The 72,089-nt window shown below is 42.4% G+C and overlaps 1 long non-coding RNA gene across 3 annotated transcripts; it reads left to right on the top strand.

Moving 5' to 3' along the window:
* Positions 1-652: 652 nt before the first annotated feature.
* LOC310703485 lies at positions 653-15,714 on the top strand. 3 transcript variants are annotated; one of them, XR_014524179.1, is made up of 4 exons: positions 653-889; positions 5,168-5,231; positions 8,886-9,114; positions 15,622-15,714. It is a non-coding gene; the product is annotated as an uncharacterized lncRNA (long non-coding RNA). The 3 variants fall into 3 exon arrangements; XR_014524180.1 differs by lacking the exon at positions 5,168-5,231; XR_014524181.1 differs by lacking the exon at positions 653-889 and having other exon boundaries at positions 5,195-5,300.
* Positions 15,715-72,089: the final 56,375 nt, after the last annotated feature.

Here is a 72,089-nt window from a genome sequence, read left to right on the forward strand (position 1 = left end):
CTGAACCAAAGTACCGGAAAAAGGAGGTTGGATGCCAAGAAGAGAGAGAGGGAGGGGGGATTGTGTGTGTGTGTGTGTGTGTGTGTGTGCGCGCGTTGTACATATGGACCAAGCCACAAGGCCTTGGGGGATGAAAAGCTGTTGCTAATTTTAGTGGGATGTTCTTTGACTAATGGGGCATGTCAGTTATAGGTTCTCTGGATGCGTCCCAGTGCCTGCTTGGAACAAGACAAGAAAATTTTGTCTCCACAGATGGACACGTTGCAAAACTCTGTCACGCCAGTCAACAGCTGTTCTGCTTTGTAGATAACGCCACGGGAGCAGAGATGAAAATGCGCACTGCTTTCCGAGCCCCTCAAGAAGACGGTAATTGCAGGGCCATCATGTTTGCCAGAGCTGACTTCACTGGCACCTTGGCAGGTCTGCAGCCAAACTCAAAATCCAGGTATTATTAGCTGCAGTCAAAATTCCATTAGCTGACATCTCTTGCTACTTTTCAAGCAGCCCCCTGGGGCAGCTGGCGCTAGAGGGCTGTGCCATAGTTGCGGGAGCTGAGCCACCAATAATAATATTCAGGCATGTGCCTACAAGATGTCTTAGTCTGTACGGGGGTTATAAAACACAAGGTGGATGTGTGGTTCGCTTTGCTACCACTTCCCCCCCCTCCCTTCCCTCTCCCCCTCCCCCTAAGTTGCAAACAGCAGGCTGCCAAAAACCAGAAACCGTTTGCTGATTCCTTCAGAGCTGGGAGCATGAAACTGGTTTTTCTGTTCTTAATTTATGTCACGGAGCCTCAACAGCAATTTAATTTGAAGCTTTGGAGTATAGGAAAGCCAGCTACTGATGCCTGCCGACTGGTCTGAATGGGGGCTTCTGGCACAGGCCTAAGGTAAGAAGCTGCAATTCAAATGGCTTCAAAGACGTGACCTGTCATTACAAAGGCAGGCTGATTGTTTTCTTCCAACAGGTGACATGAGAGCTGGACCAGAAATGAGTAAAAGGGAACATGTGGCTGGTGCAGCTGAGAACGAAACAGAGATGGGCGTCGATTCTGTTCTCTTTCACTTCCATCATGACCAAAGTGTGTGTGTGTGTGTGTGTGTGTGTGTGTGTGTGTGTGTGTGTGTAGAAAAGGGACCTAAAGCTCCAGCCAGCCAGACTATAAAATATTACCTCAACACCTTAAAGATAAAAGCACCTGTTAAGTTATTTATCCAGTTTCCAATATAAAAAGAAAATACCAAAGTGATGATTGTTAATAACAACCTTTCTCATATGCTGTAGGATAGCTAAAAGAGACAGAGCCCTACCTAAGATAAAGAGGTTTTGGGGTTTTTTAAAGGGGACAATGGTTACAAAGAAATCAGAAGATTCAAAAATTAAACCAGAAAACAGAGGAGAGAGAATGTATGCCTTCCCTTTGCGTTCTAAAAAGGGCCCTTAAATCTGCTTCCAAATTAAAAGAGCAAACCTAAATCTCTCCTCTTAGATGTAAGTAACATTGCGTTCAGTGGTGCTTACTCCTAGGTAAATGGGTACATGTTACAGGTTGATAAGTTCCAAGGTCCTTTTTAACTGGGAATTGCAGGCAGGGTATGCATTTTGGTGGGTAATAAGTAGCATGGGTGTGGTACAGCCAAAGAAAGAACACTAAAAGTGAGATACAGGAGGAAAATGAGATGCACTTTCTGTTTTTATAAAGGTGCCCAAGGAATGAAAATGGGAGAAGAGTAGCTGTTGCTGTTAAGTTGTGGGTGAACATATCACACGACACAGCGATTCTTCAAACAGCTCTTGTTTATTCACAGGCCAGAACAGAACTGAACTGAAGGGTTCAGCCAGCCTGCTTATATAGAGCTCCACTAGAACGCAACAGTAACCATTTTCTGTAACTATCCAATCACTGAACATCACTTTCGATCCCTTATTTGCATATGTGGACCTGAACTATCTATAGTATCCCCCTACTGGCCCAGGGTGAGAACTTCAGTACATAATAGTTGCCCATACCAAGTATCAATGGGGGGCAGGGATAGTCCCATATGCTCTTATAGGTCCAGGGTTGCGCATCGCATCTCACTGCTTGAGGTGAAACCCTGTACTGCCTGCATAGGTCGCTTTATGTATTTGAAACCCATAGCTCCACATATCTGAACAGTACTTAACAGTGCATAAGATTGGACTCTTAAATTGGGAAAAGTCATGGATTTTGTTCTCTCCTGGCTATACCCGAAAGCCATCATCTTACTTTTGTTTCTGGCTAAAATAATTTACTTTCGTTTCTGGCTAAGAATTCATCCAGGATGGATAGAGGTCTTCTGATTGGCTAGGTCAGGGGTCGCCAGCCTTTTGTGGACCAGTGGGCACATTTGGAATTTTGAGGAAGTGCTGTGGGTTCCAGTCACAAAATGGATGCCATGGGGGGGGGCATGCCATAACAAAATGGCTGCCATGGATGGCTGCCATGGGAATGTGGTATAATACAAACTAACTTGTGGGAATGTGCATAGTGTTACAGTTGTTCCTTATGTTGCAGAGTCCCAACTGGCCTCAATTAGAAGTCAGACATTTAGTGTCACTAGCCCCATAGTGCAGAACACTGTTCCAGCAGAGATTTGGAGACACCCTCAATTCTGACTTTCAAGTGGCTCTTGAATACATTTTTGAGAATATCTTTTTTTGTAAAAAATCTTTTATTCGTTTTTACATTTAACATTTACATTCAAACATCAAACATAATCATAAAAATATAGGATTCTCTGAAGCTTTAGACTTCCCTCCACCCTTCCATGTGTTCCATTATTAATCTTTTCCCACCTGCATCCTATAAAGTTCTCTATTTATCTTTAATATTTAATTTATACCATAGTTCTTGTAACATCACAAGTGTTGTTAAAATCCTGCCAATGTTTTTAATTGTTTACAGTGTTCTCCACCTTTTCGAGGTAATCAGTACCTATGCAGATGTTTAAAACTTTGATTAGTGAGTCATTTTAATTATTACTTTCTACTTTTTTTAAAATGGTGTCTTATGTTGTATTGTGCACACATATTGCTGTGAACCACTCTATTTTTTATGAGTTAAAGGTAAAGGTAAAGGTACCCCTGACCATTAGGTCCAGTCGCGGACGACTCTGGGGTTGCGTGCTCATCTCGCTCTATAGGCTGAGGGAGCCAGCATTTGTCCGCAGACAGCTTCCTGGTCATCGGAAATGCCGTTTACCTTCCCATCGGAGCTGTACCTATTTATCTACTTGCACTTGACGTGCTTTTGAACTGCTAGGTGGGCAGGAGCTGGGACATATATATATGATGGCCGCCACATCAAAAAGAGCAGGTGAAAAACAATGGAACCACAAAATAGTGCAGGCATCGCTGACTAACATCAACCATATCATCAATGGGGGTGCGGGGAGGCAACTATATTATCCACCACCATGTTCGCTTGCAGAGAGAAGCTCTGTGCATCTCTCCTTTATTCAGAACGGAGGAGGCAATGAGCATCAAATCCTGGCACCCTGTGAAAAGTGGGTGTGTTTAAGCAGGTGTGTTGAAGAGGCTGAGCCAGCGTGAACAGAAACTGAGCAGGAAAAGCAAATGGCCTCTTGTTTACTGTGGATTTTTGAAAGGCTGAGACTTTTAGGTGGTGCCATGTTGGTGACCTCTTTTGGCTGAAACTCCTTTCACCACCTTATCCATATATTCTTAGCATGATCAGAAGGATAACTCATAGCCTCCAACATTTCTCCTGTGAAAATAGGGACAGCCTATTCCATCATCATCATCATCATACCCCACCCATCTGACTGGGTTGCCCAGCCACTCTGGGCAGCTTCCAACATATATAAAGATACAATAAAACAATACAATACAGGGTTGCCTTCAGATGTCTTCTAAAGGTTGTGTAGTTATTTATCTCCTTGGGTCAGGGGGTCACATAGCTCCATATCAGGCATAGGTAAACTCGGCCCTCCAGATGTTTTTGGCCTACAACTCCCATGATCCCTAGCTAGCAGGACCAGTGGTCAGGGATGATGGGAATTGTAGTCTCAAAACATCTGAAGGGCTGAGTTTGCCTATGCCTGCTCCATACCATCCAACATTTCTCCAATGAAAATAGGGAAGTCCTACCATGCCCTATAACATTTCTCTGATGAAAATAGGGATGTTCTAAGACAAATCAGAAACCAGGACAGAATCTGTAAATCTGGGAATGTCTCTGGAAAATAGGGACACCTGGAGGGTCTGGTACCTCTGGAAGATTCACTTTAACATTTATTTATTTATTTATTTATTTATTTATTTATTTATTTATTTATTTATTTGGAAAGTTTTAATCACATCTTTCCACTAAAAAAGCCTTACAGTTGTTAGAGTATATGAGAACTGAACGTAAACATTTTGAAAATAGCTAAAATAGTATAAAATCATGATTCTTCCATTCTCTGCAAACACTAGATGGATTCTGTTTACAAATCATGAACACATTAGTAGCAATCTAAAGGGGATATTCTTCCTTTTGACAGCTACTGTTTTCAGGAGATGAAAAGATTATCCACAGTGTACTACCATGTGATAAAAAACCCGGCTACCATGTGATAGGTACAATCATTTCGTGAACAACTTAGGTGCTGAGATTCACCCAGGGTTCTTTGGTATAGCTGCAATTCGGGACCTTTGCTTCCCCATCTGTAGTACAATGGGATTATTTTGACTTTCGGGTTTTGGGAATGTGAACATGAGTGGAATTGTGAACACATGTCCCAACAAAACGCTCCCTTTCTATTCATCCCGACATTCATTAGCATCATTGCAGGTGGTAAACACACGGACTATGGGTAGAGATGGGTATCTCATACAAAAAAAGAAGGAAAGAACTTTGGCGAGTGACTTAAGAGGACTGTTCCAGACACTTTGTGTTCTGATTTTGTGTTGTAAAATGGTTGGGTTCCCTCCCCCCTTTTTTCTTCTGTGTTAGGGGATGTTGTGGGGTTTGAAGTGTCCAACCTATGAATATAATGCTTAAGGGGGAGGGGAAAGGAAGAAACTGAGGACTCATGAAGCAAAAACAAACAAACAAACGGAAGTAAGGGTAGTTTGGATGTCAGGAATCTTTGTTAGTGATTGCAGGAGAAATTCTGGATAATTTCAAACTTTGTTTTGAAAGGCAGGTAGGAGGCGCCATTTGACCACACGTGAAGTAAACAAGAGCACACTAGGGAGAAGAATTGGTGAGCGACACCCCCCCCTCTCAAAAAACCCCCAACCACCTCGTTTAGCTACCAAATTCTCCAGCATTGGTGAGTTGAAATCTAGATCCCTAAGCTACAAAATAAAAAATGGTCAGGAAGAATTAATGTTCTGTGTTTCAGCAGTCTATCTGCTGACGTTTTAAAGGCACGCAGGCAGCAGTGCTAAATATATGAGAATTCAGCTGAAAGCTATCCATATACCAGTGACAGAAATGTAAAGATGTTGCTGAAATGCATGTTTCTGCTGGACTTTTCTTCTAACCAACTTGTTAATTATTATTTTTTAATAGAAAAAGCGATATTCCTGTCATTATTTCTGTCTTTGGTTATTTGTAATATTCACTGATCTCTGCCCCCTGAGATCACTCACAATATTAAACAACCACCACACTCCAATATGATGATGATGATGATGATGATGATGATGACGACGACAACAACAACAACAACAACAACAACAACAACAACATGTCTGACTGGGATGCCCCAGCCACTCCAGACGGCTCCCAACAAAATATTAAAAACACAATACAACATCAACCATTAAAAACTTCCCTAAACTTCCTTAATGTGCTACTTCATATTTACGGAAGCAAACAGTTAAATATTTTAGCATTAGAGCTAAGGCTTCAATCCTAAGCATACTTCCTAGAGCAGGTGCCCTCAAACTTTTAAAACAGGGGTCCGGTTCACTGTCCCTCAGACACTGTTGGGGGCCAGACTGTTGGTGGGGCCTGCGAGTCGCGCTGAGAAATGCCCAGAGGACCCCCAGAAGGGGAGCCCAGGGGGAGGTTGACTCCCCTGCTTTGAACAGCCGCCCTCTGCGCCAAACCACTAACTCCGGCTCCCCCTTAAGACCCTGCTTGCAGACTGTCTCGCCAGAGTGGTGCATGCTCTAGTTATCTCCCGCTTAGACTACTGCAATGCACTCTATGTGGGGCTACCTTTGAAGGTGACCCGGAAACTGCAATTAATCCAGAATGCGGCAGCTAGACTGGTGACTGAGAGTGGCCGCTGGGACCACATAACATCAGTCCTGAGAGATCTGCATTGGCTCCCAGTAAGTTTCTGAGCACAATTCAAAGTGTTGGTGCTGACCTTTAAAGCCCTAAATGGCCTCAGTCCTGTATACCTGAAGGAGTGTCTCCACCCCCATCGTTCAGCTGAGATCCAGCTCTGAGGGCCTTCTGGCGGTTCCCTCATTGTGAGAAGTGAGGTTACAGGGAACCAGACAGAGGGCCTTCTCAGTAGTGGCACCCACCCTGTGGAACACCCTCCCTTCAGATGTGAAGGAAATAAGCAGCTATCTTATCTTTAAAAGAAATCTGTTTAGGGAAGTTTTTAATATTTAATGCTGTATTGTTTTTAACACTCGATTGGAAGCCGCCCAGAGTGGCTGGGGAAACTCAGGCAGATGGGCGGGGTATAAATAATAAATTATTATTATAATATTATTATATACCCAAAGTGCTTGTGCCTTGGCATGGCTTGGAGATGACTGTCCAACACTCTGGGACCCCTGGGGTGACTTCCTAGGCTTTTGGCATCCTGCACTATAGACTTCAGGTCCTGTTACCCTCAGCCCAGAAGATTATCAGTCGATGGAAAGAAGACGTTGTTTTGGCCCACAGAGCTTAGCTTGAGGACCCCTGTCCTAGAGTAAGACCCATTGAACTTACTGGAACTTGTTTTCCAACAAATCAGCATAGGATCGTTCTGTTTGTCAATAGGCAAAACATTAAGGTAGTGCTTACCAACTGTCTCACATCCAAGGCACACTTTAAAACAACATGCACACGCACACCTGCTGTCTGGCTAAAAGACTTGGGCTAGGAAGCAGGGAAGTAGGATAGCAAAATGGGGGGAAAGGAGCTAGGTTTGAGAAACTTCCAGACAAGCTTTGCCTGAGCAAGAGAGCTAGGTCTGAAACTTGCATGGATTAAATCAGGCAGCTATCTAAGATCTCTTCCAGATGACCTGCTCATTGAGTATCCATCTGATTTGTTTGCACAAAGTTTAGATGATGATGCCCAAGAACATCAAATCGACTGTTGCTGGTACAGTGGTACCTCCATTTACGAACTTAATTCGTTCTGGAAGTTCGTTCTTACACTGAAAGGGTTCTTAAACCGAAGTGCGCTTTCGCTAATGAGGCCTCCCGCTGCTGGTGCCCTTCCACCGTTCAGCTTCCGTTCATCTTCCGGGACAAAGTTCACTAGCCGGAACACCTACTTCTGGTTTTGCAGAGTGTGTTGCCCGAATCGTTCATTAACAGGACTGCTCTAAAAAAGTCAAGTCATCATCTGACAACATTAATTTCCCCCAGCATTTATGTTTGTTGATTAAATTAACTTAAATTATTTACAACTCACTCTCCTTTGTTCGCACAATTCCAGAGTGTGCGTCAGCAATAAAATATAATAACATTCTGCTTTCCCGACTGGAACAACCCATGTAAGTAACATCACAGGGCTAGAGTTCATTTTATTTTACTTTTCCTGCATGTCTATCGTTTGGGCTAAACAGAAAAATAAGACACTTGATCACTCTGCAGACAACATGAAGTTTTGTGATCCAGAGAATACTTTCCAATATTCCCAAATAAAATGTATGTGGGATTTTCTTAGGAACAACCAATAACCAATTCAACAACTGGAAAAAAACACACACCAGTCCTCCAGTTCTTTAAAGAAGAAAAAGGTAGTTATAGGAATTTGTAAATGGGCAAAACTGTTGGTTAAGATTAAGATTGTATGATACAGATGATCAGCAAGTGCCATTTTTTTAATCAGTTGTGACTGGCATCTGATTTGATTTCTGCAGTTTAGAGAACTGCTAAATCTTGTAGAAGCGCGACCTGGAATTTCACAACATGGTAATATTCTTTTAGTTTGCAAACTTGTTTTAGCTGGCACACGCCTGGTATATTTAGTGCTATGATGAGGAAAATAACATATAACATTTAGGGAAATTCGCTGCATGTATATATTCAATGCACTTTGGTTGACTTCAGAATTTTAAGATATTGTTAAATACAATATCCCCCCCCCAAAAAAAGTTTGGAAATGAACTAAAGGGGGAGCTCCAAGCCATTACAATATTTCAATATATCTAATAATTTAATAGTCAAACATGGACGGAAATGGTAAATTGAATTGTCAGAGTTTTTATTTTTAACTGAGAAGACATTTCTCGAAATAAATGATAGGTAGCAAAGATAGTGCACTTCTTCCCTCTTTACAGAGCAATTCTGTGAAGGTTTAACTTTGAGATTCGCACTTCATATATACTCCGTAGGAAATGATCAGATTGGAAATGTCAAATTAATTTTGCATGACTCACCCATGGTCTGGAAAACAGGATTTCAGCTCATAGTATAACTTGGTTCACATGTCATGCTGAGCCAAACCATGGCTTTAGTACAAAGGTAAGTGTCACTTCAGGGTATCACAACACTGTTTTCAAAAGCTGTCTCAAGTAAAACATTGTGCTATGAAGAGTAACAGCTTTCACTAATGTCCAGGTCAATTTTTAGGCAGTTTAAAGGATGTGTGCTTGGTATTATTACAGTTATATCCTGTACTAACCCATTTGTAGATAAGTTCTATAACTTGAAATAAATCTCCTTTTCAGAGAGTTCTCCATGTCTGGTGCCTGTGAAGTGATGTATCAAGTCACGAGAGAACATGAACCACTGGAGTTTGTTTGCTGTTTTGTCTCCCTATCTATGGTTAATCTATGTATTACAACACAACCCTGTACACCTATACCTGCCATGCATCCCTTCCATATACACACTTAACACTGAAGTCAATTTAACTCGGAAAGAAATCCAACTGAGTGGAATGATAAATGTGTATAGGTAAGTATAGAATGCAAAGAAAACTATCACTTTGAAGTCTTAATTGCCTTAGTATAATATCCCTTATTCGTTATGCAACAAAATTGCTGGATTTTATTTTACTTACTGTTTCTGATATCCCACTTGGGGGGAAAAGCCCTTCCTTTTAATTTGTTTCATGCTGGGTGGACAAGGACAAAACATGCTTCATAATTTGTGGGTAGGATTGGGGGACTAATTTACGTACTGAAAGAAGATATTACATTTTTGACCACTGCTTAATCATCATTAATATGTTTTTTATTAGCTAGAAGCCTATAAGAAATGCTGAGCAAAATCTCCTTGGCAAAGCGTTAAAAATGACCTGATGAGCTGGAACTTCAAACGCCTGGATGGAATAAATACTTGACTTTTAACATTTTATTCTTAGAGATAACTTTCTGTTCTGAGAAGAATACACAGAATGTTACAGAGAGAGAAAAAATGTTACTGTCAAAATAATACAGAAAGTCTAAAAGGAAATCTTATAAAATGTGAGATTGCAGTTCAGAAACCAAAGGAGAGGTGAAATTAAACATTTTATTGGGCCAACTAGTCATTTAGAATGTTTAATGCTCCCATTTTTGTTAGATACAGATAGGAGGGGGGGGGGGAGAGACAATATTCAAAGCCTAATGTCATTGGAGAGTACCTGGAGGTGTTTTGGAAAATGCAACACTTTTTAAAGATCTGGGTCAACCTTTTTGTGTGGGAGCAATTAAATAGCAAATATTCTAAACTTGTTTTGGTCTATAATTGAAAACATTTTCTAAAACAAAGCAAACATGAATTATTCATGTGAGGCGTAACATATTAAAACGATGGCAGAATACTTTTGCAAATGTAGGGGTAGAAATGTGTATTCTTTTAGGAATTGTATGAGAAGGCTTAACAGCCCAATCCCAAGAATGCTTACTTGGATGAAAGTCCCACTGACTTCAGTGGGATTTACTCTGCAGTAAGTGTGTTTCCAAAAGCAGCCTGAAAATTTGACTCTTTCTTTTTTGCATTTTATTTTCACCAGAGCTTTGAAGCGGAATGGCTAAGAACACCATTGAATTTGACTAAATGTTAGTTCTCTATACTTACTTATATGAAACACAATATCCAAAAGATGGGGGTGGGGAACAACTAAACTGTGAAGCGTTAAGCAGTGCCTGAAATAATACGGCAAAACGAGTGCTAACCCTAAACCTTTTACACGTTAAAGAAAAAGTGAAGGTAAACTGCTGTTTAACAGCTTCCCACTGTTATATAAACTTTCAAACAACCATGAAATGTAGGTCTCTGGACATCACTTAAAAGAACCACAAATAAATAAAAGGACGGACCACACTTCTGTTCCCTGATGTTTAACGAAGGTTTTGCAGAGACAGAAAGTGAGCCCGACTTCCCTTTGTTTATGTGCCGCCCTGTGTACTGTAAACACAAACAAACAAAGCTGGACCAGAGCTCCGATGCAGAAGCACTTCCTGATGGAACAAATGTGCGGAAAGACAGCCGTGAGGTAAATGGAATCAGCTTAATGGGCCTCCGGGGTCCCCTTGCCTTTGTGTGTCTAGTATCCTGGGACACTGAGGTAACAAAGAGTTGCCTACTTAAACGAAATGTGCAGCAGTTAATGGTGCTTTGCCAATAAAATCCCCAGGGGCCTTGCATAAATCTGATGAAAATCAGCTTGGGCAACAACAACTGGACTTCACTTAAGAGTGTCCACTTGAAATTCAAAAGACAAGCACGACTTCTTCGGCTGGAAGGAATCTGAGTAAATCTAGCCACTCCTGAAGCTAAAATAAGGCTGCAGTCCTTCTCCCCAGACCTTTCTCAAAGCCTCCAAATGTCCCTATTTTCCAGGGACAGTCCCAGATATACAGAAGCTGTCTTGATTTGATCCCAGAATGTCCTGATTTTCCTTAGGACATCCCTATTTTTCATCAGAGAAATGTTGGAGAGTATGGAGTTATTTGACCCCTGAGCCGTCTTAAGGCAGCCCTGTATAGGGAAGGTTTTTTTAAAAAAAAAGGTTTTAATGTTTTATTAGGTTTTTATATATGTTGGAAGCTGCCCAGAGTGGCTGGGGCAACCCAGTCAGATGAATCGGGTATAAATGATAACAACAACAACAACAACAACAACAACAACAGAACAGGACATCCCTATTTTCATTGGAGAAATGTATGAACTCCAATATCCAGTAGGATAAAAGGTAAAGGGACCCCTGACTATTAGGTCCAGTCGTGACTGACTCTGGGATTGCAGCGCTCATCTCGCTTTATCGGCCGAGGGAGCCGGCGTACAGCTTCCGGGTCATGTGGCCAGCATGACTAAGCCACTTAGTCATGGCAAACCAGAGCAGCACACGGAAACGCCATTTACCTTCCCGCCGGAGCGGTACCTATTTATCTACTTGCACTTTGATGTGCTTTTGAACTGCTAGGTTGGCAGGAGCAGGGACCGAGCAACGGGAGCTCACCTCGTCGCGGGGATTCGAACCACCGACCTTCTGATCAGCAAGTCCTAGGCTCTGTGGTTTAACCCATGGCGCCACCCGCATCCCTAATCAAGTAGGATAACTAGGTGGAAAATATCACAGGGCTCCTGCTCCTTTAATAAGTGCATAGAATAAAGAATTTCAGCTTGCATGACAATTCCACTTGCTGAAATTCCTTCCTTTGCATGACTATTAGAGGTGCAGGATTCGTTTCTTCTTTTGCATCTGGCTGCCCTACTATCCAGGTATAATACATACTCGGGAGCTGGTTTTCCTTATGAAGCAAGAGCTGGCAAGTCCTGTGGGTGATTCTACAGCAGAAGTAGCCAACCTGCTGCTATTCAGATGTTGTTGGACTACACCTCTTTTTGGACCTGATGGCTGGAGTCACAATGGGACTCCGTTCATGCCTCCCACCTCCCCAGATCTGCTCTGTAGTATTGGGGGAAACAACTGAAAAGGTTTAGAAACACCAGAAAAAGTTTAGAAGTCAGCTTCCTCACTAATAGACAGGCTAGGGACTCAGCTCTACAGCTGCAAACATAATATTTTAAGTGCGTTTTAAATGCATGATACAAATGTGTCACCAGATGGCGATGATGAGCTTATGGCAAATTCCATACATTTTTCAAAATGTTTTTTTTTTAAAAAGGCATTTTCACAGCGTTGTGTGTGTGTGTGTGTCTGGATTCCACCTAGGTCTGTTATTTCAAATTCCACAAAGGCTGGTGGAAGAGCATGGCTAACACTGCAATCCTACCATGCTTTCCTAAGAATAAACCCCACTGAACCCAATGCTTAGGGTTGCACTAAAGGACTTTTTAACCCCTTGCTCTTCAACCATATCATGGAAATGTTTATTATATAACAGAATAACTACTGTGCATGCACAGGCATTCATTCCTGCATGTCGCTCTCGGCTTGCAGTTTCTTCCAACTCCAATTCCCCCATTTTTTTTAATGTCACGCTTCTGTTGCACATTACTTTTAAAACACCACACACACACAGCCATTTAAATAGAAACCATGGGCCTCATGCCCTCAACAACCATTTGTAACGATTTACAACAGCCTAAAATGTGCATGTAAACCACCCAAAGATCAGAACAGCCGTGCCGGAGAGGTGCTTTGCACACATTTCAAATCGTTTCACATGGCAATGTGGGCTTGATGTCAAGGATATTCTAATTTAGAACATTTTCTTTAAGGCACCAAAAAGGCCACCAAGGGTGTCAACTGTAACAAACCTATCACCTCCAGCACCAGGCATTTTGTTGGCCGTAGTTATCTTGGCGGCATCAGTCAACAGATTTCCAATTTTGACAGTTTGGAGAAACAGTGGTAAGATTTTAATAAGAGCAGACACTTACCACCCCCAAGTAGCTAAATAGACTTAAAACATATTCCTTGTTTTAATATTTCTAAGTTCCCTGGTTACTGATATGTTTAAATTGCTGTCTGTTTGAATACAGGAACTCCCTTGACAGCTTTTTGACAGTGGAGAGTTTTGTTAACAGAAAGGTTCAAATCGAGTAACAGATCCAATCTGCACTCTTATTTTAGCTGTCCTTAGAAAGATGCTGCCCTCTGTATTCTCTTGTAATCACAGAAATGTGGAGTTTAAAGGCTGATTTGATCTGACAGGTTATCTAACTCGGTGCATTTCCAAAAACAGATTTACTTTTCATCTTTCCTTGGAGCCTGTCTGTTTTTAAAAAGACTCACACCATGTGCCTTTTCCTCCGTGGTTGATATGACTGATATTATTATTATTATTATTATTATTATTATTATTATTATTATTATTTCCTACTTTTGGAAAATGTTTCCTGGCTGTCTAAATATATTCTTTTGCTGGTTTTATGTCTATTTTAAGGAGCATTGTGTATGCATAATGAGAGGTTGTTAAGCAGAACGAACCTTCACATACTCAAAGCACTCACTGTACTGTTGTTCCAATGCCACCTGCGAGATTACACCCAAGTAATGTCAGGATTATTTTTTAGACGAGGTCAACTCCAGTTCAAGTTAACATAGTTACTAAAACAGGGAGCTTTCTGATAGCCAGAAGTGTCTGCTGTTGGCTCAGCAATAGTTTTGGAGCTTGTGATGTGTGTATGACACTTGAAATTCAACAAGCCATCAGTCGGTGTTAATTTATCAGCAAGAGCTCTATGATGCTGAAAGAAGAAATGGATCATATTCCTCTGATGATATGATACATTTACTGAGCAATCCTGTGCATGTCCAGCTCTGACACTGAGGTCCTCCTTCGAGGGCCTTCTGGCAGCTCCCTTACTGCAAAAAGTGAAGTTATAGGGAATCAGGCAGAGGGCCTTCTCGGTAGTGGCCCCCGCCCTGTGGAACGCCCTCCCATCAGATGTCAAGGAAATAAACAACTATCTGACTTTTAGAAGACATCTGAAGGCAGCCCTGTTTAGGGAAGTTTTTAATGTTTGATGTTTTATTGTGTTTTTAATATTCTGTTGGGAGCCGCCCAGAGTGGCTGGGGAAACCAGATGGGTGGGGTATAAATAATATATGATGATGTTGATGATGTTGATGATGATTATGGTGTCTACTCACAAGCTGAGTTCAGTGGGATTTGCTCCCAGTTTCACCCTTACCTGGAATTCCTGTTCAAATCCATGGGATGGGATTTACTTCTTGAGTAAATACATGCATGGCATCAGGCTATAATGTGTTCCTATTGCTCCTGGTGCAGATAAATGTATGCTCAGATTTAACCTAACATGTTGGGTTAATTGGGAACCTCTGGCCATTCATTATATCAGAGATGAAGAACATCTGATCCAGGGGTCTAATGCGACTTGCCATGCCCCTTAAATCACTGCAGAACACTCTCCTTTGGCTACAGCTTTCTCTAGTCCACACACTCTTCATCCAAATTGCTCCCAAATACAACCCCACCTCACCCTACACTCCTACCACAACACCCTCCACAAGATCTGAGGCAGAGTAGGAGTCACAGTCTCCTTACTCTTGTCATGCTGATTCCCCACATGCAGTGGGGTCACCACAGGACCGCCACCATGCTGAGGGTGTAGGGAAGAGGCAGAGAGGGTGCTAGGGCTGCACAGTATTTCAGAATTGGGAACTGACTGGCAAGTGAAGACACTGACGGTTTGCTCACCGATCTCGTTCTTGCTGAGCCCCTCTCTCAGCATGCAACAGGAAACTGCAGCAATACAGGAAGAGGCATGGGCAGTTCCCTGTTGTAAACCTAAGAGCAGGAACTGCCCTATCCGTGGTCTTTGTAAGCTGCTCTGGAAGCCTTTCCAGCTAAAGAGTGGGGTAAAACTCCTACAAGTAAAAAACCAAAAAATCACAGTTCTGATCCACTGATTGCATTGCGATATCTCCACCCCCCCATCTCAAAGACTGCCGTCTTGGTGAAATACAGGTAACTCTTCTGCGGAGATAGTATGCATCAAATCATATTGTATACTTCTGGTTTGTTTGTTTTTTGCTTGTGGTACCACAAGAATTCAGTGGACAATGAGAAGAAAAAGAGGATCCGTGTTCCATCACATTTTCTTGCAAGTCACCTATGAGCTTCTTGATACAGTTTTCTTTTTGAGCCCATTACTGGTGGATGAAACCAACCATTTTGCTTTCCTTCAGTTTCTCGTTTTTTTCAATCTTAAGTTCTGACCTCCACATTTCTATACCAGTTTGTTTTCTTAAAGGCCCTTGTGAAAATTCACCAGCGTTAATTTCTGCTAATAGACACTTTTTTTTGGAAAGCAATTTCCTTTCATATAAAGCATTTATAAATGTGTATTTTCACTAATATGTGCGTATCTGTGCACACTTTGTGCTAGCTTATGTGTTTTTGAATATATTACTTGTCTAGGGAACTGCATTGCAATATTTGAGGAAGTGCAAACTTCAGTTCATAGATTGTTTCAGAAAGTGCAAAACTGGTTGGTTCAACTTTCAATGCGAACTGAATAGAATTCGTTTTCTATCTCTAGAGCCATGATTTAGTCATCAATGTTCACCTTGAGAGCTGGAAGCCCAGTTGACGGTCAGTCCTCAATGAAGTGTTGACAAGAAGATTCATTAAGATATCTCTTCTTTCATTCTCTGCATTTTATTGTCTGTGTAAATCTGATTGTAACATCTTTGTCCGACATTCAGAACATACTGCATGCAGGAATATGTTGGGCATTTGCTTTTCGTTTATTCTTTTTAGTACAGGTCACCTTAAGAAAGCAAACACGTCCTTTGCATTACCAAAACAAGAGAAGAAAGCAAAGGCATACACCCTTGTGCAAATTAATTGAAACAAACCATGTAGTTTATTACAATACTCACATATACATGTACATGTATTTTACTCTCAGCGGGATACCGTCCTATCAGAGACGCCTAAGGAAGATAAAATTATCATCCTGGGTGATTTTAATGCAAGAGTTGGGTGAGATTTCAATCTGTGACCTGGGACTATTGGGAAAGAAGGAGTTGGCAACAGCAACCAAAATGGAATCTTACGTTTGACGATATGTGCAGCACACAACCTTGTTATTACCAACACACTCTTTCGATAGAAAAATAAATTTAAAACTTCATGGAGGCATCCTCGGTCAAACCACTGGCACCCCATAGACTATGTTAATGTCCGTGCTAAAGATTGCCGTGATGTGCTCCTTACCAGAGCTATGATGAGCGCCGACAACTGCTGGACAGATCACCGACTAATACGCTCCACAATGGCTATCAAGATTATACCTCAACACAGGCTTCAAGGAAGGAAACCAAGGCACAAAATGAACACTCAAGCCCTTCAAGATCCCATTAAGTGGGATTGCTTCCAAACGACTCTTAAGGACCATCTGCTTTCAGAATTCCCTGATAACATCGAGGAACACTGGACCAAGCTAAAAACATCCATTATTGCAGCCTGTGAACAAACTATTGGATACCAAACCAAGAAACACCAGGACTGGTTTGATGAGAATGACAGTGAGACTGAATGCATGATTGACAAGAAAAGGAAGGCCATTCAGATTTGGCAAAGAGATAGAAGCTGGGCCACTAAGAAAATAACCTATGCCAATGCTAAGGTTGAGGTTCAAAGAAGAACCAGAGAACTAAAAAACACCTGGTGGATAAAAAAGCTCAAGAGATCCCGCACTTAGCCGACACTCTTGATGCACAGAGTTTCTTTAAAGCCACAAAGACCATCTATGGGCCAATAAATCATGGCATATGCCCCCTACGCTCAGCAGATGGTACTAGTTTTGAACAGTCACTGTTGATTTTCAGAGCCCTGTACTCCACTTGAATCAGTGCCTGAATGAGCTTCTCCATAGTCGTACAGTCTAGAAGACACAAGATTTACCCACCTTGGAAGAATGGCAGATGAAGGTGATGGACTATATGGAACTGGCAGAAAAGACTGGCAGAATCCGAGACCAGGGAGAAGAGTCGGTGGAAGAAGATTGGAATAAGTTTAAAGATTATTTACAGAAATATTGTAAAATTAATGAATGTTAGAATGATGTTGGATAGAAACTGAGTGGTCTTTAGCTGTAACGCTATAAGAGAATATGAGAAAACGGTTATTAATAGGTAAAAATTTAATGTTATAATATTTTAAAATTGAAGATCAAGATGAATGAAGAGGGGAGGGATTTGCTGAATTAACAATTTGAACTGGAATACAGAAAAGGGAGGTGTGAGGAGGTCCGGGAAATAAGCAAAGGAAAAATATGTGATGGAAAGACTGAATTGTTTTTAACTATATTTATATTGTATTTTTCTTTTTTTTTCTTTTCCTTTTCTCTCTCTCGTATTTCTCTTTTTCCTTTTATTTTGTAATTTTTTGAAAATTTCAATAAATATCTCATAGTCGTACAGTCTACAGCACGGAGGCGACTTTTGCATAAAGCCTACAAATTCTCAATGGGATTTACGTCCGGGGAATTCCCTGGCCAATCAAGTACCTGTATTTGCTGCTCTGTCATGAATTTCTTCACCACTTTTGATGTGTGACAGGGAGCTAGGTCCCGCTGCAATATCCCAGTACCATCAGGATACCTCTTTTCCAGTTCTGGAATAACTCTCTTTCGTAGAACCTCAATATATTGTGGCGAGCGCATCATTCCTTCTATTGGCTGCAGGCTTCCCACACCATAATGATCAACTGACTTTTCATGTTTGTTTTGAGTAAAGGATTACGAGTAAGATAGAAAACATACTTTGGTTCAATTAATTTACACAAGGGTGTAGCTGCTTTTGTACAGCTTATTTCAGGCAAAAGCTGGAGATGCAGGTGCAAAACCGCCATTGAAAAACCCCCTTCAAATCCATTCCACTCCTCTGTCCCGGATTCTGCCATGGAATCATGCAGCTTGGGGTGCAAAACCCTTAATTGTTTATCCTCCCAGTACAGGATTTATGGCTGAAGGCATGGTAGGGTGCCAGAGCTTTGTCCAAATTGGTTTTGACTGTACAAACAGCCTGCATGGCAATACTCAGATTAAGTTTTCCATTTTTTAATTTCCTTTCTTTACTCTTTTAATATCCCAACAGGCTGAACTAGTAAGGTCTCGCCATTCTTGGTATTAACACTTCAAACATTTATAAAGGCTTTTTTTAACCACACACCCTCCCCTCTGACTCTCTTTCTGCAGTTGGTCTTTTAATGGGGATAGATTTCTTTTAGCTTCAGAATGCTGCTTGAGCCAGGAAACGGGCACTTCGCTCCACAAACCAAGCAGATCTGATCCTTACGTAACCTTTTAAAATTTATTTATAAAAATATCTGTACATCAAGAAAATATCAAAGCGGTTCACAGCAGCTGTACATAAAACCACTCAAAAAAGTTAAAATAAGAAATCAGACATCAGACATCTTTTGCGGGGGAAAATGTATATTTTTCGCCAATTATTTTTAATTAATTTTCAATTCTTAAAAATAAATCAACAACAAATTTATTCAAATTAAACACAAATTTAAAAGTTGACCCTCTGCCCCCTTACAAGATGCTTCTTTTCCCTTGCTTCTTTGCTGCTCACAGTAAAATACAGAGGCACCTCGGGTTAAGTACTTAATTCGTTCTGGAGGTCCGTTCTTAACCTGAAACTGTTCTTAGCCTGAAGCACCACTTTAGCTAATGGGGCCTCCCGCTGCCACCATGTGATTTCTATTCTCATCCTGAAGCAAAGTTCTTAACCCAAGGTACTATTTCTGGGTTGGCGGAGTCTGTAACCTGAAGCGTAGGTAACCTAAAGCGTATGTAACCCGAGGTACCACTGTACTTTTTCTTAATTTCTAATATTTTTCTATCCATTCCTATTTCCACCTACTGTGCACGTTCAGTTCCTGCTCAGACTTTTATCTAGTTCCCCAGTTAATCAAATAGAGTTGATCTTCCTTTATCAATCCATATAAATCACAATTTTAATTCATATTTCCTCCAATACAACAATCATCCTGTCTTTATGCATTCACAGCCTGGTGGAATAGACTTTGCAGTGTTGGCAACACCAAATGGTTCTCATCTAGGGTATCAGATACTGGCTAGATGAAAAGGAGTGGTAGAAGTCACTGTCGTAATCTCCGTTCGACCGAGCTGATAAAGCTCATCTTCCGGAATCGCCCTCCGACGTGATTAATGACCTGAGCCTTTGCTGAGGCTCAGGCACATTCCCATTCAGCAGAGAATCAAAGCAGCACAAGGAAGTGATGAGATTTATGGCTACATCATTATGTTTTATTTCTTACTACGCAGACAGAAAAGAAATACACATCCTCTCTCTGTGAGAGCAGAGAGCAACTGAAAAAAACAAAGGAAAAGGAAACCAGTAACATCACATCCGTCTCCTGTCTTCCGTGAGACTTCCAACAATCTGGAATCCCTGGAATGTAAACAGAGTCTTGTGACTCCAAAGCACTGCACAGTGGCAAACAGAAACTAACAGTCACCTGACCAAGAGCCCCCCAGGGAAAGCACAGAGTGAGGGGGTTTGGATCCTGGATCCTGGTGGTGGGAGACTGGTCACAACCCAGAGGAGGGGGAGAGCTGGGTAGTGCTGGAGGCTGGGAGCTTGAAGAGGAGGAAACAGGCAAGTGCCCCAGCCCACAGGAATCAGACTTGACAGCTCCACCACAGAGCCACCCGGACAGCTTCTCTGCTGACAGCCTGAAAGCCCACCCCAACTCCCCAAATAGGGCATCTACTGCATGTCACCGAGCAGAGAGCCAGGCAGAAACAGAGAGGGTCCCTTGGGGCTCTTCATAGACAGAGGGAGGGGCCTGACACAGAGGGTTAGAGAATGAAGGGGAGAAGTTACAAGTCAGTCCAGGCATCTGCTTCATCAAGACAGGAGCAACCCTTAGAAGTCTCCATAGGTCCTCTGATCTGCTTCCTTAATAAAGAAACTAACTGTAAGTTAGATGGTGTGTCACTGTCTTTCTCTGCTCTGCGAATGACCTGTTCTCCCTGCCGGCTCCCTGACATAAGGTGACATTGTAAACAGGAAGCATTTAATCCGTACTGATTGTATTTGTATCTCACTCGTCCCCCAAGAATTTATTCTCATAACAACTCTGTAAGTCAAGACAGGTTTGAGCACGAGTGACATCACACACATAAACAGGCAGATAATGTGGTCGTTTACATTGCCACTGCAGCCAGCCCCAGGAAGTCGTGGTTCTGGCCTGCAAAGTGACCATGTATCCCTACATTCCGTTATTCTTTGTTTCAAACATTAGAAGTGTAACTTAGCTATGACCATATGGAAATGGCAACCACGCTGTAAAGATAATATAGCAATCGGTCATCTCATTGACATATAATTGAAGTCAGCGGCTTTGATCTGAAGCAAGTTCCATCTGGTTGAATAGCCCTCAAAAAGAATGATGATATATGGTTTTTGAGAATAATCCAGAAATGATTTTGGCAAGATACTTAAGGTATGTTAAGCATCCTTCTGTTGCAGTTCCAAACTTTTCCCTACTCACCTCTTTAAGGTCCCCCCCCTTTTTTTTGCACTTAAATACCAGGAAGTGACTCAAGACTGTAACAAATACTTGTGTGGCATTTCTACACCAACTCAACTAAAAATGGGCATTCAGTATAGTATTGCAAATCTTGCTTCACATAAGGGTTGGTGAACCTTTGGTCTTCCAGATGTTTTTGGATTTCAGCTTCCCTCATCCCTTACCACTGGCCATGTTGGCTTACGGCTGAAGGGAGTTGGAACCCAACATCTAGATTATAGAGGGTCACCTTTTATTGAGAGAGAAAACTTAAATTCTTACTAAATTTTCATCAGATTTGGAGTCCCAAGTTCTCGGAGAGGAGTGGTTGTTTTTTTTAAGTGCTCTCATGGACACCACTAGTTTTCAAAAGGACAAATTTATGTATTTCTATTGATATAAATAGGGGCGTGGGTGGCACTGGGGGTTAAACCACAGAGACTAGGGCTTGCTGATCAGAAGGTCGGCGGTTCAAATCCCCGTGACGGGGTGAGCTCCCGTTGCTTGGTCCCAGCTCCTGCCCACATAGCAGTTTGAAAGCACGTCAAAGTGCAAGTAGATAAATAGGTACCGCTCCGGTGGGAAGGTAAATGGCGTTTCCGTGCGCTGCTCTGGTTTGCCAGAAGCGGCTTAGTCATGCTGGCCACATGACCCAGAAACTGTACGCCGGCTCCCTCAGCCAATAAAGTGAGATGAGCGCCACAACCCCAGAGTTGGCCACGACTGGACCTAATGGTCAGGGGTCCCTTTACCTTTACCTTATTGATATAAATGTGGCTGGACATAGTCCTTTCAAGGCAACTTTCAGGATGCAATCTTATGCTCAGTGATCTGGAAGCAAGTCCCATTGAAGTCATTGGGTTTTCATAGAATCAACGAATCATCATCTAGTCCAATCCCCTACAATGCAGGACTCTGTCGCCCAACGTAGGGCTGAAACCTATGACCCTGGGTTTAAGAGTCTCAAGCTCTACCGACGGAGCTATACAATTTACTTCTGAGTAGATATGCCCAGGATTTTGCTGTAAATCTCCCTGTGCTTTAGGGCAGGGAGAGGTTGTGCATGCTTTAGCCAAGACATAAATTTACTTGATCTCAGGCCCCAGCTCTGATTCTCTCTTTGAACTTGTTCGCTAAGTGTGATGTGAGCTAGAGCTGTGTGCGTGCATGAAAAGCATTAAATAACATATTTAAGAATACAAAACGAGGCAGATATTTTATGTTTGAGAGGCGGCATTGACTAAATATCTGATTTGAGCTTTTGGAGTCTCAAATGGGGCTGTTTGAGTGAAATGCTTTTCTTCTCGAGCCCATGTCTGACCTCCCACACTTTATCTTCAGAGAATCAGCTTTGTGGTGTTAATTATGGGGTAAGTAAGCAGTTACTTCCTAGCACAAATCAGCCAAAGTCCAGGTTTGCTGTAGAGGTCCTAGAGATCATAGTTCTGTGTTTCTTCAGGTTTCAATTTACCAGGCTCAAAACACTTAAAAGCACAAGGAGGAGCGGTTGGGGAATGATCAGTTTACAAATGACCTGGGATTTCACAGCCTCCATCTCTTATAATTACAGGCCATACACTAGGTCTTTCTGCAGGCAGCAAGTCTGCAAAACTAAACTTTAGCAACTTTGTAATTTCCATTGATATGCATAGAAGACCTTGAGTAAATGTGTCTAGATGCCATTCAGTGAGCTGAAACACACCGATTTTTGAGTAAGGAGAAATTCAATTCCATTTGCATTTAAAGGTGAAGCTACTTAACCTGAAGCTTTTGAAACAACACACTTTCGTCCAGATTTTGCTTTGCAGTTCTCCAGTCAAGTAATGTGTACAAAAATGTGTACAGAGTGGGCACAAGAATCCATATATTAGTGAAGATAGCGTATGAAAATTCAGGAAATTGTTTTATTAGGCAAAAATTGCATACACAATGTATACAACAGGAAAATTTTGCTCTGAAATGCTAGTGAATTTTATTAGGACCAAATCACAAAGTGATATGGAAAAGTGGAGAACTGAAATTATGATTGGAAAAAATGAAAAACAAGAAAAAACTGAAATGGACAAATTTATAGAATCACAAATTTGTAGAGCCGGAAGGGATCTAATGGGTCATCTATTCCAAGCCCCCGCAATACAACCATCTACTTGTGAATAATCACACGGAAACATGAGAAACTTGTGTGTGTTTGGCTTGAAAATGTTTTGATTCTTGTATATATGTTATAGTTCCTTCCAGAATGCAGATTAAGGAAGGTGGATTTTAAAAGTGGTTATAATTTCATTTGACCAAAAAAAGAAAGAAAAAAGGAATACACATACACACCATGCTAAGGCTGAACAGAATCGTTTCATTGATATTGACTTGTAGTTGTTTGAACTACCAACTTTAAAACCAGGATAAATGGGCAAGAAAAGTCAGGGGGGAGCAACTATCTCTGTGTCACCTATCTGGCTAAATAAAAGATAATAAATTACACATGCAATTCAGAAAGTTGTCTAAAAAACCTGTGAATTCAGATAGATAGATGATAGTTTTTCATGCTCTGATGAAGGAGAGATCACAAACATTTCCTAATGGTAGTGGAACTGTAGCTTATGATTTATTTAGCATCAACAAATTATTTATTTCCTATGCAGAGATCTTAAAATCTGTATTAGTCAAACAAGCTAGGGAAAAATCGTAGACTGGCAATGAATAAAGAAGAGTTGGAGAGGAAGAGGAAGATGAGACTCTGCTGGTTCAAGAAAATATTTGCTGGAGAAATGTGGGCTAAATAAGGGACTTAAAGGAGAAGAGGCATCAACGTGTTTTTGAGAGATTTGCAGGTGGTGGGGGATCACTTTGAAAATGTTACACTGTTTTCTTAATCCAAGTCTTATTTTGTGTGATTTGCATGTTTGGATACAAATTGTAAAATGAGAAAATGTCGGGAAGGGGAGGATAGATGTGTAGGTCAGCCTGCCTGGAGATGTTTTTAACTCCTCCCTGTAATGTCTGCCTCAAGTTTGTCAAAAGGTGGCGAAGCCCTTATTCTTCATGGCAAACCAGTAATTAATTTGGCTAGTGATTATGACAGACTTAAAGTGGTCTCACCAGGCAGGGAGAGAACTAAGCTGATTGACAAAATATGAAAGTGAGACCTAAGTAAGCAAGAGACAGCATTTTTTTTAAAGAGCATTACACTTTTTTAGTGTGTGTGTGTGTCTCTCTCTGTGTGTGTTTTCTTTCTTTCTTTCTAAAAAGAGAATAGATTCCAGGAGACTGGCCTTGGAGTCCTCCAGGCTTTTTTAAATTAAAAGCTCAATAAGATGCAGAAGTAGTAAGTACTCGCATGCTTTTCCCATTTGTCCCTTTTTATTGGCCGCAGAGATTGAATTTGTAATGACAATTATATATTAGGCCAAGAGAAGCTTCTTTCTCTTGCCAGTCGTGACCCAATTGTAAGCGAGCAAGTCACTTCAAACAAAGCCCTCTCTGCTTGCAGAGTTCCTTGATGTCTTGACAAAATATGGGCACAACATGTGGCTATGCCCGCTTGTATTTCGCTCTCCTCTAATCATGACTTGTTCCCGCCCACTTTTGTTTGATCTCATGTATTATATTCTGCTTTGGCTTTCTCTCAAGGGAAAAAATGCAACAACTCATCCCCCCTTTTTAAACCCTTTTTTAACCCTGTGATGAGAATGTATCAGAAAGTTTTTATTTATGTTTTAATATGTGCTGAAAGCTGCCCAGGGTGGCTGGAGAAACCCAGCCAGATGGATATGGGTATGATGATGGTGATGGTGATGTGCTGGACCAGTGTCTTGCCTTGGTAATGGACTGGATGAGAGCCAACAGACTGAAGCTCAATCCAGATGAGAGTGAGGCACTGTTACTGGATGGTTCCCTAGACTGGATGGGTGGGAGGTCACCTGCTTTTGATGGGGTTACACTGCCCCTGAAGGAGCAGGTTTGTAGCTTGGGGGTACTCCTGGACCCTTTGCTGTTGCTCAAGGTTCGGGTGGCCTCAGTGGCTCAGAGTGCCTTCCATCAGCTACGCCCCTATCTGAACAGGGATAGCCTAACTACTGTTGTCCATGCTCTGGTAAGTTCAAAGTTAGATTACTGCAATGCGTTATACATAGGGCTGCCTCTGAAGATGTTTCGGAAACTTCAGCTGATGCAGAATTCAGCAGTCAGGTTGCTCACTGGAGCAAGACAGTTTGAGCATATTACACCGATCCTGGTCCAACTGGACAGGCTACCAATTAGTTTCTGGGCCCAATTCAAAGTGCTGGTTTTGGCCTACAAAGCTTTAATCAGCTCAGCACCGCAATACCTCAATGACTGCCTCTCTCCATATGAACCTACTCGGACCTTCAGATCATCTTCTGAGGCCCTTCTTCATGTACCTCCTCCTCGAGAGGTTTGTAGGGTGGCAACACGAGAACGGGCCTTCTCTGCAGTGCCTCCCCATCTGTGGAAAGCTCTCCCCAGGAAAGTTCACCTGGCGCCTTCATTATACACCTTTAGGCACCAGGCAAAAATGTTCCTTTTTAACCACGCCTTTGGTTGATCTGATTTACATCCTATTCCCTTTTAAAATGTGTTGGGGCTGAACATGAATTAAAATCCATATAAGGAAACTTAGTAGTGTCAGTTGAGAGCAGTGTCAGTTGAGTGCTGGTGGTTGCTAGGTTGCGGAGGTCCTTGTGACACGCCCTTCATTGTGACACCTCCCTCTGCTGGCTCCTTGGTCACTAGGGCTCTAGAGGCATAGCCATCTCCTTTGGTTTGATCATTCAGGGAGTGAGAGAGAAGTGGATGGAGATGTAAGTAGACTTTCTCATCAGCATCTGCATTCTGTGCTGATAATGCTCCATGAGAAGGAACATTTAAAAGATTTAGATCAGGAATAATTTAAATGCTTCAGCCAGCCCTTCTGGGCTTCTGTATGACTCCACCCACTGTTTTGTAACAGAGAAGGGAAGTGAGTGTGGATTCTGCTTACACTTTCAGAAAAGGAAAACTAAGAAGATGTCATGCCTTGGAAAAGGGCGTTCTTTTTAGGCTAGTGACACAGGAGTCACTTGATAACTTGCCATGGGAGCATTAAGCATGCCCTCTGGAAAAGGTGATATCTTGCATTGTCTTCCTCCCCTTCCTGCCTCCCTGGGTCCATCTTTAAAAGGACAGCCAAGGTGCAAAACCCTTCAGCATGTTGATGTTTCTTCTATAGTATTATTAGTATGTGGTATTTGATGTTTCCCTTTTAAATGTCCCTTCTCCACACTAAGCAAACCCACCTCTTTCAATGAGATGATGATAATTGTCTTACAACATCCAGAGGGTGCTATTCTGGCTACAGTATTCAAGCACTCTCTTCACAGGATACCCATTATGATATGCCTAGGAAAGTGAATCCATCTTGAGCTTTGAGTCGTGAAAGCCCAAACCAGTTTAGGGATGTAGATCAGGAGAGTACCGTGAGTCCCATTTCTCACATTTGAACAGGCCTTCTTTGCAGTGGCTCCCAGTCTGTGGGATGCTCTCCCCAGGGAAGTTCGCCTGGTGCCTTCATTATACACCTTTAGGCACCAGGCAAAAACGTTCCTTTTTAACCAGGCCTTGGGTTGATCTGATTTACATCCAATGCCCTTAAAAAAAAAATGTCTGTGTATATGTGGAAGGGCTATTGGGTTGTTTTTATTCTTATTAGATATTTTGTGGTTTTATATCTTGATTTTATTATGTGAAGTGCCCTGAGAGCAGTATATAAATTCAATAAATAATTATAATAATATTATATAATTGTCATATACTTTGTGCATTCTGCTCAGCCTTTGCTGTGCAATAGCAACATGCTGGCCACACCTGTCATCCCAGAAAGCTGCCTTTACAACTCTTGGCACCTCAACAGATAACTGTTAATAAAAACCTTTCATCAGAACCTAATCAGAGTAGAATGGCCATCTGTCAACCGCTAATGGACTTGATTTTATCAAAGCAGCAACAAATGTTGACACCTGCCTTTACCTATACCCCAGGCAGAAGGTGTGAGCTGACGTGAAAAGAAAAGGTGAAGATTATGGTGTAAGCCAGTGATTTTCAATCCACCCTACCATAAATAAACCATTTCCATATTAATTTGTCTGCTAAGGAACTTGTGACTGACATCTTCTAGGACACGGCTTCATTTTACAGCACAAATGGATCCTTTCTCAAAGGCAGGCAATACAGGGGTACCTTGGGTTACAGACGCTTCAGGTTACAGACTCCGCTAACCCAGAAATAGTACCTTGGATTAAGAACTTTGCTTCAGGGTGAGAACAGAAATCGTGCGCCGGCACGGCGGCAGCAGGAGTCCCCAATAGTTAAAGTGGTACCTCATGTTAAGAATAGTTTCAGGTTAAGAACGGACCTCCAGAACGAATTAAGTTCTTAGCCCGAGGTACCACTGTACTCTTTTGAGGCTGCCTATTCTAGGGAAAGATCGGTATTAGTGAACAAACTGTCTTTCAGTGATATTCGATTCGAATAGGTGGTGGAAGGTTGTTCTTTTGCAGGTGGCTTAAAACATTTTGAGTTGGGGAGCTCATAGAATTGTAGATTGGAAAGGAAGTCCCAGAGTTTTCTAGTCCAGCCCTCTGCAATGCAGGAATTTCAGCTAAAGCACCCATGACAGGTGGCCCTCCAACCTCTGCTTAAAAACCTCTGAGGAAAAAGAGTCCACACCTTCCAAGGGAGACCTTTCCACTGTCAAAACAGCTCTTAGTGTCCAAAAGTTTTCCCTGGTGCTTAGTCTTTTCTTGTAACTTGAATCCATTGGCTTGAGTCCTACCCTCCAGAGCAGGAGAAAACAAGCTTGCGCCATCTTCCATGTGACAGCCCTTGAGACATTTGAAGATGGCTTTCATATCTCCTCCCAGTCACCTCTTTTCCAGGCTAAACATACCCAGCTCCTTCAACTTTTCCTCATAAGGCTTGGTTTCCAGACCCTTGACCATCTTGGTTGCCCTCCTCTGTGCACATCTCTGCTTTTCAGTATCCTTCTTAAATTGTGGTGCCCAGAATTGGTCACAGTATTCCAGCTGTGGTCTGACCAAGGCAGAATAGTGTGGTACTATTACTCTACTTTTGTAGGTGCAGCCTAGACCAGGTCTTGGTTGGCAGATCTCTTCATTAGGAAGCATGCATTTCCCCCCTCATCTGGACTAGCCGCCTGAGAAACAGTTTCTATTTAAATGCGATTTTGGTTTTAAACGCAGTGTAAGGTCGTCTCTATGGGAGTATATTGTATTTAATTATGGGGTATCAGAGTTTTTAGAGGGCTAACCAGGCTGGGGTAGCTGGGATAGCAGGCTTGTTGGTTTCTGAATGTCTGATGTGGATTTTCAATTTTGTTGTTCTGTATGGGACAATGACAATAAAGATTATCCTATCATATCAATTTCTGGCATTGCTGATTCTGCCTGGTTACAGAATGAAATGACATCATCAAGTTGCCTCAGGGACGCGGACTTATAAAAAATATTGGGGGGGGCCCAGGAAAGCTCATGAATAATAAATAAGCTCATGAATATGCAAATAAAGTGGCACCGCCTCCTCGTGAGCGAATAGGGGAGAGTGTGCTGCGCCTATTAATCAGCTCCGAAGGAAATTGGGTGGAGCTTTTGCTCGGGAGGGAGGGCAGGAGGCATGCAGCCCGACCCTGTGCATTTTGGGCTGGGGGAGGGGCGGCGATGGCGCTCTGCTGGAGGGGCGCCGGAGATTACTGGGGGGGCAGAGCCCCCCAAACGAATTTTTGAGGGGGCTCGGGCCCCCTCAAGCCCCATGGAGTCGGCGCCTATGAGTTGCCTGCCGGATCCCACATTGATCGAGATTAGAGTGGTACCTCAGGTTACATACGCTTCAGGTTACATACGCTTCTGGTTACAGACTCCGCTAACCCAGAAATAGTGCTTCAGGTTAAGAACTTTGCTTCAGGATGAGAACAGAAATCGTACTCCGGCAGCGTGGCAGCAGCAGGAGGCCCCACTAGCCAAAGCGGTGCTTCAGGTTAAGAACAGTTTCAGGTTAAGTATGGACCTCCAGAACGAATTAAGTACTTAACCTGAGGTACCACTGTACAGCAAGAAGTCTTTTGTTTTAAAAAATGAAGCTACAGTTAGAGGAAATAAGCTACTGGGAATAGGCAGGGAGTAGCATGCAAACAAGATATGTATAGGTTTGATTTTTTTAGAAGTGATTTCCCCCCTCCCCCCGCCAATTTTTCTAGGTGAACATTCAGTGCAGCACTAGTCATATTTCAAAAAATCTATCCAAACCTAATCCCCGAGGAGCAGTCTTAATCAAAATGAGATAAGGAGAAATTTCAATTTGTTTTTCAGGAAAAGATTTCTGGGAAAACCAACTACTCATAAGAGGAGGTGGTTTGACAGTGACCTCTGAGAAGACTGTAGGGAATTCTCCTGCAAGGCTGATTTTTGGCTGTTTCATACCCTTCCAGAAACATAAATTAGATCCAGTGGTGTCCAGCTAAAATACTGCTGAAATATCATTTTCTCACACAGTTTCCAGAATTGCAATGAAACTTGGGGCTGGACTTTGAAGCGCGATGGGAAAACAACACAGAAAAACTAATTGAATTTGAGGTGGGCTCCTTTTGTTGTCCACTCAATCGCGCCACCCACTCTGATGACAAACAGAATTGTCTATTTAGACAAGAATACATGGATACATGGTGCCATAAAACTTATTAAAACATAGCTGATCCCGCGCCCACCCCCCCGAATGAACGGTGGCCATAAAAGTTATTAAAACATAGCTGGGCTTTCTCAGTGCCTCTGGATGCGGCATTTTGGCTGCAGAAAAGCTAAAGGAAGTGTACATAACTGAAGTGATCTCAGCCAAACTGAGATGAGCGTTAAGCAAATATATTCTAAGGTGTTTGCTGGCTCCGTCCTCGTGTAAATGCTTCTGTAGGAATCTAAGGGGAAGGCTGTGCATTGTCCTCTTTGACTTTGTGAAGGGTTGAATATATATATATATATATATATATATATATATATATATATATGCGTGTGTGTGTGTTTATTCCCCAAGTAAACAATTGCCAAATTAAATAAGCTGCCAAAAGGAAATGAGGTGTCACTTAGATATAAACCAAGGTTATACTGCGTAATAAAAACGAGGGATCTCATTTTCTTTCGTGACTTCTCGGCCAAAATACCTAACTGGTGTAAATTGGCACTGTTCCATTGCCTTCCATTGTGTTTCATCTGTGTATATTAAAAGAGAAATTAGCTAGCGACAGTCCAGAATGTTTGCCTTAAAACAATTTCATCTACGTAAACGTTGTACTTGAAAGCAAGTGGGCCACACTGCTGCAAAGGAATAATAATACAAAATGGAGCTTGCTTTCACGGTGACCAAACAGGATAAAGGATAGAAAAAAGAAACCTTATATGACTGTAGAAATCAGGGTGCCTGGCAAATTTCAACGAGCCTTTACCTTATCTTTGGTACTGCCAAAGAACAACAGCAAGAGGCAACAAGGGGGGACGTGGAATGTGTAGCTGTCAAGATGCTGTGGTAGTTTGATTCCCATTGGTCCCTGATAGCATGGCCAATGGTCAGGGAAGATGTGAGTTTTAGTCCAAAAACATCTGGAAGGGCAAAGGTTCTCCATCCATGGTATAAATTTCCAGACTTATAATCTTCTACCTGGATATCCCTAATCACCTTCTCTCTATCTAGGAGCGGGAATCAAGGCGAGTTCTTGGTTATGAAAACACCTGATTTTTAGCACTTCTACCCTGAAGGCTGATCGCCGAAGAATTGATGCTTTTGAATTATGGTGCTGGAGGAGACTCTCGAGAGTCCCATGGACTGCAAGAAGATCAAACCTATCCATTCTTAAGGAAATCAGCCCTGAGTGCTCACTGGAAGGACAGATCGTGAAGCTGAGGCTCCAATACTTTGGCCACCTCATGAGAAGAGAAGACTCTGTGGAAAAGAACCTGATGTTGGGAAAGATGGAGGGCACAAGGAGAAGGGGACGACAGAGGACAAGATGGTTGGACAGTGTTCTCGAAGCTACCAGCATGAGTTTGACCAAACTGCAGGAGGAAGTGGAAGACAGGAGTGCCTGGCGTGCTCTGGTCCATGGGGTCACAAAGAGTCGGACACGACTAAACAACAACAACAACCCTGCTTAATTCATTGCATATCTTCCTAACCCAAATCATAGGCTAAAAATGTCAGCATAAAACCACACTCCATAATAACAAGTTCCAAAGCAGCCATCAAATATATAAAGCGATGGTGAGCTTTCAGCTTTCCAGCTAGGCCTCTACCGTTGCACATGTGCGCATTGGTGTGAGAACGAGGGAGGCGGGGGCTCATTTATTTGACCTGTACCAGAACCAGGGGCAACCCCCCAAACCAGTTAAGGAAACAGCTTGCCGTATTTTTCAGCATCTCCACGGGTGGTAATTGTGGCTGTTGTCAAACCAGCATTCGTTCGGATCTGCCCCAAGTCACCTGGAGACTTTATTTATTTATTTATTTATTTATTTATTTGACAAAGTAATAATCATACATAAATAAGAATAAAAATGTGCACCCCACCACTGAGACCATTCCATTGTAACTATCCAGCCTCCCAAAATGTCAACACTTCTTGCGATGGTTTGACCCCTTCCCGTTTAACCAGTACAAATTCTACACCCTATATATCTCCTCAAAATCATTTCTCATGCATACTCCCCATCTTACCTTAATGGCACATGCTAATTTATCATTAATGGCTATATCCTGCACCTCTTCATACCATTCTTCCATTTTGTATTCTGCCTGTCCCTTCCATTTCCTAGCTATCATAATTTGTGCAGCTGTCAATAAAGTTGTCCTTCGTAGCTTGCAAACCTTCCACCCCATCATAAATTGTTAATAATGCTACCTCTGGACTTTTGGTCAGCTTTAACCCAGTGATTTCTGTTATTTCCTTAAACACCCTTTGCCAGAAAAATCGTACATATTTACACCCCCACCACATGTGAATGTAATTCCCTGTTTCCTGGAATTCCCCGGAGACTTAGTGTAACAATTTCACCTACTTTCCTTTTTTTGGGGGGGGAGGGGGAAATCACTGGTCCTGTGTAACTTCACCCCAAAGTCCATATTTCTCTATTTTGAACGAAGCAATGCTACTGCAATGGATCACTGACATTTCCAGGACTGCTTTTTCGTGAAGGAATTCTGTGCCGAACGTTTTCCTCTTTAAAATACGGACGTCATCATCCTCGTCACCATAATCTTCTTCATCATCACATTGATTGAGATTTCTGCATTGCAGGGGGTTGGACTTTTCAACTTTTCAACTCTGTGATTCTATGGATTTAATTAATTTATATGCTGTTTAATTTCCAAAGGAACATGCACAAGAGGAACTAGTGTGTTCAGCTCAGGTGCTTGCATCCGATGGAGTGGATTCCAGCCTAAGAAAGCCGATGCCACACATAAAGAAGACAGCAAGAAAGGATTTAGTTATACTAGATCTAGGTTTCAAACGGAAGTGATTGAATGAAGGGAAAGTGAAACTACTGAAGGCCGCATACAGCATAATATTAGAATGGGAGACGAAAGATGAAGAGGTAAAATCAGTTATGATTAAATGGGCACAAGATGTAGGGCACAACATTATGATGGAAGATCGGGTTAAATTATGGAAAACTGACTTAAAATTTACAGATTGTTCCTTATTGAAGGAGAATTACATGAAGATGATGTATAGATGGTACACAACACCAATGCAGTTAGGGAAAATGTACAAAACTAGTTCAAATATATGTTGGAAGTGTAAGGAAAAGGAAGGAACATTTTATCATATGTGGTGGGATTGTAAGGTAATTAAAAATTTTGGGGAAATGATTTACAACGAATTGAAGAAAATGTTCCATGTAACATTTGTTAAAAAACCCGAGGCATTTTTTGGGGGGATTGTAGGGAAAGACCTGCCAAAAAAGTTGAAAAACATCTTCATGTATGCAACAAAGGCTGCGAGAGTTCTAATAGCACAAGGATGGAAGACTGAAGAAATCCCAACTAAAGAATCATGGCAAGAAAAATTGATGGACTATGCAGAACTGGCAAAACTGACATATAAGCTACGGGACAAGGATAACTGTGACTTTAAAGATGAATGGGAACCCTTTACAAAGTATCTGAGGATGCAAGAAAGCGAACTGGACTCCTTGGCAGGTTTTGAATAAACATTCACAAACTTTTTATTGATAATAATCAGCTAAATAGTTTGAGGATCTATACAACTTTGTAAAATGCAGAAAACAGCATTCTTAGAGAAACCAAAGACGAACTGAGGGAAGTCGGGGGGTGGGGGGGGGCGTTTGTGGGGGGGGGGAGGAAAAATGGGGGGGAACAAGGATTATATGTTTTTGGATAATATGTCTTGTTATAATTTTGAATTAAAAAAAATTATCAAAAAAAAGGCAAAAAAGAAAGCCGATGCCACAATAAATTTATTAAACTTAAAGGTACCGTATAACTCCTTGCAATGCACTCAACACCATTTATGGTTTGAAACATGTAATCTACGCAGTCTATGCAACAAAACTTAAAAGTGTATCACGTTTCACTCTTTTTCTAGTTCCCTGGTTGTCCCCTGGCTGTGCAGATTTGGAAGCTTGTAAGAAGGCAACCTAATTCCTGTATAAATCATAGCGTTCCACATATTTTCAGAGATAGCATGGTAAACGCACCATAACCTGCATTTTTGTCATTTGCCTCACTTATTCATTAATTCCATATTATCCAAAATGGGATCAGTTTGAGACAGTCAACTAAAGCTGAAAATCAGAACACAAACAGTTATTTTCTGCTATCACTTGGCAGGTTGTTGTGTGTCAATTTGAAACAGCTGGTCCCAGTGAGTTAAACTGACTTTAATATCCGGAATATATCACCAAGGGGATCACTTATTAAATAAGAGATGTGATCTTAGATTTCAGTCATGGGTTATTATTCAAAATTGTTTTGTCTTGACAACAAATTGCAGCTTTTGACATCCAGGTTTTTATCTAGCATTTTAATATTGTGGTAGTTTATTAGAATCGTAAATATTAAGATATATCAGAGCTTTTTATTTCAAAATTTCAACAGAGACTCACTGGAAACTAATATTTCCCGTTCTCCCCCCCAACCCACTTTTTGATGACAGTGAAGATATAATATAACTTGATAGAAATTTCTAAGCAGTGCTTTATCTAAATACTGCTTTTCTTTCTGCTAGAAAAAAATACACCGCTCAACGTTAGTATAATTAAGTATTTTTTCAATCATGCATATAAATTTGCTTTGTGTATATAGACACTCATTTCATGCTAGCATATTATTATGCCTCATATTGCATTCATGTTTAATAGTTCAGTGGTAACTTTAAAAAAATAGTATTAATATGTTCAGTTCTCAGTTTATTAATTTAGCTTCTCCTACAGTGATATATATGTCCCTGTTTTCAACACTTAGAGTATCATATTAGATAGCCTGTGGGTTAGATAATAATAATAATAATAATAATAATAATAATAATAATAATAATAATTACTTATACCCTGCCCATCTGGCCGGGCCTCCCCAGCCACTCTGGGTAGCTCCCTACAGATTATTAAAAACACAATAAAACATCAAACATTAAAAACTTCCCTAAACAGGGCTGCCTTCAGATGTCTTCTAAAGATCAGGTAGTTGTTTCCCTTGACATCTGATGGGAGGGTGTTCCACAGGGTGGGTGCCACTACCGAGAAGGCCCTCTGCCTGGTGCCCTGTAACCTCACTTCTTGCAGTGAGGGAGCTGCCAGAAGGCCCTCGGAGCTGGACTTCAGTTTCTGGGCTGAATGCTGGGGGTGGAGACGCTCCTTCAGGTATACTGGGCCGAGGCCATTTAGGGCTTAAAGGTTAGCACCACACTTTGAATTGTGCTCGGAAACGCGCTGGGAGCCAATGTAGGTCTTTCAAGACCGGTATTATGTGGTCTCGGTGGCCACTCTCAGTCACCAGTCTAGCTGCCACATTCTGAATTAGTTGTAGTTTCTGGGTCACCTTCAAAGGTAGCCCCATGTAGAGCACATTGCAGTAGTCCAAGTGGGAGATAGCCAGAGCATGCACCACTCTGACGAGACAGTCCGTGGACAGGTAGGGTCTTAGCCTGCGTACCAGATGGAGCTGATAAACAGCTGCCCTGGACACAGAATTGACCTGCACCTTCATGGACAGCTGTGAGTCCAAAATGACTCCCAGGCTGCTCATCTGGTCCTTCAGGGGCAAAGTTAGCTCATTCAGGACCAGGGAGTCCTCCACACCCACCTGCCTCTTGTCCCCCCAAAACAGTGCTTCTGCCTTGTCAGGATTCAACCTCAATCTGTTAGCCGCCATTCATCCTTCAATCTTGCAGTTAAGTGAGCCCATTAGTTTTTAGCAGCCATTCAAGGTTCTCCTATTAATTTTCAAGACCTTTAACAATTTGGGTGCAGGAAACCTGAAGGACCACACAGTCCCTTAAATCCCTGCCCAATTACTGAAGTCCAAAGTGCTCTGGGTGACGCTTCTGGTTCTCCCTCTCACCATTTCCCCCTCACAACTACCCTGTGAGGTAGGTTCCGCTAAGAGAAAGGGATTGGCCCAAGTTGACACAGCAAACTTTATTGCTGCAGAGATGAATTTAGGGGAGCATGACCGGTTCGGTCACACCGGGTATGGAGCCCTGGGGGTGCCACAGCTATTATTATTATTATTTTTATAAGATATTTATTGAGATTTTTTAACATATTACAGTAAAAATGGAAAATGGAAAAAGAAAAATACAAAAGAAAAACAGTTAAAAACACATTAATTTTCCGTTTCTTATTTTCCTTAAGCTTATTTCCCCGGACCTCCTCATACCTCCCTTTTTTGTATTCCACTTAGATTTATTAGTTCAGCAAATCCTTGCCATTAAGCTTTTACCGATTTATAAACCTTTTTTTCAAATTCTCTTAAAGCATTACAGCTAGAAACCACTTAATTTCTATCCAACATCATTCTAACATTCATTCATTTTACAATATTTCTGTAAATAATCTTTAAATTTCTTCCAATCTTCTTCCACCGACTCTTCTTCCTGGTCCCGGATTCTGCCGGTCATTTCTGTCAATTCCATATAGGCTATCACCTTCATCTGCCATTCTTCCAAAGTGGGTAGATCTTGTGTCTTCCAATACTTTGCAGCCACAGCTATTATTTAGAATGGAGCGAGAGAGGTGGAGTGGTGCTGAATTTTGCCGCCGCTGAAATTTGAGAAGCCAAGGTCCACCACCGCTGGCTGAGTAGGTGTCGGGGAATGGTCTGGATCTGAAGACTGGGAAATGCAGATCAGCTTATCTCAGAAGGGGAGGGGGAATATTTGTGCACACCCCACCACCTCCAGCATTTTCAGAAACAGAAAGAGAGGCAGACACAGAAGCTGAACAGCTTGGAGAGGAGCTACCCAGCTACACGATAATGACAGGAGAACCAGAAGGGAGGGGGCAGCTAGGAGAGTATGGGGGACCCCCCCCTCTCCCTGGACTCGGAGGTCTGAACGTATGAGTGAACAAAGGAGGTGGGGGGGAGGAAATTCCCGTTGGTGCCTTTCTTGCTGCGGAAGTTGGAAGGAGGGGTTAGAGTAGCCAACTGCCCTCCTTGCGGAGAGCTGTGTATTTGTGAACGCAACATGAGGACTATAAATCAATCAACTGGGCACCACAGTTCTGGGCACCATAGTTCAAGAAGGACACTGACAAACTGGAACGTGTCCAGAGGAGGGCAACCAAAATGGTCAAAGGCCTGGAAACGATGCCTTATGAGGAACGGCTAAGGGAGCTGGGCATGTTTAGCCTGGAGAAGAGGAGGTTAAGGGGTGATATGATAGCCATGTTCAAATATATAAAAGGATGTCACATAGAGGAGGGAGAAAGGTTGTTTTCTGCTGCTCCAGAGAAGCGGACACGGAGCAATGGATCCAAACTACAAGAAAGAAAATTCCACCTAAACATTAGGAAGAACTTCCTGACAGTAAGAGCTGTTCGACAGTGGAATTTGCTGCCAAGGAGTGTGGTGGAGTCTCCTACTTTGGAGGTCTTTAAGCAGAGGCTTGACATCCATATGTCAGGAGTGCTCTGATGGTGTTTCCTGCTTGGCAGGGGGTTGGACTCGATGGCCCTTGTGGTCTCTTCCAACTCTATGATTCTATGATTCTATGAACTGCTCATTAATTCTTATCTGTGAAGTAACCGTAGGGAATTGCACCCTGATCTCCCAGCTCCCAGTCCAAAAGTCTAACCACCACACAACACTGGCTGGGATAGCAGGCTTGAAGGTTAGTTAGATCCAGAGATGCGTTTGCAAAAGAAATTCTGGGAGTGGTTCAATTTCATGAGCTTTGAAATTGCTCAGCATTGGCTGAGAAGACTGCACAAGGTTCCATAGCCAGACTAATTTCAGTGTTTAGGTTTATCATACCCACTTCACAAACCATGCTACAACTCTACCAGACATGCAAGGAATCTACCTGATTTATAGAAAGCTTCCGACATGCAAACCTTCTTGTACATGATGTCTCTTAGTCCTCCTGGCTGTGTCATATACCGTCTCTAAATTAGTTTCAGATGGGCTTCTTGTAAAGGTAATGATAATGAAGAATTTTTGATGCAAAGGTGTTAAAGGCAAATATGACCCTTTCAGACAAATTAAAATAAACAGAATTAGCAACATATATCAGGAAAACGGTTACACAGATAGATTGGTCCATACACTCATTCCAGTTATTTATACCAAATAATGAATTGAAGATCCACAACATTTCCTAATCCACACAGTAATTCATAATGAGTGTTGGGTGAACCAGTCTATTTGATATGGCTTTGGCATTTGTTGATTGATAAATCCATACTGTCCTGTTTCTGCATGAGTGTGCTATTTATTTATTTTATTTTTAAAAAAACCTCACTAAACTTGGCATTTAAATACATATTTTTAAAAAGGTATTCCAATAGAAATTTATTCTTTTAAAAAATAATAATAATAATCCAGAAATCTACATCAGGACACTCAGGAAGTGCAAAATTTGGTGGTTATTGGAGTTCCAATCTGCAAATATTGTCAAGGATATGAGGATCAGATCAATCCTTACTGGAATTTGCAGAAACTGGATTTTCCAGAAATCCTTATGCACAAAACATGGTATTGACAGGATTCCTGTGTTTCGAAGTTAGTTAAAATTGCGTTCAGATTTATATTTTTGAGTGTGGATGGGTGGCCTTGAATCAGACGTCTGGGACTAGCCACACGTGGTGTTAACTATGCGTAATGTTAATGTATGTGTTTTATAATAAATAGCAGGCATGGCGAGTTGTTATCAAAATCAGTGTGTGCAAAACCTTCCTTCTGCAGCTTCATTCCCTGTGAAATCCCTGGCCTTCCAACAGGGCTGTCTTTACCCGGGGTGCAAGGGGTGCAGGGCACCCGGGCGCCAAATTCTGGGGGGCGTCCGGTGCCCACGCTGAAGCCTCCTAAACTCTTAACTATCTACCTGTTATGAAATAATAAATAATTTTGATCAAGCTAGAAAAACAAAATACAGATATACCTAGGTATTACCGAAATGTATACCTACTATTTCACTAAAGGACTTTCAAATTTGTGTGCTCATTTATTAAAGACATGCTGTGCCAGCGGCGGCGCTTGTCATTCACAACTGTGGCACTTGTCAGACTCAACGACGACGCTTGTCATTCACAACAGCGCCGTGCACGCGAAATTAACTTTTACATCAAAATATTATGTTACGTATTGTATTGAGCTGCTATGTAGCAGCGAGGTCAGAGGGACCTTTGACATGACTGATGTTTCTCCTAAGTAGGTGCCTAAACAATACTTATAAATTTAAGTGTGGTGGTGTTGTATACAGTGGTACCTCGGGTTAAGTACTTAATTTGTTCCGGAGGTCTGTACTTAACCTGAAACTGTTCTGAACCTGAAGCACCACTTTAGCTAATGGGGCCTGCTGCTGCCTGCGTGCCACCGGAGCACAAATTCTGTTCTCATCCTGAAGCAAAGTTCTTAACCTGAAGCACTATTTCTAGGTTAGCTGAGTCTGTAACCTGAAGTGCATGTAACCTGAAGCGTATGTAACCCGAGGTACCACTGTACTTAAGTATAAGTGTGTTGTAAATAAATGAGCAACTAAAAAAGTTTGTTTCTTTTCCCTGCCTTCTTTCGTAAATAAGAGATAAGGCATAAGCATGGTGTCTGACATAAGCATAATAAAAGCTAATTTGGGGGCTAAAACAAAATGGGGAGGGGCTACTGGACAGATCTTCGCACCCCGGCGGCCCATATGCTAAAGACAGCCCTGCCCCTCAACCTAGTCATCGCAATGAAAAAGGAAAGAAAGAAAAAGCGCAGGAAAAAAGATCCAATTTATGCCATTTGTGGTCTCCCTCCCTGCCCCAAACATTAACTGTTATGCAGGGGAGGAGAATTTCATAGGAGCTGTAGCTGGGAGGTAAGTTACCTCCATCCCTGGCATGCTGTAATCCTGATAACACCCATTAAATTCCACTTGCCTGATATTTAATTTTTTGTTTTAAATAACACAGTAGCATGTTATGTAGTTAGTAAGGCAGATACATTTTAGCGGCAATGAAGATTCTGTTACCCAAACAGTGGAGGCCACCTAAATCCCACTCAACTGTAGAGTTGCTGAATAACAATTTATTACAAAACTGAAAATGATGGAGAGACCTGGTCTGAATAGAGATATTGGATTCTTGTCTCATTACATATGCTAAAGCTATTTTTGGTCATCTGCATACTATCCCTTGCTTTTTCCTGTAGGACTAATCACAGTTCTTAGCAGTCGTCAACAGGTTTACCATACCCATTTAGTCAATCACCCATCTCCTACAACCCTTCTGAGAAAAACCCCACCCCACCCTCCCACTATAGATAAGGGTCTTCTGGTGACTTCTGTTTCACTGTATCTGAAGATGTGTGCATGCACATGGAAGCTTATACCCAGAAAAAAACTTAGTTGGTCTCTAAGGTGCTACTGGACATTTTTTAAATTTTTTATTTATTACGTCAGCATCAGACCAATACGGCTACATACCTGAATTGTAGCGTGGTTAAGGAGCTAAAATGAACCAAGTAAAACCCTATGCATCTCTGTGCAAAAAGTAAACCACACGGAGTTCAGTTAAAGCTAACCTACTCCTAGCTGTGTGTGTGTGTTGCAACTTTTATGTGCCGTTTAAGGTAAATTGCTAATAGGGACATGAGTGGCACTGTGTTCTCAACCACCAAGCCTCTTCAGCTTGCTGATAGCAGTTTGAATCCCCATGACGGGGCGAACTCCTGTCGCTTTGTCCCAGCTCTTGCCAACCTAGCAGTTTGAAAGCATACCAGTGCAAGTAGATAAATAGGTACTGCTGCGGCGGGAAGGTAAACAGAGATGAGTGCCACACCCCATAACTGAATTTGACTGAACATAACCATCCAGGGGTCCTTTACCTTGATAATAATGAAGTGATGGACTCCACTTTGAATTTATGAAATAGTTTTTGGGGAAACTATTTGTATGGAGGAATGTGTCTTTTTCAATTCTACGACTGTCATATATTCTGTCCACAATTTTGTTCTGGAAGTTGAAGGCACACAAGCTTCTGACAGAGTTCAGTTGTACAGTCGTACCTTGGAAGTCAAATGGAATCCATTCCAGAAGTCCTTTCGACTTCCAAAACGTTCAAAAACCAAAGCTTGGGTTCTGGTTAGCTTCAGGGAGCTCCAACAGTCAATCAGAAGCTGCGGAAGCCCCGTCGGACGTTCAGCTTCCAGAAGAAAGTTTGAAAACCAGAACACCCACTTCCGGGTTTTGATCTTTCGGGAGCCAATCCGTTCAAGAACTAGGCTGTTCAAAAACCAAGGTACGGCCCAAGAATGATGTTAAATTATTTTTGTATGCCACAACTGCTGCTCGAATTTTATTAGCTAAGAAGTGGAAAACGCAAGAAGTACCAACAGTGAAAGAATGGCAGATGAAGATGATGGATTTTTTGGAGCTAGCCAACCTGACCGGAAGAGTCCGTGACCAGAAGGAGGAGGAGTACCAGGAAGAATAGACAAAATTTAATACTATTTAGTTAAATATGTTAAGTTAAACTAATTGGAAAAAAGCTTGCAGTTACCAGATAGGCTTAGGATTTAAATATGTAATGTGATGAATTAATATGTTTAATGCAGAATTGGAAAGAAAGAAAGATGTTAAGTGATTAAGTTAATTTTATGAGAATACTGATTTGGAAAACCGTTAAAATGATATGCACTGAAATTCAACCAGGGGGATACTAGGAAGTCACTTAACAATGTTAATAAGATTAGTTTTAATAAAGTCATGATTTATGTTTGTTTATTTGTTTATTTGTTTGTGTGTTTAAAATTTTGTGAAAATTCAATAATTATTTTTTTTTTTTTGGGGGGGGGGAAACAAAAACCAAAACCAAAAACCAAGGTACGGTTGTAAAATGCAGCTGCAGCATTGCTCAGGACCTATTTTCAGAACAGTCCGAGTTGTGCATCAGGCAACTAGCTTGCATTTCAAACATCCACTGTTGCGTTCAGTCCACGTTATCCTGCGTCAAGATGAAATAAATCAACCCATTTTCCACATGGGCATCTCCTACACATTCTTTTAGAATGTATCTTTATCCACCTTCACTTCAAATTACTCTGAGGCTTCTGAGTCAGCTGTCCTCCTTGCCTTCCTAAACCAGGATATTCCTGCTGCTGGATTTCTGATTACCACATGTTGTAAATTGCACCTGCTGCAGATTCCATCATTCCTTTGATTGTTCTTTGAACTGATCTTAACTAATTCCATCCTCTAAGGAGGCTGAGGAGGAGGCAGCCTGGAAACTGTTTCTTTGATGTTGTTAAATAGTATCACTGCTGATTTTCTTAAGGGTGAGTTGGCAAACAGTTTCGGTAGGCATAATTCTTTAAAATATCCTGTCGAAATAGCTCTGCTAAACCCCTTTTTACATATGACTGTACAGGGAGAGGACTTTTTTAAAGCATTAAAAAATTGCAGAAATGGAATGGAACAGAAAAAGAAATATGTGAAAGTGACCAGGCCTGAATATGAATAGATTCATCCATCCCTTGCCTCCAGAGGACACAGACAAACTGACGCTAGACCCCAGGGATGTGGGAGCTTTTTGTCAGTCCACTATTAATTTACTTACATGCCATAAGACCATGCCTCCCTATAAATACAAGAAGCATAGGATCTTAAATAAAGGGAGCTGTAGGAAGATAAAGAACAGCAATCAACTCCCCGGTTTTGTGAAACAGAGAAGTCTTTCGTTGGGGAGATGGCCTAGGTGCAGAGATATGATGTTTGAGCATGGAACATTAGTGTTTGCATTTATTTAATGCTGTAAATATCTGACCCAGGGTGTGTGGGATGTTAGGGGAGGGGTAGTATCTCCGGTGCTCCTTCTGGGGCCATTGTCCACCTTTGCTCCCCGCCCTGCACTCAGCTCTCACCTGTGACTTCTAGAAGCTGTCAACATATGACAGCAGCCACACACTGGGAAATGGCTTCAACTGGCCAGCTAAGCCAGGTGAGGGCAGCCAATGGGTCTCAAACTCTTGCTGAGTTAGGGATTTCATCTTGCATGTGAAGACAGCTTCTGGTGGATTGAGCAGGTGAGACCAGTCGTGGGCCCAACAGTCAAGAAGGCAGTTTCTACACATGCTTATTTTATTAGTTTATTTATGATTTTCAGTTTTATACATTTCAATAACTTTACAATCATTTTGATATTTCAAAACTCGACTTCCTTCCCTCTCTTTCTGTGGTTCCTTAATTTTTTTTTTATATTTTCTGCATATTGCATATTAACTTAATTTACTCATCTACTTTAAATATATACTCTTATATATATAGGTTATTACAATGATCATGCCAATGTTCTTATCTGTTCACAGTTTATTTGTAAATATTCAATAGACCATTTCCATTCTTTTATAAAAAGTTTATTACCTTTATTTCTTATTTTTTCCGTAAATTTCGCCATTTCTGCATATTCCACAAGTTTTTGTACCCATTCTTCTTTCGCTGGGACTTTTTCTTCTTTCCAATTTTGAGCAAGTAACATTCTTGCTGATGTAGTTGCATACATGAATAAATTTCTATACAATTTGGGTAGTTCTGTCCCTATAATTCCCCAAAGGAAAGCTTCTGTGTTGTTGTTGTTGTTATTTTAACAAAGGTTATTTTAAACACCTTTTTCAGTTCATTATATATCATTTCCCAGTAAGCTTTAACCTTACTACAAGACCACCGCATATGATAAAAAGAACCTTCTTTCTCTTTACATTTCCTACACTTACTTGATTTTGATTTATACATTTCTACACATGCTGTAGTGAGGAGTAGATACAGCTCATGACCTGGGAAGGTAGCCCAGGTAGGAAACAACAACAACAACAACAACAACAACAACAACAACAACAACAACAACAGATAATGGGCTTGCAATATTCACCTGCTAGATCACCACCCCAGTGTAAGAAAAGGCAAGAGTGTCATTACTAGCTTTCAGCATTGAAATGCCTGTCCAAAACTTACATCCAACCTAGAATTAGGAATTCCCTTTGCCAAAGTAACTGTTTCCTAACACAGTACAAAAATGGGGCAGCATTAGTCCCTAAGCACAGCTGCATTTATCCAAAAGTTGTGCAGAAGGGGCTCAAATCAGGATCTCATATGACTTTTTCCGTAGATGTCATGCCGATGGGCCTTGTATTTGGATAGGAAGGAGTGAGGATAAGTAGAGTGAAAAACAAGCACACACCCTGATTATTTTATTATTTATTGTGATTTTATTATTAAATTCATATCTTGCCCTCCTTCCCATAGGAGTTCAGCGCGGCTTGGTGGTTCTAATGTGCACGAATGGATATACAAACATATACATGCAGAAATTGACTGGGCTTTCAGCGAGTGAAGTGGGGTGTTGCTGGCACATGGTTCCTGCTATAAGAAAGCTCCCGGTTGCATAGAACCGGCCCTGCAATGCTGCTGAAATACATCCTTTGCATTCTGCAATCTTCACTCGTGCGCATGAACGCACATAATCTGACAGCTCCAAAAAGGCAAAGCAGTGCAGGGTCTGGAGTTTCTCTGTCCTCTCCAGGTTTCCTCCAACAATACTTGGCTCGAGTTCAGCGACTGACAAAGCTCCTGAACCTCCTCCCCTTATATATCTGTCTTGTCTCTCAGGGTAGGAGAGGTCTATTTCTGGCTCTCTGTCAAGCTCCCCACAACATCCTTTTACCACACAACAATACTGATGGAAGGAATGCATAGTTTTGCTTTGATTTCCACAGAGAATAATAACTCTTCCCGTCCCCCCCCCCCCCAGTAGGTGACAGACGACTCACCAGAAGTCACCCATTCCTTTATTTTGACCTCTTTTTCACCCTTTCTTTCCCCACCCACCTCCAACTAATATTCTAGCCTACTGCAGCTTAGGCAATTTTTCTGTCTACAGCTCGTGAGAAACCCTCTGTTTTTCAACTTATTTTCAGCTGCAATCCTAAAGGTTTTCATGAATAGAAAGCTGTTTCATGTAGAGTTGAATCACTGGTCCATGTTGCTGATATGATCTATACCAGGGGATAGCCCCCAAAAGCATGGCCTTTAGTCAGGGATGGTGGGAGTCATAGGCCATATGTTGAGCACCACGTTGGTGACCTCTGTTGTTATTATAAACAACTAAACCAGATGATGTATGGAAGTGAGAGCTGGACCATAAAGAAGGCTGATCGCCAAAGAATTGATGCTTTTGAATTATGGTGCTGGAGGAGACACTTGAGAGTCCCATGGACTGCAAGAAGATCAAACCTATCCATTCTGAAGGAAATAAGCCCTGAGTGCTCACTAGAAGGACAGGTCCTGAAGTTGAGGCTCCAATACTTTGGCCACCTCATCAGAAGAGAAGACTCCCTGGAAAAGACCCTGATGCTGAGGAAGATGGAGGGCACAAGGAGAAGGGGACGACAGAGGACGAGATGGTTGGACAGTGTTCTCAAAGCTACCAGCATGAGTTTGACCAAACTGCAGGAGGCAGTGGAAGACAGAAGTGCCTGGCGTGCTCTGGTCCATGGGGTCACGAAGAGTCGGACACGACTAAACGACAAAAAACCAGGTGAAGACTGCCAATGGGCCTCAAAGCCTTGGTGAGTTAGGGACTTTCCCTGCATGCAAAGACAGGCTCTAGCAGATTGAGTGGATGAGACCCATAGAGCGTTCGATGGTCAAAAAGGCGGTTTCTGCAAATGCTGTAGAGGGAAGTGAGGGGCAGATGTGGCTCATCAATCTGGGAAGGTAATCATCTAGGAGAAGGAAGCTCCGACCCTCTGCTAACTTGTGGGATATCTTTCGGAGAAGCAAAGGTTCATGCATAAAACCCTACACACATCCGGAGTGGAGTCCTTAAGACAGTCAGATGGTGCCTTGTATACCTTTCTCCAGCAACTCCTGCAGCTAAGCTGGTGCCAAACGTATTGCTCTGCTTTCCATTGGACCACACTGGTGAGGCAGAGAGTGGAGTCTTATCTTCTGCACAGTCCAGGACCTCCATACACACTGCCCAGGCTTGCGCCCTGAGGAACTGACTTTGGTGCTGCTAATGGAGCAGTTTGACCAGAAGGTGTTGAATTTCTGTACATTACAGTGGTACCTCGGGTTAAGAACTTGATTTGTTCTGGAGGTCCATTCTTAACCTGAAACTGTTCTTAACCTGAAGCACCACTTTAGCTAATGGGGCCTCCCACTGCCACCGCGCTGCAGCTGCACGATTTCTGTTCTCATCCTGAAGCAACGTTCTTAACCCGAGGTACTATTTCTGGGTTAGCGGAGTCTGTAACTTGAAGCGTCTGTAACCTGAAGCGTCTGTAACCTGCGGTACCACTGTACTGTTAATGAATTTCTGTAAACCACATACAGATTTATTTAGTTTGTGATTCACCCCCCAGAGCTGCAGTCCATTGTCTCCCGAAACAGACGGATGCCAACAATATATCTAGAAACCCCACTTAGATTTCATCCTAAGTAATGAAGGATGGTCTACAGGAAAGCTAGCATACAAACAAACAAGCAAGCAAGCAAGCAAGCAAGCAAGCAAGCAAACAAGCAAACAAACAAACAAACAAACAAACAAACAAACGAATCCTGTTACACCATGTAGAGCTGATTTTCTTGAAATTATGCTTTGGTTTAGTATAGAGGGTGAGAAAGTCCCTGTTTCAAAAGTTACTTCAGCTAGGCACTCTCTCTGTCTCAGCCCTACATCAGCATAATGAAAGTACAAAGGATAAAACTGAGTTATCTTACAGATTTGCTGTAAGTAGGGCTTTTTTTCAGCCAGAACTCACCAGAAATCAATTCCGGCGCCTCTCAGGTGGGCACCGTTGCCAGTCTAAGAGAACAAGGGAGGTGTTCATGGTGAATTCTGACACCACTTTTTCTAAAAATAAGTATCACAGGCTATATTAATTGTTTCAACACTATGAAGTCCTCTGTTTAAAACGTATTTATCTAAAATATTTCCACCCCAACTTTCTACACCAAAATCTCATTTTTTTCCCCTTCAGCATCTTTTAAATTTTTATATAGACATACAAACACACTATATATATATATACTGAAACATATCGTTTACTATATATACGGCAAGCATCCTATAGTCCATAAATATAAAAAAATCAATACTATATAGCATCTTTTATTACTATTTCATCAGGGGGGGAAAGAGCATATTAGGAGTCTCAGTTATTCATTTAATTTCATTCTCCATATGGATGGACAATATTATTACTATACTATACAGACCCTTCTATATAAACTAATCTTTTAGGACTGCAATCCTAATGCCTTTTACCTGGAGTAAGCCCCACTGAATTCAGCAGGACCTACTTCTGAGAAAACAAGGTTAGGCCGCAGATCATTTCTTTCAAAAAGTCTTAATGCTGCTAAACTCTCTGTGATATGGTGTCCTAGGGAGTTTGGATGGCAAAGAGGAGGTCTCCCAAACGCCTTTCCTCTCATTGCTTGGAAGTACTGACCCTTGCCACATCTCATTGTGCCTCTCTCAACAGAAAGTGCCTGCCTTTTTTGCCCTTGCTGACCTCTGTGATCTTTAAGCCACTCCGCTCCATGCAACTATTCCAAAGTTCCCTTATGACTAACCTATATAATCCTCTAGCCGGTGATTTAACCTGTGTAGGCTAAGTTCAGAAGGAAAGCAAATCAAATTAAGGAGGGCATCAAGTGGGAGCTATTAGGGGAAAAAAAACCCGTTAACTGTCCCAATGAAGGCAATTTCAAGGAACTGACAAGATGACTCATTAGTGTTTTTAAAAAAGCATGTGATTGGCTCTCATTAAAGCTCAACAAAAAAAACAAGTTGCTTTTTGTTAAGATGCATAGAAACAAAGACTGGCAAGCTAGAGAAAAATATCTTTATTTCCCTTTTAAAACTAATAATATTTTATTCTTTTTTCCATGTAGAAAGTTACATTTGTTACTCAACAATTACAATCCAATTCAACTAAACTAGTGATTTTCCACTCACCCAACATCGATGTTTATAACCTAAATTCCATACAATTGCATTTGAAGGTTTTGTCTTATCTAATTTCACCGTCTCTAATGTGTTTCTTAATATATTATTCTATTTTCTTACACTTCAAACCCCATTGTGGTCTTCTCATATGGGAAATAGCTTTTTATAAAGACTAGGAAAAGTTTCAAGTCTTCTTTAAAAGATTCTAAATTTGTACCTTTTATCAGTGCCATCAGTTTTGCCATCTCTGAGTATTCCAAGACTTTCATCAACCATTCTTCATTCTTCATCCTCCTTCCATTTCTGTGCACAGAAAATCGTTGCCACTGTAGTCACATACATAAATACCACTGAGACTTTTGGGGGGATTTCGCTGTCCAGTATCTCCAGCAGGAAGGATTCTGACCTCTTGGGAAAAGCCACTTTATTTATTTTTTCTTAATTTCATTATAGATCTTGTCCCAAAAGACCTTTGCCTTCCTGCAGGCACACCACATATGATAGAATGACCGCCCACAGTCCTTACATTTTCAACAGTTGTTTGATACGTTTTTGTACATTTGAGCTAGCTTCTTTCACGTTAAACACCATCCTGGAATAATTTTCCTTTTCAGCCATTTTGAAAAATTCCTTCTGTAGTTCTGCTTTCTGTTGTTCTGCAGTGAGGACACCAAACATAATGCTGAGGCTATAGAAGCCAGTCTGTTTACCTTCTTTTAACAGTATGCTGAGATCTATAGATGATTGCCGATGTACTAGGAACCTGAGACCTTTCTAGTCAATTATTTGCTGTACAGACTGATTTCACAACTGGTGAAACAAGGCCACTTGCATGACACACAAAGTTATGAGCTTTTTTCATTATCTGAAGGCTTGTATGGAAGCAAGCGTAGAGCTGGCAAACTGCCTAATGGGTCACGCAAAGGTGAGATTCCAAATCTAAGGGTTAGATTTACGTGTCTCTGTGGATCTCAGAAACACTAACCTAGCTATTCTGAAAAAGCAGGTGACTTTCCACTTATGTGGGGGTTTTGCTGGGGTGGGTGGGTTATGAAATTGTGTAAAGTGGGGAGCATCCTCTAAACACCCTTTAAGCTCTCTCTCTTCAATCCAACCCAATAATTATGTATCCAAAAATATCCACAACTAGAACCAAAGTTCTGGGGCTAGAAGGAGGCTGGAGGATGCTCATGAGAGTGGCTATTGTTGCTGTGCTACCCTGCACATCAGCTGTTAGGTGGAGAGGCTGAGCAGCATAAACAGAGCCCTGCTGCACCTCTGGTCTCTTCGGGGCTTCCTCCACTCTCACACCGATGTCCCCTTTGAGCTCTGAGAGGGTCTGCTTGTGAGACATGAGGGTTCTCTAGCTCTCTCCCATGTGCACACATTGTGTGGTGCCCGCCCCCCCCCCTCATGGGGGCAAGCTGGCATGCCTGGGAGAAGCCATGATAATAATAATTACAATTTATTACTTATACCCCACCCATCTGGCTGGCTCTCCCCAGCCACTCTGGGCAGCCCCAAACAGAATATTAAAAACACGATAAAACATCAAACATTAAAAACTTCGCTAAACAGGGCAGCCTTCAGATGTCTTCTAAAAGTCAGGTAGTTGTTTATTTCCTTGACGTCTGATGGGAGGGTGTTCCACAGGGTGGATGCCTCTACTGAGAAGGCCCTCTGCCTGGTTCCCTGTAACCTCACTTCTCACAGTGAGGGAACCACCAGAAGGCCCTCGGCGCTGGACCTTAGTGTCCGGGCTGAACGATGGGGGTGGCGACGCTCTTTTGGGTATACTGGGCCGAAGCCATTTAGGGCTTTAAAGGTCAGCACCAACACTTTGAATTGTGCTCAGAAACATACTGGGAGCCAATGAAGGTCTTTCAGGACCGGTGTTATATGGCCTCGGTTTATATGACTGCTTAAAGTGGGATACAAAAAGGGAGGTGTGAGGAGGTCGTTGAAATAAGTGAATGAAAGATAAGATATTGAAATTATTTGATGTGTTTTAAATTGCTTTTGTTTTGTTAGTTTAATGTGTTAGTGTTTTGTGTTAGTGTTATGTAGTGTTTTTGCATTGTATTGTATTGTCTATTCTTTTGTTGTTGTTTTTTGTAGTGTTTAAATTGTTGGAAAAGCAAAAAAAATTTTTTTTTTAAAGAAAAGTGGTATCATAGCACATTAAATATATGGCAGTGGTGTCCAAACTTTTTTCAAAGAGGGCCAGATTTGATGAAGTGAACATGCGTGAGGGCCAGACTTTGGACATGTGTGGTGTATGGTATGCATGTGGCCATAGGCCTCATTCGAAAGCTGAAAGAAGAAGAAGAGTTTGGATTTGATATCCTGCCTTTCACTCCCCTTCAGGAGTTTCAAAGCGGCTAACATTCTCCTTTCCCTTCCTCCCCCACAACAAACACTCTGTGAGGTGAGTGGGACTGAGAGACTTCAGAGAAGTGTGACTAGCCCAAGGTCACCCAGCAGCTGCATGTGGAGGAGCAGGGATGCGAACCCGGTTCACCAGACTACGAGACTATCGCTCATAACCACTACACCACCCTCATCATGTGGGGCAGGTCCAGTATTTCTGCCTTGTTTTATTCACAGAAGTTCATACTCTGTGGGGAGGACGGTGAATCATTGTAAACAGGAGCTCAGAGGCAAACTGATTTTAACTTTAATTTGAAGGCGCACAGACTGCTCCCGGACAGTCCTTTGTAGCAGCAGCAGCCTCTGTGACAGAGCCGATACTCTGGTTCTAGCATTACCCTATTTCCTCCCCTTGGTTAGGAATTCTTCTGCAGAAAGTAAAACTTTTGTGTATTTTGAAAAGTCAAAACATAGCTTTAAAATTTCGTATTCTCTGAGAGAAAGCATATTGCTTTTCTATTGACTCATGCTATGGGAATAGAACCCAGACTGCTCTATTATGAGTCTCCTACGAGAACACATAAGAACTTGCATGGGCTGAATAGCCGAGAACCAGGGGACTCAGCTGCAGTTAATTTTCATTTGCTGTTTGTATATAAATGCTTTTAATACTTAAACTAAATTCAGTTCAATTAAACTAATGTTGTTTGACATAATATTCCTTGTTCCAAAATCAATATTCCCTCATTTGACAGGCTTTTTTTTCTTGAATGCAGGATGTTTATTATTCTTAAAGCTTACCTATAGACCTGTTTTTTGTCTTGGATGATGTAAAACAGTTCTTCCTTGCACAGCCTAAGCCAGAATATAATGGGGTTCACATTTCTCTGGTAAATATCTTTAATTGTAAGATCATGTCTCCATTATAGCACCAATTTCCTATCCGATTCGCTCTCTCTCTTTTTCCTCCCCGCCCCCCAAGTTCTTTCAAATATATCAACAACAGAAGTCATGTTCCTTCAAGTGGAAGGCGATTAATACCATTCTGGAATCTTCTTTATGGTAAACGTTTTCCCTGGATCTCTCGGCTGCTTTTAACACCATTGACCATGATGCACTTTTAGAATGACTCTGGGGTTGGGAGTTGGAGGTACTGTTCTATAGTGGTTGTGCTTCTGCCTGCAGAGTGTAGCACTAGGGGATTGTTCCTTGGTCCTGTGGCTTTGGGGCTGTACGATCCCACAAATATCAATTCTATTTCATATGCTATTCAACATCTGTATAAAACTGTTGGGAGCTGTTACCCATATGCTTATGAAACACCACTCTGTCTCTGCATGTGGGATGTAATCCACTGGAGCAGTCAAATACAACATTCCTTGTTTCCCTAGAGTGGACACAGAGTTGATCTAGCTAATATAACTTCCTATTACACCTGGTCTGGAGCATCCTCCCCTGCGTGTGACCAGGTAGGAGGGCATGACCCTGGTGGACCTAGCAAAAGGTCCAGTCTCGCAACCATCTTCCTCTTTTGACTCTTTTTGACTCCTCCTCCTGGACTGCACTGCTGGCTCTCATGGGATAAGTCCCCATATGGGATGAATCCACACCTTTTCTTTAACTGTAACTACAAACTAAATCCTGCCTTCAGGGATCATACTCTGAACTAAACTCCTTGTTACTTTTAAGGAAAGACCGTTGTGTCTTTATTCTTTTGCGAGGTTATTACCAGGAATAATCCAATCTGGGCATGCCAGACTGGATTGCTTAACTAAAGAGATTCAAACGAATCTGCAAACTAGCTTCCTGTATACGGGGAATGTGCTCTGCTACTTGACTCACTAGCGTGAGTGAGGAAGGATAATATTTAATCAATATATCCTCTCCTACTATCCACAACATTCCCACACTTCATTCCATCTGAATCTGGAGAGGAGTTTGACCAGTCCCTGGAAAAAGTGATGGGCTGGATGGGTTCCAATAAACTGAAGTGGAATTCTGATCAAGTGGAGGTGCTGTGGGAGGGCAGTTCCCATGTCCAGGAATTAGATGGACAGCTTGCTGTGAGAAGGACTGTTCTTTCCCCGAAGGAACAACTTCAAAGTCTGTTAGTAGTATTGGATTCCAGTCTGCTCGGATACACCCAAGTGGCCTCTGTGGCTGAGAGCGCTTATGCCTAGCTTAGGCTGGTTCATCACCTATGGCCATTCCTTGACCAAGATATCAAGGTGTCTGGAGTCCATGCTCTAATGACCTCCCACCTGGACCACTGCAATCCACTCTACATGGGGCTAACCTTGATGATGGTATGGAGGCTGCGGTGCAGAGTGCGTCTGCCAAGTTGGCAAATGGGCAGCTTAATGGACCACGTGTCTCCAGTCCCTAAAAGCACTGGACTGACTGCTACTGAGGTTCTGGACTCAATTCAATGTGTTTGTACTAGCTGTCAAAGTCCTGAACAGCTGGTACCTGTGTGCTGGCGTCCATCTGTCATGGGAGACAATGGAGGAGTGAGGTCAGGCTGTTGGGAAACTGCAGCACCTGCTGCGAATGTAGAGACTGATGTGGGAGAGACATGTTTTCTTGCAGCTGGAGTAGATAAAGGCATCCAGTTGTCCTGCTGCAGATATACCACAGCGTTTCTTCTCTCTAATCTCCTCCCAGCTGTCATTTCTCCTCTGGTCACTGCTATGGATACATGACTTGACTGCCTGTCTCAGAACAGCGGGTAAGTAAAGGTAAAGGGACCCCTGACCAGTCATGACTGACTCTGGGGGTTGCGGCGCTCATCTCGCTTTATTGGCCGAGGGAGCCGGCATACAGCTTCCGGGTCATGTGGCCAGCATGACTAAGCCACTTCTGGTGAACCAGAGCAGCGCATGAAAATGCCATTTACTTTCCCGCCGGAGTGGTACCTATTTATCTACTTGCACTTTGATGTGCTTTTGAACTGCTAGGTTGGACCAAGCAACTGGAGCTCACCCCGTCGCGGGGATTCGAACTGCCGACCTTCTGATCGGCAAGTCCTAGGTTCTGTGGTATAACCTACAGCGCCACCCGCATCCCAGAACAGCTGGTACTATGTACTTAAAAAACTCCACTGCCCCCCAATACCAACCATCTTGAGCAGGGGTCAGCAAGGCTTACTGGGCATGGGCCAGATCACTCCCATGGAGGTCCTCCCTGAGCCAGACTGGCACAGCACGACACCGGAAATCATGCAGATGCAATTTCCGGCATCTGAGCATGCGCAGAAGCGATTTCCGGAGCTGCGGAAGAGAGTCCCTGCACTGCGCTGCAGCAGTGGCTCAGTTCAGGGCAGCTCATGGGCCAGTTAAGTGACCCTCATGGGCCGGCCCATGAGCCTTAGGTTGCTGACCTCTGATCTTGAGCTTTGTGGTCAGCAGGGGAGGCCCTGTTAGTGGAGCCACTGTTAGAAGCTGCCCAATGGTGCTGACCTGAGAGAGTACCTTCTCAGTAATGGTTCCCCACTTACAGAATGCCTTCTCTGATGAGGTGCGTCTGTCTTCCTCATGATTAACCTTTCGTGGTTTTTTTTTTTTTTTTGTAAAAACAAAACAAAACATGCTTGTTCATCCAGGCATTTGATTGAAGGTGCCTTAAGGGTCTAGTGTATTCACGGTCACAGAATCGTTCTTGGAGAGCTAGGTAGCAGTGGTGGCTAAGAGCGCTTTTCACCAGCGTCAGAAAAGTACCAATTGTACTGTTTCCTTGGAAAATTTTCCTTAGTCTTGGGCTGCATTCACATAGCAGTTTATTCTGTTTGCTCAATGTTTCCCTAGTTTCCACGTTATATGTGAGCTTTCATTATACGTGAGTGGACTATACTGGAAGTTTAGCGCTAATTTCCTTGTTGATTGCTTCCACAAAAATTCCATTTGCAACTCCCATTAGCTCAGAAAATTTTGGGAGTTATGTGGCATAATTATGTGGCATCTGTAACAGTGTCAGTCCCACAATATCAAAGCAGTTGAGTGAGCTCTTATGGGGTAAGGCAATCTTGCTGGTAAACTGGTTCCAAGGTATTAAGGGCCTGATAGGTAAAAGATAAAGGTAAAGACCCCTGAACAACCGTCAACTATGGGGTTGTGGCACTCATCTCGCTTTCAGGCCGAGGGAGCCGGTGTTTGTCCACAGACACTTTCCAGGTCATGTGGCCAGCATGACTAAACCGCTACTGGTGCAACAGGACATCATGATGGAAACCAGAGTGCACAGAATCGCTGTTTACCATCCCATCGCAGCAGTACCTATTTATCTATTTGCACTGGTGTGCTTTTGAACTGCTAGGTTGGCAGGAGCTGGGACAGGGCAACGGAAGCTCACCCCATTGCGGGGATTCGAACCGCTGACCTTCTGATCGGCAAGCCCAATAGTAACAGCTTGAATAGTGCTTTGCAGTTAAATTGTTACTGAAAGGCAACTCATGTCCAACCTCAATTGCTTTCTTCAGACTCCTGTGCTCTATCCTGGTTCTAACACGTTTACTTGGGAATAAGGTGCCTTGAATTCAGCGAGATGAAAGCAAGTGTGCTTGGCATCGCCAGCTTTCGACATAGTTTCATTGACTCCAATGAGATGTTGCCTGAGCAAAGCTTTAAATTTGTTAAGACTCTCGGATTTGGCCTGGCAGGATTGTATTTTCTGCACCTTTGTTCAATTCCCAATTTAAACAAAATGACGGGTCAGGCCTCCAGCTCTTCTTTGTCTTTCCACTGCGGCGCTTATAAATCTTTCGGGTCTGTTGTGCCTGGCCCTTGTCCAGAAATAAACCTGCCGAATGAAAAGTCGATGTTGGAATAATTTATCAATGTTAACAGTGGGAATCGCAGGCTGAACAGTAGTTTTGTGCTGTTCCCGAGCAAAAACCACTGTGAGCACTTACCTAATTGAAATAATATGGCACATGCTCCCCATAATTGCTCTCCTTTGATAACTTTGCTTAGGTCATGTTTTCTCAGTTAATTGTAATAAAATGTATACATACATATATATATATATATGAGTAATAAGGACAAGGGGCTCAGGAAAATGGGAACAGAAAGTGTGTCTTGTTTTCAGACACAAATGTTTTCTTTAAATTAATTACAATGGGAATGACAGGACTTGGCATGCATTGGGAATGTAATCAACAGCTATGATTACTGGGTAGTATGTTCAGAATGGAAGAAGCATTAGTGAAACCCAAGACGGGCTGTCTCTGTTGAGCTGCCGGGTGGGGTGGGATGGGATGGGGGAAAGCACTGAATTCTAGCCAATTCTTCATTTGCAACATGCATGAACTCTGAAGCAGGTTTGAGTTCTGTAAGGCACACAGAGGAGGAATCCTATAGATCCCCCTCAGAAGCCATTAAGTGGCTCTTACATCAGGGGTGGGGAAACAAGTCCCCTCTAGATGTTGTAGAACTGTAGCTCCCATCTGCCCCAACCATTATGGCCACTGATCAGGAGGAGGATGGGAGCTGTAGTGTGACAATATTCGAAGGGCCAAAGGTCCCCTACTGATGCCTCTTAAATAATGACCTGTATCCACTTCCCTGCTGGAAGGCAAAGCACATGGCAAGTGAGTTAGGAGGACTGGAGCTCCAATTCATAGCTACTTTGTTCATGGTTTCATGGGGATTGCACTATGTGACTCTGCCTAAATTATGAATATTCAGATTTGCTTTCTTCATCTGACTGCACTGGCTACCAATTCGTTTCCGGGCCCAATTCAAAGGGCTGGTTTTGACATATAAAGCTTTAAATGGCTCAGGACTGCAATACCTCAAGCACCGCCTCTTTCCATAGATTTCCATAGGTTTATCCCACAGCGTCGCCCGCGTCCCAATGAGGTAGGATAGAATGTCCCTATTTTCATCTGGGGAATGTTGGAGGGTACGCCACATCGGGGTCATTGACCCTTTCTTTGGCCAATGGGCACATTTTGGAATCTTGAGACAGTCTATGAGCACCACCAGTCACAAAAGGGATGCCATGGGCGCATGGCAAAACACAAAATGGCTCGAGCAGGAAGGTGGCATAATGGCTGCCTCACCAATGAGAAAAAGGACACCAGTCATCGTTATAGCCACAGAGAGAAGCTCTTTGCGCTTTTCCTCTGTTTAGAATATATGAGAGGGTGCCTCTGTTTAAGGGGTGGTGGTGGTCATTGTAGGAGTCCCTGAGACAGTGCCAACAGGAAAGGGGTGGGAATTCCTGACTCTCTCCCAACCCCATCTAGATTATCTCTACGAAGCATAAAAGGAAAGTGGCAACAGCCTCCCTGTGACTGCAAAGAGCAAGAGAAGCACATCTGCAAATGTCTGTAACGAAAATCTGATGCTCCCTTGCCCTAAATGAAAAAAGAAAAGAAAAATCTAGTAGACTTAAATGGTCTTGAATCAAGACTCTGAAGGCTGATGCTTTTCACTTGGAATGATAATAGCCAGAAGCCGAGCTATTTTTATGCTTTATGATAAACAATGAATAAAACACTGTTTCTCTTTGGACATTCTGGATAAAAGACTCTCTTTCTGTCGGAGTTATTTATTTATTTGTTTTTGTTTAAAAGCGTTTTTTTGCAGCAAATTGTCCCCCGCTCCCCTCCCTGTGGCTGGGAATCCTTCAAAGAGCCCCGAATCTGGACAGTAAACGAAAGAGAAAAGTCGAGTTACTTAAAACGTCTTCCTTTGCTTTTTCCCTTAGAATTTGGGCATGCTGTCTTGTCCTTGTATATTTTGCTAGTGGGAAAGGTCCCAGCTGCTTTCTTGAAAATGACATTTCTCCCTCCAATCAACTTTCTTTTTATGTGTCGCGTCTGAGTTTGAAAAGAAACCTAAGCTACAATTAAGACTGAATGGAAAGTTCTTTTAAATGAACTTCTTTGGCTGAAATTAGGGGACTTAGGAGGGGAAGCGTGAACGAGTTTCTGAAACTGAGCTTCCCCTTCCATGGCATTTCTCAGTCCTTGCAGCGCCGGTGATCGAACTCCCAGAAACCTCTGACAACTGCCATGTTTTTCTTGTGCACCTGCATTGTGTTCTACTGCACATGCAGGCACAGGAAGGAACCACTTTTTTTCCTTTCAGTGCCTCTACATTTTGGGAAAACTCCTCAAGTGCTGAAGATAATGTAGCACCTCTCTGGTGGACCGGGAAACCGATGAATCTTTGAACTGCGGCAAAAGAATGTCTTGTAAAATTTAAGCCCACCAAAACTGATAGCTACGGCATTGCTGCTCATTGCGATTAAGGAAATTCTGCTCAGCTTCCTTGGCAGCCCTGATCAAAGGATTCAGCAAACCCCTTTCACACCTATGGCTCCAGAAATGGCGCTGGCAGCCTCTTTGAAAAATTCATATTTAGCTGCATCAATGGAACATGGAAACGCTGGCTAAAGTGGTTGATTCCATTAACAAAATCTCATGAAGGCTGAACGGGGGGAGGTCTTTATGAGTATCTCTTCGATCAGCCCTGTGCAATATGCAGCCTGTAAAGGTAAAGGTAAAGGGACCCCTGACCATTAGGTCCAGTCGTGGCTGACTCTGGGGTTGCGGCACTCATCTTGCTTTATTGGCCGAGGGAGCCAGCATACAGCTTCCAGGTCATGTGGCCAGCATGACTAACTGCTTCTGGTGAACCAGAGCAGTGCACGGAAATGCTGCTTACCTTCCCGCCGGAGTGGTACCTATCTATCTACTTGCACTTTGACGTGCTTTCAAACTGCTAGGTTGGCCAGAGCAGGGACCGAGCAACGGGAGCTCATCCCGTCGCGGGGATTTGAACTGCCAACCTTCTGATCAGCAAGTCCTACGCTCTGTGGTTTAACCCACAGCACCACCTGCAGCCTGTAGCAGCAGGTAAACGGTCCCTGAATTTGCGGTTCATCAAGTGCTGGCCTAGCTAAGAATCAGTTTGTATGGTATGGCCTGCAAGTCAGCGGAAGAAAGTAGTGCCGTTCATTTAAATGGATTCAGTGGTTTCTCCATTCATTTCCATGGAAAGGACAGCAGTTCTCTGGGTCCCTTTCTCTGTGCTGAGTTATTGCTCCCCTTGAAAAGCACTGGGGAGCCATGCCATTGTGTGCACAGAAGGGTTCTCCATTCAGGGTCTAGGTGGCTGAGAGCTTATTGGCACAGATTCCCCTCCCCCTGAAAAAAATGCTTTTCTTCCAGTTGTTTTTAGATTAGTATGCAGAGGCCAAGCATTGAACAACTCGAAACAATGGTTGCTCGCAGCGTTTCTAAATTAGATTAGAATATCAGCATGACACTCCACAAATGGCTGGGGGGAAATGGGTTATGTGTGGTAGTTAGCATTAACACCAATGTGAAGGACACACCGAAAAGAGTGAAACTTTATTGCTAAACATGATGTCAAACTTAGTTACTGTACATCACTTCCAGACATGAAAGGGGCACTGTCAGGTCAAATTAGGCTCCACATTTTCTCTTACTGGGGCAAAAAAGAGAGAAAGAGAGCTGCCTTTGCAAGTCTTGAAACTCAAATGGTTTCATGATGTTTATTAGAATCCCAAAGGGATTTGCTTTTTAACAAGTAAAATGCTCCCCTGCTGTCTTTGCAACACAAGAACTGTACCATAGTACAAGATTGACTGTTGGGCTCGGGAAGCCTAAAACTTCCAGTGAATTGTTTTAGGCTTTCTGAGCCCAACAGTCAATCCTGTACTATGGTACAGTTCTTGTGCTGCAAAAAATGTCTTGGAAACAAATATAGCCGTATTGCCAACACGTGTGTGTGTGTGTGTGTGTGTGTGTGTGTCATTTTATTTCGCTGTGCTTCAATCAGATGGTTAGAAAACATTGAAATGTGAATGACAGGCCTTTGGTGATATATGATTTATGAAATCATTTGTATATAATTTGGGGAAGAGATGTAGCTCACAGGTATCTTCAAATAGTACTGGGAATATCTGGTCAGTTAGTGTGGACAAGGAAGTTTGCCACAACCCTCCTTGTATCTCCTTCTTGTTGATGGTCCTGGGATTCTGCAGACCCTGGGTGAGAAAGGCATTTGGGGCCCCTTAAGAAAACAAGCCAGGCATAAATTATGCACTTAATTCTATCCAAGAAGCTGCAATGAGAATGTGGATAAAAAAATTGTAATAGATTTGTTGTGGTCAGTTTTTCTTACAACTGGCGAGAAGAATATTACTTGCATTATATCAACACTATGCTGTAAATACATTTATACAAGTTGTAAAAAGAAGCAAGTTGTTACCTTCATATGTGATGCTTTTATGTAAACAGAAACTGCCCAAACAGAAACCATGAAAGAGCACCGGGGCAGGAGGACCATATGGTGAATTAGTGATAGCTAGTTCACTGATAAATAGATCTACAGTATAGTGATTAATTGTGATCTGTAAGTATGCATTGTCCCTCATGACTAACTTAGGTCTAAGACTGTGCACATACAACACTTTATTTTGACTTGCTTTTTCTATGTAGTCCACACACAATCTAGATCTACTGCATATTTTTGCTCCTGGAAAGTGCTCCTTGAGAAACAGGGTTCATTCTAGAAACTGAAGCTCATTGCGGATTGATTCTGCATTACCCCACAGGGTGTCCGTTTGAAAACAAATATAGGAGGTCCCAGCAATGGGATGTGTGTACACCTGCCGTTTGACATTGGAGGTGGGTGCATGCCAATATCACAATCACCAGCTCCTCCTTCATTCACCTGGGGAATTAGGTAGGAAAAGGCATGTATAACCTAATCAAGGGGCTAGACCCACTCTTGCAGGCTGCAGGATCTGGAATCAATCTAGATTGAAAGCTGCATGTTGAGGACGAGCAAGGACAATTCCACCTGGATAAAAACTACATTTTTGTGCTACAAATAAGTTAATGTGTACACAGCCTAAGCTAAGGGCTCTTTCGCGCTTCCACTTGTCCTGGGCCTAGAAAGGAGGGGTCCAAGATGTTTTCCACTTCTCCTTCTGCTTTCCTTGAGAAAATCCACTGTTTACCGCTGAATTGGAACATCAATCCACAGAAAAACCAATTGACCTTTGTTCCGATTCAGTAGTAAGCAGTGGATTTCCCCAGGGGAAAGTTGCAGGACATGTGGAAGTGTGGAAAAGCCCTAACTGTATACAATGGAACTTACTACTGTATAGCTATATTTTATAGAAAAAGAGGTGCCAGAACTGACCTCCCTTGTTCTCTTATAAGGGCAATGGTGCCCACCTGTTCCAGCAAGTTCCGGCTGAAAAAAAATCCCTGCTTCCGAGGAAACATATATAGGATTGCTCTGCAGGTATATTCTAGGAAAGCAGAGGTGATCTGAGAAATGTAGCAGAAGCAAAACTCCCAATTCAGTCCAAATCTTCTAAGTTGCCCTGACTGAATGGAAACCTGTCGTCTCATGCGAAGGTACCTCAAAAAGAAAAGAGGTTTGAGTGACATCCACTATTGCTTCTCTCTTTCTCTCTTTGTTTAGCTTGTTTGCTTAGTTGGAATGTAGCACTTTGTTAAAGCCCTGCCACGGTGGGTTTGGGTCTATTTAAAGGCTTAACTTTTGCACAAAGAGTTCTGCCAATGGCTTTCTGTCATCAGCCGAGGAGGATTAAAGGGGGATTGATTACAGAAGCGGGCTGCTGCTTTTATTTACTTCTTCCACATCAACACCTCTTCCTAGCTCTATAGACTACCAAATGAATAAGTGGTGTCTCTGCAACCGGGCTGCCCGCATGCCAGCTCCACATTGGACGCTTTTGTCCTGCTGTTTGCACTCCGCTCATGGGCGCAAACCACATTATTAGTTTTCGAGAGCGCAAATAATCTTCGACAATGAGACCCAACAATCCCCCTTTCATGGCCTGTTTAGACAATCTGTTTGGTCAAGAGCCCAGACTGCACTTTTCACCTTGGTCTATGAGCAGACCTGCAAATAAATGTCCTCCACCGTAACCGCCTGTTCTTAAGCCGTCTGCTAATGGTTTGTTTAGCTTAGGCTCACCAAGCCACTACTACAAGGAAGAGCAGTTTTGGGGTGGGTTTTTCTTTTCACTACAAGGAAGAGGGTAGTTGTTTTTGTTAAAGCTCAGTGGAAAGAATTTGTAAAAAAAGGTTTTATTCAGCAATGGCTTTTTTTTCTCTTTGCAGGGAAGGGGGCAATTGGTTTTCCTCCAGTTACACCATTTATTTATCTGAGCTCTTTCAGGTTTTTAGATGATGTCAGCGTGGTTTGCTTTTAACTAGGCATACCTTGAGCATTTGTTTAAGGGTGCTTGCGAACAGGGGCAGATCTGCTATGAAACTGAAGCTTCAGTTTCAGGATCCCAAATCCCACAGTGAGAGCCAGTGTGGTGTAGTGGTTAAGAGCGGTGGACTCGTAATCTGGGGAACCGGGTTCGATTCCCCACTCTTCCACATGCAGCTGCTGGGTGACCTTGGGCCAGTCTCTCAGCCTCACTCACCTCACAGAGTGTTTGTTGTGGGGGAGGAAGGGAAAGGAGGATGTTAGCCGCTTTGAGACTCCTTCGGGTAGTGATAAAGCAGGATATCAAATCCAAACTACTCTTCCTCTTCTTCTTCTTCTTCTTCTTCTCAGGGGCCCCAGAAGCAATGTTGTTCCACTAACTTTGCTACTCATCCAGCTTGACTTTGACATGTGAGATAATTCAGTACACAAACTTTAATCAAAACCGGAGTTGTAGTATTTTATTTTTTTAATGTGGTGATCCGTCATGGAACAACCCCACTGAAGAAGATAACAGTGGTTACTCAGATCTTGTTGCTGTTTGTGAAGAGCCCCCCCCCATAACAATTCAAGCTTCAGGGCCCTGTAAATGCAGGTCCACCACTGCTCGCAAAAAACCGTGTCCCCCAGTTGAATGCTTAAGAGCAGAATTAGGGCAGACTCAGCCTTGCTTGCTATCAGCAAAATGACCTGGACTGTGCTCACCCTATACTCCAAGCTGCAGGTAAAAGACCCCTGGATAGTTAAGTCCAGACAAATTTGACTATGGGGTGCAGTGCTAATCTTGCTTCAGGCTGAGGGAGCCAGTGTTTGTCTGCAGACAGCTTTCCTAGTGATGTGGCCAGGATAACTGAACTGCTTCTGGTGCAAACGGACAGCATGGAAAGGTATAGTGAATGTGGCAGAGAATTGTATTAAAAATCAGAGCTTTGCAATTGTGAAGGGAAAGTCTGGAAATGGGGGCACATAGTGGGAGCAAAGAAACCAGAGTGGTGTCTGAGCTTACCCACCAGTGGCGAGGTTTCAGTGCAAAACATGGTTTTTTAATGAACATTTGCAGCTATAGACTTACATTGGCTCCAAGTACGTTTCTGAGCACAATTCAAAATGTTGGTGCTGACCTTTAAAGCCCTAAACAGCCTCGGCCCAGTATACCTGAAGGAGCGTCTCCACCCCCATTGCTCAGCCCGGACACTGAGGTCCAGCTCTGAGGGCCTTCTGGCGGTTCCCTTACTGTGAGAAGTGCGGTTACAGGGAACCAGGAAGAGAGCCTTCTCAGTAGTGGCGCCTGCCCTGTGGAACGCCCTCCCATCAGATGTCAAGGAAATAAACAACTACCTGACTTTAAGAAGACATCTGAAGGCAGCCCTGTTTAGGGGAGTTTTTAATGTTTGATGTTTTATCGTGTTTTTAATATTCTGTTGGGAGCTGCCCAAAGTGGTTGGGGAAACCCAACCAGATGGGCAGGGTATAAATTGTTGTTGTTGTAGCTTCCTGCCTCCAGTGTCATTCCTTTTTCAATTGACCTCTTAGTATCTTCAACATTAGTAGGAAACCTGACTCTTTTAGCCATATTAATTCTAAACACAGGACCCCTGTTTAGAATTTCAACTGGCCAGTGAGGGCAACATGGTATATAGATAGATAGTTGAGTAAGGAGAAGGTTTGTGAGATGAACCTCTATAGGGTAGCAATTGTTTCTCAGGCAAGTATTTACAATCAGCATCAAATACTCTTCTGAAATCATGGGTCTATGAGGAAGATGATATAAAAAATGCCATCATTATTAGTAAAGATCCCCCTCAATTCACCTCTGAGTTTGTATGTACGCATATAAGCATGTCATCCTAAATATGATGTGTTTGCATGATCAGAAGTAGGTGTACGTGTATTACTTCAGCTATTATTATTGAGTGTTTAAAAGTTTCCATTCAAAGTTTGACTCTGAGAAGGGAAACTTTAAGCATGCATGACCTGGAGTGAATAGGCTATAAAATTAATCTAACATTTTAATACATTGAGCATGCATATCTTCTTTTCTATAGTTATGTGCAAAGTGGAATGCTGAATTCCAAAGTTGGCAACTGCCTGCTGTCAGAGTTTCTTTCCTACACCATGGAATTTTCTTCAAGGGCATAATTTCCAATTTGGGTTGGATCCATTTTTTATACAACTGGTGTTCTACCCAATGCCCCCCTGGAAAATTGGTGTTCATTTAATTATATTTTTTGTTGGTTTCTTAAAAAAAACCCCAAAACCAAACAGTTATTCAACCCTGGAACCAACTACACTGGAAACTAATTTTCAGAATGTTTCCCCTTCTCACAGATGAATAATGGAATATAACTAGGCTTCCATTTCATGTGCTGCAGAGAATGTTTTACAGCGTCTGTCAGAAAAACTTATCTAACCAGGCACAAAATCCAATTTCCAGTAAGATGATAATGGAAAGGATAATGATGTTTGATTTATCTGTACAAAAAGCTGCTCACCCCTGTTGGGCAGAAATCTGAAAGGCTGATTTAGATGTAGACCAGACTTCAAAAGGACACAAGGTTTCAACAACTTGGTGGGGAGACCTTTCGTTCATGGTTGAAAGTCACATTTCGTTCTGAACAGCTAGTCCTCTTAAAAGAACATCAGTAGAAATGCATGTCTCTGATTTATGTTTGATTCCCAAATGAATCTGAGTGATTCTTCTTTTAAATGGCTTCCTTGGTGTCAAGCAAGTTCCATTAAAGTGAAGACAAAGCCTGGAAGAACAGCATGAAACTACTAGCAATTTCCCTACAGCACAGCTGAGAACCGCATGTGGCTTCTTATTAGTTTCAGGGGTCTGAAATGCTGCTTGAGCTCTTAGTCTGCAGGCCGTAGTTCCTGCGCAGATCATTTTATATAACGTTTTTACTTAACTGGCTCCAATGGTTTAATATCCCATTTAAAATATGAAGAAACATGCAATAAGTGCAGGCATCAGCTCTGGAAGTGAGCAGAAGTGGTCATTATTCAAATCAATCAAAGCTAAGCAGTGAGTGTCTTCAACATATAGTTTATCTGTTTATTTATTACAAGATTTGTATACTGCTTTTTACACACATGCCAAAGCTGTGTACAATTCCACCATGCTGGAATGTAGAGAAGAAGAAGAAGAAGAAGAAGAAGAAGAAGAAGAAGAAGGAGGAGGAGGAGGAGGAGGAGGAGGAGGAGGAGGAGGAGGAGGAGGAGGAGGAAGAAGAAGAAGAAGAAGAAGAAGAAGAAGAAGAAGAAGAAGAAGAAGAAGAAGAAGAAGAAGAAATTATTTATCTGCCACCCATCTGACTGGGTTGCCCCAACCACTCTAGGCAGCCTCCAACAAATTAAAACACATATGCAGTAAATATCAAGGAATAAGATGCTGGTAAACTGAATGGATCTTCTGTTTCATTCCAGAGCAACAGACGCATCCAGAAATGAAGTGTCCTTTTCCTGTATCTTAAAATTAGTAGTAGTAAACTGGTTCTCCGGAAGGAACTGCCAGATGACGTACTGGGATCTGGGATGCCTCTTAATAATAATAATAATAATAATTTATTTATACCCCATCCATCTGGCTGGTAAAGACAGCCTCTCCCACCTGCTTTAGATAGCTTCTCAGTGGCAGCTAGTAGGCTTCTGCCATCCAGATGTGGATATTAGCTCATTTTATTTAACTTCTATGAATTAGGAAGCATTTACCTGGTTCCTTCTCCCCGCCCCCACTGATCCATTCTCCATGTAAGGGCTTGGCCTCAGTGATGTCACAGAGCAGCAGTTCTCAACCTGTGGGTTCCCAGATGTTGTTGGACTACAACTCCCATCATCCCTGACCACTGATCAAGCTGGCTAGGAATTATGGGAGAAGAAGAAGAGTTTGGATTTGATATCCTGCTTTATCACTACCCTAAGGAGTCTCAAAGCAGCTAACATTCTCCTTTCCCTTCCTCACAGAGTGTTTGTTGTTGGGGAGGAAGGGAAAGGAGAATGTTAGCCACTTTGAGACTCCTTTGGATAGTGATAAAGCGGGATATCAAATCCAAATCCAAACTCCCCCACAACAAACACGCTGTGAGGTGAGTGGGGCTGAGAGACTTCAGAGAAGTGTGACTAGCCCAAGGTCACCCAGTAGCTGCATGTGGAGGAGCGGGGAAGCGAACCCGGTTCACCAGATTACGAGTCCACCACTCTTAACCACTACACCACGCTGGGAGTCGTAGTCCAACAACATCTGGGGACCCACAGGTTGAGAAACACTGCCATAGAGCCAAACCTCATTAGTAATGCAGCCACTAGGACATCATCATGTTCAATATGTGATTTCCTTGATGGCTGAAATCAAAGAGTAAACAGAAAGAAGATGAAGGTCATGGACTACATGGAACTGGCAGAGATGACTGGCAGAATCCGTGACCAGGGAGAAGAGTCGGTGGAGAAAGATTGGAAGAAGTTTAAAGATTATCTGCAGAAGCACTATAAAATTAAGGAACGTTGAAATGACGTTTGGTTGAAAATAAGTGGTACTGGTAAAGAGATGCTTAAGAAAATATAAATAGGGATTGATAATTGGAAATGGATCTTATAATAATACATGGAGTAAGGATAAATGTTAGAGGGTAAGGATTTGCTGAATTTAATATTTGAACTGGAATACAAAATGGGAGGTGTGAGGAGGTCAAGAAACTAGTGAAGAGAATATGAGATTTGAAAATATTAATCTATTTTTAGTTTTGATTTTTGGCTTTTCCCTCTGCTCTTATTCTTTGTTTTTTCTTTTTTTCTTCTTTATTCTATCAACTGTCTTTTTACTGTGTATTTCTTATTTGTATTGTTTTTGTAGTTTAAGTGTTGGAATTTGTTTTTATTGTTTGTGAAACATTAATAAATATCATTTAAAACAAAAACAAAGAGTAAACAGAAAGAAAATGACACCAACATAGTAGCTGTGAACAAGTATGAACCACAAAAGGGGGGACACTAAGAAGGTGGGTTTTTCATTTTCATGCATATTTCTCCCTAATGCATGCATTTGTGTATACTTTGGTTAGAGACCTGCATTGCAAAACTCAGAGAACTGTGAATTTCCCCTTACCATTTTGGAAAGTGTGAATTAAGTAGTTTTGCTTCCAGGCGCAGACCACATTGACTTTCCCCTCCATCCCTAGCAAAATGTGGTCATTTCCAAACATTGTGAAAGAGAAATAACGGCAGAAAAGCTTTCCCTTCTCTGTGACTGCACCGGTGGAAATCAGCATGGAATCTTTCTTGGCAACGGAACAGACTCAATGGCAAGTGCTCTGAACACATTTCCACCTCATTCAGTTTCTTTTGGCATCTCAGCAGCTGCCATTTGTTCACAATATAGCACCAGTTTTTGAACTCTTTATAACCAGCAGTGCTCGGCGAAACAGCCGGCTGCTTTCAAAGCATCAGGAATGGCCGTCTTGCAATCGAGCTGCTCCCCTCTGATTTATGGGAGCATGGGTTGAAATGAGACATCAAGAGAGACACAATGCAGTATTGATGAGCAGCTGAAAAAAGAGTAGGCTATACTCTGACTTCTCCTCAAATTGGGGTATGTTCCTCTCTATTCTGGGTTCTCACCAGAGAACAGAAACACAAGCTCTGACGTCTTTGGTTCTCTGGTTAATCTTATGAGCTTTCAGCATTGAAATGCGGGACATCTTCAGCTACAGGCTGTGTAGAAGTTAAGGCACCACTGGTCAAAGAAAGGAAGGGGCAGAGAACGTGGGGGGCAGCCTCTCTCTTCCACTTGCCCCATCCATCCAGCACCGAGCATGAAATTTCACAAGGGCCAAGTTCAGTTGTTTCTCATGCTTATGGCATTTATGAAAACCAGCCGGGGTAGCCTGGTTGGAGTGTTGCACTAGGATTGTGGATGTTGTTGTTGTTTAGTCGTTTAGTCATGTCCAACTCTTCGTGACCCCATGGACCAGAGCATGCCAGGCACTTCTGTCTTCCACTGCCTCCCGCAGTTTAGTCAAACTTATTCTGGTAGCTTCGAGAACACTATCCAACCATCTCGTCCTCTGTCGTCCCTTCTCCTTGTGCCCTCCATCTTTCCCAGCATCAGGGTCTTTTCCAGGGAGTCTTCTCTTCTCACGAGGTGGCCAAAGTATTGGAGTCTCAGCTTCAGGATCTGTCCTTCCAGTGAGCACTCAGGGCTGATTTTCTTCAGAATGGATAGGTTTGATCTTCTTACAGTTCATGGGACTCTCAAGAGTCTCCTCCAGCACCATAATTCAAAAGCATCAATTCTTCGGTGATCAGCCTTCTTTATGGTCCAGCTCTCACTTCCATACATCACTACTGGGAAAACCATAGCTTTAACTATACGGACCTTTGTTGGTAAGCTGATGTCTCTGCTTTTTAAGATGCTGTCTAGGTTTGTCATTGCTTTTCTAGGATTGTGGATACTTGAGTTCAACTCCTTGCTCCGCTATAAAGCTCATTATGCATCATCACCCTTCCCCCGCCTACTACACCCTCAACATTCATTGGCCATGCCATCTGGGGCTGCTGGGAGTTGTAGTCCAACAACATCTGGAGGGAATCAGGATGCCTTGGTATGTAGCATGAAACTCACAGAACTGTTAAGGCACTCTCAAAATGTTGTGCTCTTTTTTCCTTTCTTTTTTAAGCACGCAACGATGGTGAATGTTCGGTGTCATACTGTCAAGAACGTGCAAAGGTGACATTCTCCAGGTTTCCGTCACAAATTTTGCCCCTTCGCTCCCCTCTACAAATTTAGATATCTGTATATAACAGTCATGGAGATTAGAAGATTTGTGGCCTAAGATCATCCTGGAATTCACAGAAGATGCATAGCCCGCTTGCAGTATCCCAGTGTATTTCCTTGCTAGGATCACGGCAGGAAAGGTCTTAACACAGGCAGGAAATAGTTGTACACTTGATCTAATGTGCATCTCTGAAGTGGGAGGTGGGCAGAGAGAGAATAAGTCCTTAAGACACTTTCTCATAAAGTTGAGATCTACTACTGTTTAGAGAGGAGTGGGTCAAAGTATTTGACCTGACCCTGACAGATTCTGTCTGGAGCAACTGAAGACCAGCAGACCTACTGAAACCAGAGAAAGAATTTAAGTGATGCACACATATATACCCACGCATGGAGAGTGAGGGAGACTGTTGCTTTGAAAATATACTATTTCAGCATTTACAAGTACCAGACAGTTCTTTTCACTAACCCAACCTGAGATGGTCAGCAATTATTGTGGGGAGTTGGGGGGACGGACGACAAAATGATATAATAAAGGAGGTAAAAATGGTATGATAAGAATAGCTTTTCACAGTGGTTTTCTTTTGGGGAGGGATGGAGAGAAATTACATGGCATGATATCATTTTAAAATAACTTTATTAGCTTTGGAAAATTCAAGGCATCTCTTTTCAGACCATATTTCCATCAGCTTCTGATTGTGCAATGCAGGTGATATCAGGACTTCCCTCCTCCATCTGGAGATAACCCCTTCACCTCAAAATTCTTTTCCGCCTCAGGCAAAGTTGACTTTTGGAAGTGAAGCAATTTAACCTCCTAATTCAGAATCACATCTTGATTCTTGGGCAAAGTGTTCTGACAGGGCAACGTTGCCAGCATTTTCTCCTCATCCACATCTATAATGATACAACACATCTTGACTGAGCCTGCAGAGCCTTAAAAAAGATTTGGGCAACATGACCTCGTGCGTGCCGGTCTACTCAGAAATAAGTCTCACTGAACTCAATCAGATGTACACCCATAGAAATGTGTACAGTGGTACCTCGGGTTAAGTACTTAATTCGTTCCAGAGGTTCGTTCTTAACCTGAAGCTGTTCTTAACCTGAGGCACCACTTTGGCTAATGGGGCCTCCTGCTGCCGCCGTACCGCTGGAGCACGATTTCTGTTCTTATCCTGAAGCAAAGTTCTTAACCTGAAGCACTATTTCTGGGTTAGCAGAGTCTGTAACCTGAAGCATATGTAACCTGAAGTGTATGTAACCTGAGGTACCACTTTATCGGATTGTAGCCTTAAGGAAAACCTTCCTGTTAAAGTCAATGGGATAATTTCTGTTTAAGTGAGAAAAGGCAAGGCCTGGCCAGGTATCACTGATTTTCACAGCAAATGCAGGGGAAAGTGGCCTGGGAATAGACGTGCCCAAGGACACCATGCTCTAGTAAAGCAGAGAATCAGAAGGTGTACAGAAGCTTACAGTCAAATATGTTGTGCTATAAATATGTGTTGTGCACCCACCTCTGACTTATTATCTGCATCTGAGCTCCCGTTGCTCAGTCCCTGCTCCTGCCCACCTAGCAGTTCAAAAGCACGTCAAGTGCAAATAAGTAAATAGGTACCGCTCCGGTGGGAAGGTAAACGGCGTTTCCGTGCGCTGCTCTGGTTTGCCAGAAGCAGCTTAGTCATGCTGGCCACATGACCTGGAAGCTGTCTGCAGACAAACACCGGCTCCCTCGACCTATAGAGCGAGATGAGTGAGCAACCTCAGAGTTGTCCGCGACTCGACCTAACGGTCAGGGGTACCTTTACCTTTTTATCTACAGAGATAGGGTGATGAGCATGCTTTCCTGCCACAGTGGCAAAATTGAGTACAGTGGTACCTCGGGTTAAGTACTTAATTCGTTCTGGAGGTCCGTTCTTAACCTGAAACTGTTCTTAACCTGAAGCACCACTTTAGCTAATGGGGCCTCCTGCTGCCACCGTGCCACCGGAGCACGATTTCTGTTCTCACCCTGAAGCAAAGTTCTTAACCCGAGGTACTATTTCTGGGTTAGCGGAGTCTGTAACCTGAAGTGTATGTAACCTGAAGCATATGTAACCTGAGGTACCACTGTATACTAATTTTTAAAAAAATTATTAGGAAAACTGGAAGGTGTGTTCTTCCAGGTTAGGCTCTTTGTATATCAAACCCAGCACTGTCTACTCTGATTAGAAGCAAATCTCCATGATCTCATGCATAGGATCATAGAATCATAGAGTTGTGGAGTCGGAAGGGACCTTGGGGGTCATCTAGTCCAATACCCTGCAATGCAATAATCTCCACTAGAACACTCAGGACAGATGGCCATCCAACATTGACTTATAAACCTCCAAGGAAGGAGAGTCCACCACCTCTCATGGGAGTCTGTTCCACTGTTGAACAGCACTTACTGTCAGAAAGCCCTTCCTGATGCATAGTCCTTTCCTGCAACTTGAATCCATTGTTTGGGGTCCTAGCCTCCAGAGCAGGAGAAAACAAGCTTGCTCCATCCTTCATGTGACCCCTCCCCTTTCAATAGTTGAAGATGGCTATCATATTTCCTCTTTTCCAGGCTAAACATACCCAGCTCCCTCAACTGACCCTCGTTAAGCTTGGTTTCTAGACCCTCGATCATCTAGGTTGCCCTCCTGTGAACATGTTGCAGCTTGTCAATTTTTTTTTATATTCTAGCACCCAGAACTGGACACAGTATTCCAGATGTGTTCTGACCAAGGCAGGATAGTGTGGGACTGTAACTTCCTTTGATCAGAACACTATACTGTGATGCAGCCTAGAATAGCATTTCCTTTTTGTTGTTGCTGTTGTTGTTGTTGCTGATTTTGTCTCCACTTTAAAGGAACTTGTTTGACACCAAGGAAGATATATGAAAGAAGAATCACTCAGATTTGTTTGGGAATCAAACATAATTCAGAGATAGACATTTCTCAAAGTGCGAGAGTCAGTAGCACAGACATTATAATGAACTATCAGCAAGCCAGGTGTCCCTTATCTTGTATTTGTGTAGCTGGTTCTTCCTGACTGTGTAGAACCTTACAATTTGTTCCTACTGAAATTCATTTTGTTAGTATTGGTTCAGTTTTCCAATTTGTTAAGGTCATCTTGAATCCTAATTCTGTCTTCAGCGGCATTGGCAACCTCTCCCAGTTTGGTGTCATTTGCAGATTTGATGAGCATCCCCACAATATCTTCACCCAGGTCATTTGTGAGCATGTTGAACAACAATGGGCCCAGGGCAGAACCATCATGTCTTACTTTTTTCCAGCAAAATGAGGAACCATTAGCGAGCACTCTTTGGGTCCAGTCAGTCAATCCGCTACAACCTAACAGTTATCTCATCCAGTCAACATTTAACCAGCTTCTCTGCAAGAATATCATGGGGAATTTTGTCTAAAACTGTACTGAAATCAAGATACACTACATCCACAGCATTCCTCTGATCCACTTGATATTTCCCATCACCTGATCCTTTTTTAAAAAACTGCAATAACTGGAGCTCCCAGGGACTCAGTCAAGCATCTTCTGCATGTTGGTCCCTGCTCAACACCCCTCCAGACTGAGATGATTCTTTTGACCTTGTTTATTTTCTAGATTTGGAGGTCGCTTAAAAGAAAAAAACATTGAAAAATCCTAAGGTGGAGTACAATGTGTCTCTGTCTTTCTGTTCTAGCTATTCTATTCCTTTCCCTGCTCCCATCTAGCTATCATTCCCCCCCTCTTCTCATTCTCTAAACTTTCTATGCTACTGAGACTGATTTGTGCTTTTTTTCACCGCCTTAGATCCTCTCTCCCCTAAAATATGTGTGAATCTGAGCATGTGCAAACTTCAGGATTAGACTGCAAACACATTGAATAAACTTGGCTTCCCTCAGAGTCCTGGGAACTGCCATTTCCTTCTCACAGATCTAAGTTTCCACTTCATGGGCTCAAAATGCATGGGATATGTATAACCTTATAAGGCTGCTGATGGTATCTCTTGTGTGGGGAGTGATGTGGTTGTGGTTACATACGCAGGAGCATAGGAAGACTCAAACAGTATTAGAAGAGGATTTGTACCATGCAATATATAACGTATGCACACACACGCATACACTTCTACATACAATATTGCACAAACCAAATATAAATCTTTCCTAGCAGATTAATGGTGCACCGTATGAGTCATGTGGTGTGAAAGAGTTTTGTTTCTGCTTTTCGGTTGCAGATGTTTCAAGCTGAAGAGCTTATCAGAAGATAAGAGTTGGAGTTTGCTACTATCCCGCATTCTAAAAACACATCCAGATGTTCTGAAGGTTCAAGCTAAATGGCGGGGGGTGGGGTGGGGGTGGAGAAACCAGCA

This window comes from Podarcis liolepis (genome assembly GCF_965112155.1).
Source record: "Podarcis liolepis genome assembly, chromosome: 3".
Classification (NCBI taxonomy): Eukaryota; Metazoa; Chordata; class Lepidosauria; order Squamata; family Lacertidae; genus Podarcis; species Podarcis liolepis.